General features: G+C 38.6%; 1 protein-coding gene across 4 annotated transcripts; it reads left to right on the forward strand.

Annotated features, from left to right (window-relative positions):
* The first annotated feature begins 14,431 nt into the window (after positions 1-14,431).
* LOC308617700 (protein EURL homolog) lies at positions 14,432-46,637 on the forward strand. Of its 4 annotated transcripts, XM_081234987.1 has the most exons (6): positions 14,701-14,808; positions 15,278-15,383; positions 15,752-15,885; positions 38,341-38,877; positions 39,901-39,963; positions 41,966-46,637. In XM_081234987.1, exons 2-6 carry the CDS (start codon positions 15,325-15,327, stop codon positions 42,130-42,132), a joined length of 960 nt encoding a protein of 319 aa, XP_081091113.1. In that variant the 5' UTR covers positions 14,701-14,808; positions 15,278-15,324; the 3' UTR covers positions 42,133-46,637. The 4 variants fall into 4 exon arrangements, with proteins under 4 accessions (XP_081091115.1, XP_081091113.1, XP_081091114.1 ...); XM_081234989.1 differs by lacking the exons at positions 14,701-14,808; positions 15,278-15,383 and adding an exon at positions 14,432-14,514; XM_081234988.1 differs by lacking the exon at positions 15,278-15,383 and having other exon boundaries at positions 14,702-14,808.
* The last annotated feature ends 25,452 nt before the right edge of the window (positions 46,638-72,089 follow it).

Genomic DNA, 72,089 nt, shown 5'->3' on the forward strand with positions numbered 1-72,089 from the left:
ACTCAAGAGCTTTTCATATATCAACATGTGGGTCTGATGTTGCGGCTGAAATAACTCAAAAACACTCCTACACATTGTTTCATTGGAAATATTTTGTTGATTTTTCATTTCACTGACAACAGCACTATGTACTTTTTCATGTGCTTACAGGGTATTTGTATATCTTCCTTTGTTAAATTCTGTTCAAGTATTTTAGCTATTTCTTTTATTTAATTGTATGTATTTTTACTATTGAGATATAAGAGTTGCTTATATATTCAAGTCCTTTGTCAAATACATTACTGTGAATATTTTTCCCCAGTTTATAGCTGGCTTTTCATTTTTTAAGTATCTTTCAAAGAGCAGAAGCTTTTAATTTTAATGAATCCAATTATTTAATTTTTACTTTTATGGTTAGTGGTTTCTATAAAAAATTTTTACCTACCTCTAGGTCACAAAGATATTCTCATGTTTCTTTCTTCCAGAAGCTTTATACATACTAGAATGGCTGAAAATAAAGGTTGACAGCACCTAATATAGGCAAGGATGTGGAGCAACCAGATCTTTCATAAATTGCTGCTGAGAATGCAAAATGGAACAAGTACTTTGGAAAATTGCTTGGCAGGTTCTTAAGCTGTGAAACTGTTAAACGTATACCTACTCTATGACACCGCAATTCTAGGTATTTATTCAAGAGAAGTGAAAATAAGTCCATCAAAAGTTTATACAAAAATACTTACAGCGACCATATTCATAACAGCTTAGAACTGGAAGCCACACAATTGTCCAACAAGAGGTAGCAGAAAAACATACTGCAGTACTGTATATTCATATAATGATAAATGAACTACTGCTACAAACAATAATATAGATGAATCTCAAAAATATGATGAGCAAAAGAAGCCAGACACAAAAGAGTTCATACTTTATGGTTCCACTTATATGAATTTCAAAACAGGTAAAACTAATTGATATTGATAGAAATTAGAATAGTGATTGCCTTGGGGTAGAGGGAAAGATAGGGGATTGAACAGGAAGGGATACAAGGGAACTTTCTAAGGTGGTGAAAATGTTTTATATTTTGACAATGGTGTGGATTGCCTGGGTGTATTGATTTATTATTGACTTGTATACTTGAAATTTGTGCATTTCACCACATGTAAATTACACATAAAAATATAGAGCATATTGTATTTTAGAAGCACAAGTATAAATTTTTCCTACAGCTGAGATATGTACACTTTATGACATAGTAAAAGTCACAGGCATTCTACTGGAAAAATGTTAAACTAGGAGAAATCCTGTTGGGGTATGCCTGTATTTCCTACATGCCTGGGAAGATCTGTCTTTGTCTATGCCCTTTCAGATGTACTAAGTAGAGAGTCAGATTATGTGCTGAAGGTTGCTTCACTCTGGATTACAACATTTTAACTCAGTGGGAATTCCCAACAGGGGGCTGTGGTCTCCACTACGTTTGATCTGTACTACTGGGCAAGTGCCAAGAGTTAATTCAATCTCTACCAAAAGTTGTAAATACAAAACATGGAATAACAGGGTTTTATTTATAAAATAACAAGGTTGGAAAATATTTTTGTTAGCTATAAAATTACATGTAACCGGGCTTCCCGGGTGGCGCAGTGGTTGAGAGTCTGCCTGCTAATGCAGAGGACGCAGGTTCGAGCCCTGGTCTGGGAGGATCCCATATGCCGCGGAGCGACTGGGCCCATGAGCCACAACTACTGAGCCTGCGTGTCTGGAGCCTGTGCTCCGCAACAAGAGAGGCCACGAAAGTGAGAGGCCCGCGCACCGCGGTGAAGAGTGGCCCCCACTTGCCACAACTAGAGAAAGCCCTCACACAGAAACGAAGACCCAACACAGCAAAAATAAATAATTTTTTAAAAAAAATTACATGTAACCCACTCCAGCTTTTCAAGAACCAGGGTGAGTGTACACTTGATCAGTGACCAAGATCTGCTAAGACTCCAACTCAGTCTTAATAGTACAAAAGAGACTACATAACTGCAGGTAAAGCATTAACAAAACCTCTTGTCCTTTATGAACAGACTTGACCCTGGTTAACTTTACAGCACTATTTCCCTGGAAACCTGAAAAAGGTAGAATGGAAGTGGTGCTACTAGGCAATATTTCTTATGATAAAAAAATTACAAATTGCATCTGGCAGGAGAGAATCTATACATGAAGTATAAAAACCTGGTGGGAAACCACAGTTTGGGGCTCCCTGCATGTGATGACTCTAATAATGAGGCAGGCCCCTTGCAGGGACTCTAGGATTTATGATTGGGAAATTCACTGCTGTTAGACTCATTGTCATCTCTGTCCCACGGATAAGTCACTCTTCAATGCCCCAACATAAAGTGGAGATAGCATCTGCTCCTGTACAACAGTAGGAATGTCATGAACATAAAATAATATATGAAATACTTTGACCTCCTCAGAAGAAAATCAAAACATGTTTTGGTACAGGCACAGCTGCTAGCCTTATGTCCCCGGACATTTTTGACGATATTCTATTTTTTGTTTTCCTCTCAGATATATACATAAGCAGTTCCTCTTTTTAAAATACTAAGTTTATGTGTATATTGAAGATGAAAATTATAATCTCTCCCCTACATCTGGTTAACGGAACCTAGCCATTAAATATCACAAACCAGAAGCAAACAAAGGGAAGAGTCAAATACCGTTAGAGAAGTTAGTGACCAGAGAGTAGACAGAAACAAAGAATGGAAATCCCCAATCCATTCTAAAGCAGAGAGAAAAAAAATTAAGGATATTTAGACTTAAAGGTACTTGGCAAACTTTAACTAAATAAACTAACAGTAGCTCCTGAACAGTCTCCCATGAGCATATAAATTAATCTATCTGTTAAGTCTATCAGAAATCAGTATAATACTCTAAGTCACTACCTTTTTTTGAGTTTTGCTATATAAACTTTTTTCCTACAGAAACTTTTAATGAGCCCAAGATAAAAAGTAAGCCAATGAACCTAATATTATGATGCACTGCAGAGAGACTGAGACTCATCCTGAGAATCCATGAATTTGTCATTTGAACTTTAATTATGAAAAAGAGCTGGATATAGTCATCTTCTCTTACTGAGTTCCAGATAGAGAGCCCACATCCTCATTTGTCAGCTAACATTACCATTTGCACATAAGGAATGACTTTGCAAAAAAAAAGGTTCAATGTATCAATGACTCGATAGCTACTTTGGGTGGATAAAGCTGCAGGGCTTTTTTTGTTTTGTTTTATTTTTGAGGACAAAAAACCACTACAGTTTTCCAGATGATTAAACTGAAATATTTAACAATCTGCAATTCTAATTTATTTTCTAGGCATACATGCAAATTTTGCCAATAGCCTGTAGCAAAATACTTAAGCTGCCACAAATTGATCAACACATCCTAGCCGGAGTCAGTTCCATTCTCCTGGGTGTTTAAGAAGTACCTAGGGGTAGAGATGGAGGAGAAAGAGGAAAACTAACCCACCCGATTCCCTGACCTATAATCTTCTCCACCAATGAGTTTATGTCTGAGTGGATGAGAAATAAACAATATGGCCAAAATTGTCTACACTGGTGTCACTCCTTCTATGGCAATAGAAAAGAGCCTCTCTCAAATGGTGCCTTATAGTAGAATCCATGTGGGCCCATTGCAGAGATGACAGGATAGACGACCTCTAGGAGGTACCAGCTAGGAGTGCCTAAAAGACTAACCAGTTCCACTAGTTATACTGAATTTGAATGCTAATAAGCAATTGCTCTGTGATAACAGTGTGCTAGATAGATGACTCTGTGATTATTCATTTGTACCCTTATTGTCAATTCCTCAAGGATATGCATGAACAGCATAGTGGTCATTTAGTCTCAGCAGCTACTGAAGACACTGATACTCTATCAATTAGGATGTTTTCAGCTACAATCAACAAGTAACAGAAGAGCAGACCAAAAATGGATTAAATGAAGTAGACATTATTATCTTATTTTTAAAAAGGTGAATCCAAGGTTGCTGCAGTGATTCAATTATGTCACATGGGTCCAGGTCCTTTCTATCTTTCCACTCTTCTAACCTCAGTATGTTAGCAATGTCTGCCTTCATGGTCACAAGATGGCAGGTAAAGCTTCAACATCACATTAACACAAGAGTAAAGAATTGCCAAAGCAAAAAGAAGGGGGTGAGCAGAATTTTTTTTTTTTCCAGAGGTTTTTCCATTCTACCACATTTTTGCTTACCTCTCACTTGCCAAGACTGAAACTTGTCCATTGTTAGACTAGATGAAGAAGAATGTAATTTCCATAACTGGCATAGAAGAGTTCTCTATGGCTAGAGAACAGAGAACAAAGACGGATCCTCCCTGCCCTATTCTACCAACGAACAAAATTAGGATTCTGTTTACATGGAAGAGGAGGAAATGGCTAAACCAGCAGTATTTGCATAGCTCATTAACAAAATAGTACATAGCAGATCCTGAAAAGTCAGCACACTCTCAAATCATTCATTCATTCATTTATTCATTCAACAAATGTTTGGCAGGCACTATTCTCTGTCCCTGAGATATATGAGAGAAGAAAATATAACTTCCAAACCTCATGGAATTTACATGCTAGATGAAGAAGACAGACAATAAACAATAAGTATGATAAATAAGAAAAATGTATCTCATATATACATTACATATTTCATATATACATGAAAGTAATGATTTTTTTTAAAGATTGGAGTAAGGTGGGACTAGGTGGAAGCTTTAAGTAGGGTGATCAGAGAAGGCCTCCTAAGGGAGTGATAATGATTAAACAGCAAAAGGTCAGACTGTTACCTTCCCAGTCCACCCTAATTTTTCAGATGGCCTCAAGATAACTGCGACTAAAATAAAAGAACATGTCAGAGGAAGAAGAAGAAAGCAAAAACCGAAGTACTGTATAGAATATATCCAGAAAAAATTTTGGTTGTGCTTACAGACACATTGGAAGCAAATAAACTATGAGCTTACTAAGATTGAGGAAATTGTGTTGGTAAAGAATCTATAAGCCTGAGAACCAAAGATCCATCTGACTCTGAGCCTTAAAACAACCTATAGGCTTACAAAAAGCTGCAAAATACACATAGCCCCTAAGGGGAACATATTCCCACAACCCATTTCAGATGTGGCCAAGAAGAATAATAGATGAGGAAGGTTCTTCCAGAAGGTAGCGCAAGGGACCACAGAGAGCAATGGATAAGAATTCCCTCCCAGAGAGTAAAAACAGGATGCAATCAAGGATCTTCCGCCACTGCCAGAGCAGAGGTCTTTTTTTTTTTTTGCGGTACCCGGGCCTCTCACTGCTGTGGCCTCTCCCGTTGCGGAGCACAGGCTCCAGACACGCAGGCTCAGCAGCCATGGCTCACGGGCCTAGCCGCTCTGCGGCATGTGGGATCTTCCCAGACCGGGGCACGAACCGGCGTCCCCTGTATCAGCAGGCAGACTCTCAACCACTGTGCCACCAGGGAAGTCCTCAGAGCAGAGGTCTTTGAGACCCCTGCCCAGCTGGTCTCCATCAGTGCTATGGACCAATGACTGCTGTGTCTCTCATTGTTTTCTTACCTGAATAGGGGTTTTAATTTTTTGGGCCACCCTGATCTACCTGAGTTACATCTGGACCTGAGTGAAAAGACTAAACATCACTCAGAAATCCTTGGATTTGAGGTGGATACAGTAAGTAGATGGAACTTTGAGCTGTCTCCCTTGGGAAAGGAGTGAGTATGCTCTATGTGTCTTGCATGGAGAAAGGATGAATGTGAGAAGGACATACACAAACACTTGGCAGCCAGAATTGCAGGTTATGTGAGAGACAGCTAGCTGCCCACCAATATTCATCCACTCCTTATTCCTGGCACATAATTAGGTTACATTTCCCAGGCTCCCTTGCAGACTGATGTAACCATGTGACTAAAATCTCAGCTATGATATGTGAGTAGCTGTGATACGCACCTGTCTCTTCAGGATTCCAGCCTTTAAGAGAGGTGTGCCTCGTCCACACTGTTCCCCTCTCTACTGGCTGAACCTGAGGTGGTGAACAAGCCTTGACATGATGACAAGGTGCCAGAGGATAAAAGAGTCACAAGATGACAAGATGGGAGAATCTGAGTCCCTGAATCACCATGTGGAAGAGAGCTGCTACCAACCTGGAGCACCCTCGATTATTCCATGAGGGAGAAATAACCTTCTTGTTCATTAAGTCACTGATTTTCTAAGTCTACTTTTACTACAACTTAGTCTACTCTAACACAGAAATTTAACTCCCCAGCTAATGTAGAAATTATCTTCTATATAGTTTAAGATGGCAAAAAAGAACATAATGTTGATACAGTTTTGAAAACTTTTGTCTTACTTTGGGTTGCTATTACCCATACCATAGAACACCATAGACTAGGTGGCTTATAAACAACACAAATTTATTTCTCACAGTTCTGGAGGCTGGAACTCCAAAATTCAGGTGCTGGCAGATTCAGTGTCTGGTGAGATCTTACTTCCTGGTTCATAAACAACCACCTTTTCACTGAGTCCTCAGGTGGCAGAAGGGAAAGGGAGCCCTCTAAGGTCTCTTTTAGAAGGGCACTAACCTATTCATGAGTGCTCCACCCTCATGACCAAATCACCTCCCAAAGGCCTCACCTCCAAATACCATCACACTAGTGGTTAGGATTTCAACATATGAATTTGGGGAGAACATTCAGTCTATTGCAGCTTTCTTTCAAAATAGCTAAAATTTTTAAACTTTTGAAAACTATCATTTTCCAGTTATTCTGGGAAAAAAAAAAACTGTGGCGGAACCCCTCATTTCCTACAGATTGTAGATAAGTGAATCATTACTATACTTAACATGTAAAATTTATCAGAATAATGAAAAAAAAAGCAGAATATAAAAATATAGCCAATGTGGTACTTAGACATCTTTATAGTGCTGCGGCAATTAAAATGCAAATATATTTCAATGCCATTAAAAACTCCATTCCAAAAGCAATTACTTAATGCCTGTCCCTTGCATTGGTGGTAAATTTCTCAAGAGTAGGCACTCTCTTACTCTCTACTGTATAACTAATACCTGGAAAAGTATCTCAAATAAAAAGAGCATTTAATAAGAAATTGTTAAATGAACAAATAAATAAATGAATGAAAAAAGTATTTTAAAAATTGAATTAGTTTTAACTTTTGTGAAAAAGTACACGTTTAGTAGAAATTCCAAAAACAAAAAAGTTGTATTCTTTTTCACTTACCATTAATGCTATCATCTCCCATCCACAAACCTCTCTGAATTAAAGAAAATCCTGAAAATTTAAAATTTAAAATTCTGAAATTTAAAATTCTCTATCTAACTCAATAGGTACACTAATAGTTAACTCGGAAATATGTCAGGATTTCAATTTCTAGCTTGACTATTCCACACCCAGACATCTTATATTTATACAATGAAATATAAAAATAAACCTCTGGTAAAATATTGTGAAACAGACTGTTTTCTAACTTCAGACATCAATCCCAAACTTTCCTTTTTTCACCTTGAATTTAACAGCGGGAATTGTGCACATTACTAAAGACTGGATTTGAACCACAGTGGGAAAAAAAAAAAAAATCAATAGCTTAGTAGTTAACTCCCAATCTCCTCCCAGCAATGCCAACAGTGAATTCATCTACAGCCTGGAAATAGGTTTGGTTTGTTCTGCTTGCACAACAGGACAATGGATCAACGGACAGCTTACCCATAAAGTCAGCGTTACTGGAACTATAGGCGGTAAATCCCTTTAATGCAAATATTTGTGGCCCAAACTTTCGAAAGGATGCTGGTCTAAGCTTAAAAGGACCCATAATTTTAAGAGACATTTTCTTCAGAGTTAAGAATTCCAGTAGAGCAGCACTAAACTTTGTCTATAATCCTATAAAAATTAGACTTTTAGAAAATGGATCAACAACACTGAAATAAGCCTACCACACTGCTCAATTTGAGTGTAAAGCAAAAAGAATTCTAAAACAGTCAATTTTTGCTTTCTTGTTTGCTAAAAATGAGAAATAGGATAGGTATTTTACCTCAAATAGGTTATTTAAGCCAGCATTGAATCTAAGATTGAAAATTTAGTCTTCAGAGTTTATTAACCAATTTTAATTTTTAATACATGATTCATTCACTTAACACATTCATTCAAGAAATATCTATTGAGTACTGTGCCAGAGATTGCTTGTTGCCTATTCTAATATACACTGCTCCTATTTAGAAGCCCTGATTTTTAGCTGGGCACATGGATGCTGGAATAAAGGTCTTATCCCAAGTCTCCCTTTCATCCAGGCTCTTACCACTGGAAGGGTAGGAGGTAACCAGAAATGTTTTGTAGCAGCTTCTCAGAAATATCCTTAAAAAGCAGCTGGTATATATTCTTTGCCCTGTCTTCTCATCTTCCTCCACCCTGCTGTTTAACATTTGTCTCTAACGAAAGGGGCTATCTCTTGCACAAAAAGATGAGCCCATGTCCTAGGGATGACAGAGTAGAAAACTAGGAGTAGCATGCGTTCTTGAGGACTCTGTGGGTCAGAGCCACCACACCTACCCTAGACTGCACATCCCCAGACTTTAATGTAAGAGAAAAAATAAAGCCCTATCTTTTAAAGTTACTTGTATTCAGGGTTTTTATATTACTGCAGTGAAACCTAATCCTAACTGATACAAGCACAATCTGTAAGGTAAGTGTTGAAATACAAGATGACTAAAGCAGGGTTCCTTGCAAACAACCGGCTTAAATTCTAGCAATGAATATTGAAGTATAAAGAACACCAGAGTGAATTACAATAGTTTTTGCCTGTTTGTTATATTTTCAAACCAACTCCCTTCTTCTGGTAACAACAACCACTTTTCTTTGGAGAAGTTCTTCTCCCATATTATGAGATCAAATTTTAATCCCTGCAGCCCCATTCCTGAGCCAACCTGTTTTCTGGGGAGGGGTGAGGTGGGAGATGCGGGAATGTAATCCAAGCCTGGCCAATTAAAGTATTGGTTTGGCCAAAAATTCATTTGGCTTCTCCGTACACCTTAATGCAAAAGCCAAATGAACTTTTTGGCCAACCCAATACTAGCCACTATAATTGATTCAGAAATGAGCGTATGAATTAAACTTGGCCATTTAGAATCCTGCTGTATTAACAACCATCACTACAATATGTTGCATAACAAAACAACCCACAACTCAGTGCTTATAACAACAAGCATCTATCACAGGTCTGTAGGTCAGGTAGGCCTCCCTAGCTTTAGGCTGCTGATTGGACGCAGGTCTGCTCCACATCTTTCATCCTCCTTGCACTGGCAACTATCTGGGTGAAATTCTCTTAGTGATATATGACAGAGGCACAAGAAGCCAAGCTAAATCACACAAGCACATTTAAGGTCTCTGCTCACATCATGTTCATTAATATTCCATCAGGGTGGGGAAATATATTCTGCCCACTATAGTGAGCTATGAGGTCACATGGCAGAGGGAGGGTATGAAGAAGTGGAAATAATAATGCAATTGATTATGCACACATCTTGAGTTTCTGGGTCCTTTAGGGTCATGGTACTAGAAGGCTCTAAGCCTGGGGCTGCATGCGTCAATCTTCCAGGCTAAATGGATGAAGCACATCTCCAACAGCAGAGAATGAATTAACACATAAAGAGAAGCAAAGACAGCAAAGGTAAGAGATGGTTGAATAGATACACTAAGTATACTGAATCCTTTACTTTAAAATAGGAACATGCCAGAAAAAATACCAAAAATAGCAGTGGTATGAGCAAGAGTTGTGGAGATTCAGAAATGCAAGAAGATTAGAGAAATTTTTATAGCAGACATTCATTGGAATGATGAGCAGGGGTCATTTGCACCAGAGCAGACATAAAAATGATATTCAGAAAAGAAAATTATGTAAACTCTCTAGCAGTCATTGTTGGTTTATATACCTAACTTCTTTTCCTTGCCTCTGTTATAGAGGTTGAAAAAATGAAATACTCACCTCCCTAGAATCCATTGTTGTCATATAATTTTTAGTGATTAGATATAAGCAGAAATCTGCTGGGGTCTCTCAGGAAAGCTTTTCCTTCCTCACAAAAATGAAAGAGGCAGCTTTCCCTCCCACTTCTCCCTACATCTTCCATTCCTATCCTCTTGCCTGGAAGACAATATGTTGCTTAACTGTAGGGCAGCCATTCTGCTCTTGAAAGGGAAAGCCAGAATAGATGCAGAGAGGGTAGTCCTGATATAATAAGCCAGTGAACCACTGCCGGGAGATGGTTCCTCAGATCTTGTTCGGTGAGACAAATAAAACTTTACCTGATTCAGACACTGTTAATCAGGTTTTCTGTTACTTTCATCTGAAAGGATTCCTAACTGATTTAAGCCTAAAGTCAAGGTAATGTCTGTTTTAAGTCAAGAACAAATTATATAACTAATCTTTGTATATCCCCTTATAGTTTGTAACACATTTTTGCACACTTTACTCAGTTACTAAATTAGAAAGGATTGCAGTTAATTAAAAATAAAGTCCTTGACTATCCAACTAAATGTTAGGTTTTATCAAATGAGACAGTAAACTGGAAAGCCCATTGTAACTGTCTAAATGCTGAATAGATTCATGTATTACTGTTATGAGAAAGGCGAGATGCCATGACAAGTTTTTGAGAAGGGGAGTTCACCTGTGTTAATTTCATAATGGACTGGGAAAGATGGATTGAAGAAAAACTAGATCAGAAGCAAAGAGACCTGGGAAGAAGCTCTTATTTGATGAATGAAGGATCCACTGACAAAATAACAAGGGATTCTAGCCAGGATGGAGTAAGGAGTACCAGAATAGCTCTTCAAAGTTAGAAAACAGGGCAAAATTTATGAAATATCTATTTTCAGACGCTGAAACACACGCAGAGCAAACATGTCATCCCAGAAAGAAAGGAAACAAATGAGGTGAGCCCTACAATTGCCCTGGTTTTATGCCTGGAGGTACTTTCAAACCATGGTCCACATGAGGAGATCCAAGCAAAGCTGGGATGAGGAGACAAAGATTGAGTCTGAGGAGTACAAGATGTCTGGAATTTGCAATCAGGAATGCTAGAAAGGAAGAGCTATACACAGAAAGAGTTTCAGAATACGGTTTAAGTCTTTGCCTGAATACTAAGCTGTGCATGTACAGGGTGAAGCTCCAAGAGGCTGGGCAAAAATTAATTACCAGGGAAAAAAGAATTACTTGGGAACTACACTATGAACAACTACTGGAACTCACAGGGAAAGTAATCATTTGAGTTTTCTCCAGGTAGAGTATAGAAACTTTATTAAAGACCTGTGACATACAATAGACAGCCTAAGCCACTCCTTAAGAGAGAACTAGAAATTCTTATAGCAAAAGGATAGTCTAGAGTCTCACAAAGTTTAATATGCTACTTGAGTAACAGCCTCCCAAATAAAGCGCAACACTCTTTAAAAATCTAGACACTCAATGTATTAGTTTTTTAATGCAGCCATAACAAATTAACTCAAATTTAATGGCTTAAGACAAAACCATTTACTATCTCACAGTTCTGTAGGTAAGAAGTCCAGGTACAATGGATTTCTAATCCTCCATTTAGAATTTCACAAGGCTAAAATCAAGATGTCGGCCAGGTACTGGATTGAACTTCCAAATCCATTCAGTTTCTCCAAGTTTTAGGACTGAAGTCCCCATTTCCTTGCTGGCTGTCAGCTGGGATCCAGTCTTTGCTCCTAGAGCAATGCTAACTTAAAGTTTCTAATCACTTTGACTTCCTCTTCTGCTGCATCTCTCTGACTTTAGTTGGAGAAAGTTCTCTGCTTTTAAGGGTTCATGTGATTAAACTGGGATCACCCCCCAGTAATACAGGATAATATCCCTCTTAAAGTCCACAACCTTAATTATATCTGCAAAATCTCTTTTGCTATGTTACATACATATTCACAGGATGCGGGGATTAGGGTGTGAACATCTTTGGGGAGCTATTCTGTCTACTACACTCAACAATATCACTTTTACATTGTTCAGCAACCAATCAATGCATATCATATAAAAAGCAAGAAAATATGATGTACCCAGCAGGGGAAAAAGTAGTCTGTTAATAGAAACAGGCAGCACATTAATATAAAGACATAGAGGGGTTAAAAATAAAAAGAGGAGAAAAGAAACACATGGAAACACTAATCATAAGAGGGCAGGAGTGGCTATACTGATACCAGATAAAGTAAATTTCAGGAGAAGAAATGCCACCAGAGATAAAAATATCACCAGTGATAAAAGGGTCAAATCATCAAGAAAACAAAACATTCCTAACTATGTAAAATGGCATAACCACATGGGAAAGCAGTTTGGCAATTTCTTTTCAAATTAGAAGTAAGTGTACACTTACCGTACGACTCGGCAATTCCACTCCTAGTTATTTACCTAAGAGAAAGAAAACATAAACACACAAAGAGACTTTTACATTAATACTCATAGCAGCTTTATAATAGTCTCCAAACTAGAAACAATTCAAGTATTCATCAATATGTGAATGGATAAACAAATTGTGGAATATTATTCAGCAATAAAAAGGAACTACTATTACAAAACATCATTGTGAATCTCAAAAACATGCTGAATGAGAGCAATCACAAAAGAATACATACCATTTATTCCCATGTACATAAAGTCCTAGAGCAGGTAAAACGTGTCTTTAGTGATATAAATTAGATCAGATGTTGGTGGGAGGCTTGACTGAGAAGGGGCATAGGGAATTCTGGGGTCGTGGAAATGTTCTGTATCTTAATTGGGGTGGTGGACACACTATTGTATACATTTGACAAAACTCAGCAACTGTACTTTTAAAATGGGAAATTTTTTTTCTGTAAGTTAAAACCCAATGTGTAGGCTTTTAAAAATAATTTTAAAATAAAAAACAGGGCTTCGCTGGTGGCGCAGTGGTTGAGAGTCCGCCTGCCGATGCAGGGGACACGGGTTCGTGCCCCGGTCTGGGAAGATCCCACATGCCGCGGAGCGGCTGGGCCCGTGGGCCATGGCCGCTGAGCCTGCGCGTCCGAAGCCTGTGCTCCGCAATGGGAGAGGCCACAGCAGTGAGAGGCCCGCGTACCGCAAAAAAAATAAAAATAAAAATAAAAAACAAGGTGAAAGTTTTAAGGAGAGTTAAAAAGGCAAAATGCCACAGAAAGAGAGATAACCCTGAGAAATAAAAAGAACTTGTTCAATACAAGAAATCGTTAAGCTGCAGCACACAGACAGGATCTTCGTTGTGGCATGCATGTGGGATCTAGTTCCCTGACCAGAGCAAACCCAGGCCCCAATGCTTTGGGAGCTCAGAGTCTTACCCACTGGACCACCAGGGAAGTCCCCTTGTTAGTGATTTTAGAAAGCACTTTCATTGAAAAGATGGGTAGAATCCAAGATGTAAGACATTTTAGTCATATTTACTTAGAATGTGAAATTCAGGTAGAAAAGGTATAGATTTTTCTATTTCAATTAGTGCGTCTCAAACTTTCATCTGCACAGGAATCACCTGGGGGATCTTGTTAAAATGCAGGTTCTTATTCAGGAAGTCTTGGGTGAGACTCGATAGTCTACGTTTCTAACAAGATACCAGGCAGGTGAGGCCAATGTTGCTGGTTCATCTCCTACACTTCAAGTAGCAAAAACACAGGCCACTTTTCTGGGGCACTGATGGTTTATATCAAGTGCCAATTTGGTCTAGAAGTTCCCAAGATCTATGGAATCCATTCCTACCACCGGTTACATGTAGACTAACAGCCTAGTCCCCTTTCTCTTTGTTGGTGTAACCAGGACAGCTGTTTATGATGCTCTGGAAAATAGCAGCGATCTTACTTTAGCAGCCTTGGGTTCAAGTCCCAGCTCTCTTTCTAACCAATAGATAATCTGGGTTAGTCATTTTTAGGATGCAAAAGAAGAGAACTCTTTTCGTTTCCCTTCTCTGGCTGTTTTGAGGATTACAATAGAAAATGTAAGTGAAAGTGTTACATGAATTATAACCTTAAAAAAATGGTTTAAAATGTCAAGCAAAGTGGGCAAAAAGAGATCAGCTTTTTAAAGAGGCAGGACCTAAAGTAAGAGGTGGGGCTCCGGGATTATCCTCGTGGGCGTGTAAGGAATGAGCCATATTACAGGGGAGGGGCGCCCCATTTCTAAGAGAATCTGTAAAAAATAAGCTTCTGTATTTAAGATTATCCCTAAATTATGAAACTTGAAAACGAACTTTTCCCTCATTAAATACTTCAACTGGCACCTAACTCAAAGATCAATGATACTATTTTGCTTCGGTCCACCGATTTCACACGAAGTTCCACCCACGCATCTCTGGCCCTCTCACCCATCCACTCGTCACTTTTCTGCCCCCGCCCCGGCGGCCCCCGCCCGGGGGCAGTAGTTTCCACTACCCTGAAGGGGGAGGTGGTAACGGACTCCTCTATCTACTTGCCTAGAAGAGGGGGCGTGCGAGGAGCTACCTTCCACAGAACGGTAAGAGACCCCGGCCAAGAGGCGCGGAATCAAGAAAAAATCCGAGTTGAGGCCGCGGCGTCGGTGCAGCAGGGGAGCGGCGGTGCGCGCGGCCGCCGAGCGAGAGCGTGGCTTCGCTATCAGCCGCGCCGTCCCCCATCCCCCCCAGAGCCTCCGAGGGATGGCACCGGCGGGAGGGGGCGGGGCCGGCACACGGCAGCCTTCTCCGCTGCGGCCGCCTGCGCTGCGGCCGGAAACAATAGTGGAGGAGCCTGGGCCGCGCGGATCGGCGGCGGCGGCGCGCGAAGCCGGACGGTAAAGCCCCAGCTCCCCTGCCCCCGACTGCCTGCGCCCCGGTCCCTGCCCCCTCGGTCCCGCCGCCTTCGCACTCTGAGCCCCGCGGCCCCTGGCTCTGTTCCGCGCGGGCTGCCCCGACGGACGGTCGGAGAGAATGACACGGGTCCGCGGCACCCTGAGGGGCAAGCGCGCGCCCCCAACGCCTGGGACCCGGCTCCCAGAGGCGCTGAGTCCAGATGGACCAGCTGCCGTGGCCCTCGAACGCCTTCTTCCGGGGTGGGAGGAAGCCCGGGGCGAGGGGACGCGGCGCTCCCGCCGGCCGGGCTCCGGGACCCCCAGCCTTGCTTGGCCACCCCGCCTCCGGCCGTGCCCGGGCCGCACAGCGGAGCCGCTGCCCGACCTTCCGTGAGGATGCTTTGTAAGCGGCCGGGCCCCCTCCCTAGTGTTCACTTTTCCATGTGCATTCTGTTGCCCCGATCTCGAATAGGAAACCTCGCTACGCCGAGCCAGCGAAACGCATCTGAGGTTCCCTCAATGAAGTTAGCAAAGCAGTGTCCCGAGCAGATCGTTCGTCCTACCTTTAACAGCGTTAAGTAGGTTGACCCCGGTAGCTGAAGAGGTGTCGCTGCTAAGCTCCTTCTACACCTGGTCAGGGGTGGGGGTGGGCTAGAATACCCGAAAACTGCTTTCCGTCAGACCCACTCAACTAAATAAAACACAGGACCGAAAAAGGCGCTTAGGCGTAGTGTCACTTACGGATAGGCTTTAAGTTTTACTAGCTTTGTGTCTTTGCACAATAAAAAGTATAATATTGAAGTACAAGTATGGCAGTGCTTGTTTGATGGGGCTGTTGCATTAGATAATCTGAACAGCATCCTTCTGACTTCCTAGAAGTTCCTAATATTGCCGTTAATGGCAAGTTCTTGAAATTGTGTAACTTTCTTTTTCTGTTTCTTAACAGGGGCACTATGAACGAAGAGGAGCAGTTTGTAAGCATTGATTTGAATGATGACAACATCTGCAGTGTTTGTAAACTGGGAACAGACAAAGAAACACTCTCCTTCTGCCACGTCTGTTTTGAGCTAAATATTGATGGTAAGGACACAGTGTAGATTCATTTTATGGCGTGAACTTTACAGAACTACTTTAAGCTGAACTAGTTACTAGGTAAAACTAAAATTTCTTGAATGATTGTAAACTGTGTCAAGTATGAAATGGAGATCTGTTAAAGATAAGGGTTTCTGGAAATGAAACTGAAGGTAGCACAGCTATGAATTTAAGAAAAACTTTTTTTTTAACTCCCACGGCATTAATCTCAATGTTACTAATATAAAAAAGAGGAATGAGTATTGACTAGTAAACTTTGCTGGTTTGAGAGCTTAAGTTGTCAGATTTTAACACACGTGTGTGTGTGTGTGTGTTGTTTTGTTTTAATATTAAAAAATAACATAACCAAACATTTACATTGATAGGCGAATGTAATTTTATTCTTTTGGCCTACCGTGCTAGAACCTAATTGAGGTGAGCTATAACTTCTTTTTCCCCAGTGCTACCTTATTATCTGCAATACATTTTAAAATTTTTAGATAACCTCTTTTCAATGATCACACACACCTTTAATAATTTTTTTAAACTAAAAAGGCTTTTAAATTTTCTCAGTAGTATCTCTAAGAGTATATGAAAAAGAGTTCTCCAAATACTTAAAAAAAAACCTCTATTAAAGTATTTGGGTTGGTGCACAGTTAATGGGTCTGTGGGTATCAGTAGTTTGTCCCTGAGAAACATGTGGGATATGTTTTCTTAATCTTGATGTTACCATGATAAATTCTGATTTTTTTTTTTAATATTTGAGTCACACTAAAAAAGAATCTTAATATTCTGGCAATAAAAAAGGTTGGCCTGCCATTTGAATTTTGAATTGTAACATTTCAGTAGAGAGATTTTTTTAGATCTTTAGATTAATTTAATAATATTTAAATTTAAATTAAATTAATATTAAGACTTGTTTTTCAGAAATTGTTGTAGGCGCCAAATTAATATATATAGATACTCTGTAGTAAAAGTCAAAATTATAACCATAAGTAGACTACTAAAAACATGTAGAGTTAATTATATGACATTCATTTTCCATTTAAGATCATATTGGTTTTGACAGTTTTGCCATTGTACTCTCAGAACTGTAGTTGCTAAACATGATAATCGATGGAAGATCATGGATTTCCTGTGGGTTGCATAGAACGCATAAAACTTTGGCTTTAGTAAATGTAGCATTATAACTAATTTCAAAGGGGTGACTTAAAAACATGATTCTTCTGTAGCATTTAAATTACCATGTCCTTAATCATGCTAGAGTGAAAGATATAAATGTATGTTCTTTAGAAATAGAGTTGGCCCTATGTATTCTTTTACATTGTAGATTTTAGTTTTAGATGGGCAAAGGCATTAGAAATGACTCAGCCAAACCTGTATTTACATTGAGGAAAACTGACAACCAGGTAGTTGGACTGTTCAAGGTTGCTCTAGCAGTGATGGCTAGCTGTTGTTATGTGCCAGGCATTTTACTAAGCACCTTACATGGATTATCTTTTTCAGCTCAAAATAGCTCTGGGATGGCTACTATTATCCATTTTAAAGTTGATGAAGTCTAACCTTCAAGACCTATAAAATGCACTTTGAAGTTGCTCAGCAATGAATGACAGTGCTGGGCTTTGAAGCCTGCCAATCTAGTTCTAGTATATGTGATTTTAATTCCATTGATCTACTGTCAGTAGTTATTTTAGTTGATAGGGCTAATATTAGAAACCTGTTTTCCTGAGTCCTAATTGCTCTCCTTGATATTCGGTCAGCCAACTTTTCCTTATCAGTGCTTCCTGCTAAATCATTAGTGTTGTTCATGCTGTGATAGGATTTATCTACAGAAATGTAAACTTTCATATTTGCTTTTCTAGCCTGTTTTTAATGCCTTTTAACTGGTTCTTCATCATTGTATAGAGAATATACAAGTATTCCTCAGGTACCATCTTATAAATATTTCATCTCTGATAACATTTATCTCAATATATAAGCTTGTCATAAGCCCTACGTGTTGAAATAAGAGTTGTCTTTAACTTAAAAGACGAAAATAATTCTCAATTTGTATTAGAACTGTTTCCCTATATATTCTGTGTACACTCAAGGTTTTATATTTTTAAATGCTAATTTAATCTTCATAAGAAAAATTATTTTAGAATTTTCTTCTCAGTTTATCTGAAGTCAGTTCCTAGATCTCACAAATACATTTTATATTTACTACAGTGATGAGCTTGTGCATATAACCATTTTAATATCATGAGATTTTTTTCTAAGTATTAGGAATTTTAGGGGAAAAGGAGGGAAATGAGAACCCTGAATTCCTCAAAATTTCGATTTTTATATCAGTATACAGGTTTATTGATTGATTGATTGCAGTACACGGGCCTCTCACTGTTGTGGCCTCTCCCATTGCGGAGCACAGGCTCCAGACACTCAGGCTCAGCGGCCATGGCTCACAGGCCCAGCCGCTCCACGGCATGTGAGATCCTCCTGGACCGGGCACGTTCCCGTGTCTCCTGCATTGGCAGGCGGACTCTCAACCACTGCGCCACCAGGGAAGCCCAGTATACAGGTTTTTAAAAAAATCAATGGAAAAAAGTGATAGTAAAGTAATCACATACCTGAAAAATAACAAAGTCTATTCTTTGTCCATGTCAGTAAACCTTTTAAAATGTTTTTGAAGTTTTCTTTCCCCTACCAAATGCTCAGCACAGTGCCAATTAATAAATAGATAAGTAAGAGGGACTTTAAAAAAATATGACATTTAACTTTACTATTTTTGGTATAACTTTTTTGTAGTATGGTAATGTTGCTGTTACTTGGTTTCTTAGCTTTCTAATTGCTGAGTTTGCTCTAAAGCCTTATATTCTTTTTTCAGCTAAGAGGCTAGATAAAAATTTTCTTGGAATTTCTAGGGTAGTTTTGAGTCCACAGGTTTGTACTAAACAAAAATATTTTACACCTTTTGGATTGTTACTTATGTCAAATCAAAACTGCTCTAATCAAATGTTGCTTATGTCAAATCAAAACTAGTCTAATCAAATTTTTTTTAAATGTGCACATGCATATATTTATAAAATGAAGATGAAAGAAAGAAATAATAAAAGACAGTCTAATCTTGTAGGAGAGATTTCATATTCTGAGCTTGGCTCTAAACTGCCTTTTTTTCCGTGACTTTACAGTACTTAAAAGTAAACGAGTACCTACATTTCATATACTTTCAACCCATAGGTGATATACTATACTTCAAGGACCTAAGAAATGCACTTTAAGGAGATTGATGGGTGGGGGGCACTTATAATTCACCATTAGAATTACTTGTCCACTTCTAGGATTAGGAGATACATGCTTAAACTTCTTAATACTGATGGCCTGTCCTTGACACTAAGATGCTATATGCATGTATGATCAAATACATTAATATGCCTCATGGTTCATGGCGCTAAAATCTCTAAAGTTATTTACCGACTACCATTCCCTAGGCTATTAAGTCTGGGAGGAAGGTAGCCCAGAGTGGTCAGGAGCCAGTAATGAAACTCAACTGTAATATAAGAAAGTCAGAAATGAAACTACAGCTGGGGTATGGGAGAGAGATCCAGGGCTCCAATCTGTTACATCATACTGTCAGTTTTCATTTTGTACCAAAATACTGTGTAAATAATTAGTATTTTTACCTTCCTCTAATAATTGACTTCCTTTCTATTCTCTAGAGAGAAACTTTTTTTTTTTTTTTGCGGTACACGAGCCTCTCACTGTTGTGGCCTCTCCCATTGCGGAGCACAGGCTCCGGACGCGCAGGCTCAGCGGCCATGGCTCATGGGCCCAGCCGTTCCGCGGCATGTGGGATCTTCCAGGACCGGGGCACGAACCCGTGTCCCCTGCATCGGCAGGCGGACTCTCAACCACTGCGCCACCAGGGAAGTCCGAGAGAAACTTTTTTATAAGACAAGATCAATTCCTCTTATGCCAAAGTTTTCAGTGTGAGTTGATCTTGCTAGTTGATTAGTAAGCATTTTTAATACCTACTAGTCCATCTTGGACTGTAAAATCCATCTCAGACTTCATTCTCCTCTAATTTGTTGAACTTCCCAGGAACTTTTCTAGAAACAGACCCTAATGCAGATCCTTAGTAATCTTTCCAGCAAGGAAAGTCTATAGGTGTTTTCTCTTGGTTAAGACACTGGTGAACCCAGTGCTCACTTTTAATCTCATTCTTCCTTGATTCTCTGTGTCTTTGACCAAAACATGGTTCACATGGTCAGTAGTCAGGAAGCAGTTTGAATCTCAATATTAAATCCTGACTTAGCTTGGAACTCAAGATTGATTGTTAACTACTCAAAGCCTGTCAACAGCTCTTCCTTTGACTTGCTTCTGGCACATCAGCATCTTTCCACTTAAGTAAAAGCCCACCACTGTACTTGTGATAAGGAGACTGTATATTGCTAACTCAATCTGGCATTAACCTCTTTCTCTTGTTTCCCATAATGACAGACATCATGCCTTGCTATTAACTAAAAGAGCACTTTTAAATATAAAGCCTAATATGCCTTTTGAACTTTAGCTTGGCTGTCTTTGATATACTTAGAAATACAGATGAAAGGTTAATTTATTTTTTCTTTAACTGCCTTTTAATTCTATTTTAAATAAATCTGAACACCTTTTAAATGGCTCTGATAGTAAAATCTCATTATCTAGACAGGAGTAGAGAAGCATAGAAGTGAAATGTAGGTTTAATTGGTGATAACTTTAAATTATAGAATATTTTTTAAAAATAAAACTAGGCTGACAGCATCTGGTAAAGACTTGTGACTTAACTAACAACCCATATCTGAGGAGCCAGGTTCCAGATTCTTATCCCAGTCCTAATAATGGTGGCCTCTTTTTAGTTACTCCCAACCTTTTCTCCTTTTAACTTTAAGCTTTCTAATTTTAAAGTCTAGGATGAATTTAAAATTGAGATCGTACATGAATTTCAGTTGGAGTGGTACATTCCATTAGGAGTTAGGTCTGGCTGTATGTAACAGAAAATCCAAATAATAATGATGAAACAAAATGGAATGGATATTTATATGTCTCGTATTAAAAGAAGTTGAGTCTGGAGTTGGTATGGTAGCTCCATGATCAGAAAGACTCAAGCTGCTTCTGTTTTTCTAATCCACTTTCCTTAACACATTACTTGCCATCGTCAGTCATCTCATGAGCCAGGGTGGCTGCTAGAACTCCAGCCATTGCTTCCTTATTCTCAGATGGAAAAGAAAGGACATCTGACAAAAGATACATGTTGGCATTCTCTCCTGCATCTAAAAAGGAGCTTTTCCTAAAGTCCCACCTAACCATTTCTTATACATTCCACTGCCCTTTCAAGAGAAGCTGCTCCAAATAAAATCAGTGTTTTCCAAAGAAAGGGTCAAAGGACATTGAGTATGCACCTAGCAAAATCGGCCATAGAGAGGCCTTTCTAGTAATTAAAGGTTACCACATTGAAGACAAACTATTTGAGCTAAAACTAAGACCAACAAGTAATGCTCTGGTGATTCTTCTAACCCAGGAGTTTGAACTGGAAGGGATTTTTACAGAATGAGGCATTGTATTCTGAGCATGGGCATGCAGCCAGATCTCATGTGAACTTGTTGCCAAAAAGCTTATAAGAATTTTCAAGTTTCTGACCCATCTCGGTACATAAAATGTGATGATTAATGCTACTGCTCATTATAGGTAAGTTAGATATTATAAACTTCAGAAAACTACTTCCTGCTTTCTCCCAGCCTCTGTTCATGATGGACTAGCATGGTAATTCCACCTTCCTCATACCTTTACAGGAAAGATTGCTTTTCTGCAGCTGGATACATCTGCTACTGCTCCACTTCTGCTCTAGTGATTGAGCATGTGGGCCTTGGGCTCAGACCTGGCCTTGAATCTTGACCCTGCCACTTACTAGTTGGGTTTTCTTGGCGAGATACCTAAGTTTATTGTGTCACACTGGTTCTCAAATGTTACCAGTAAGAGCAATTTTATATTTTTATTTCTTAATCTTGAAATTATCATGCCAGAATCTAATTCAAAAGGCTGAACTCCAGTTGTTGCCATTTGTTGCAAGAATACTTGGCTGTATAAGCAGTGGGGCTCAGATTTATTTGTTTGCTCTTGATGCTCACAGTGAAGCTGCAGAGTAATTGTAGCACGGTGACTAGGAGCACAGGTTCCTAATTCTGTGCCACTGAGATCCAAAAACTGGTGGCGGCCCTCACCCCAGAGCCTTCCTCTCTGGATTTGAATCCACATTTAGTAGCTGTGGGACCATAGACAAGTTACTTCTGGTTTTGTTATTTTGGGGGGTAGGGGCGGGCACGCCACTCAGCACGCAGGATCTTAGTTCCCTGGCCAGGGATCGACCTGTGCCCCCTTCAGTGGAAACGAGGAGCCCTAACCACTGGACCTCCAGGGAATTCCCACTGTGTGAGTGACTATTCTGTCAGTTCAGCTACAGGTATATGCCCGTGTACGTTTTAACTAGGAAACGATTAATATTTATTTGCTCCTATTTAGTGATACAGTATATGGCTAAAATGCTTGTAGAAGTGACTAGGATGGTTGTACACCCCTACTTTACCAACTGAGTTTTAAGCATAATGGAGCATTTATTGCAGCTAATATTTATAGAGGTCTCTCATCAGGACTAAGAGATAAATAGTAGTATCCTCAATTATATGTGGCAAAATGAAGGTTCTGAGGTCAAATAAAGTTACCCTAAATTCATATAGATAGTAATTGTCACAGAAGGGATTCAGATCAGGTCTCTGGTGTCAGAGCAGTTGTAACCACTGTGAGAAATGGACATTGACCTTTGCCATATTTTAAGTTTTAAATTGCAGACCAGCCCTGCTATGTTGATGGCATTCACTTATTGGTTTTCCTAATGCCTCTGATTAGTCCTGATAATCTTTGTAGTGTCTTTTTTGTTGTTGTTGTTGTTTATGTTGGCATGCTCTGTCCTAGACCTTCCGTCGTCGCTCTGTCTGGGCTGTCATGGCCTTTTATGTGCTGATAAGTAGCAGATCTCCTCCTACCTCTTTCTCCCCACCCCCAAGCTACACATCTATATATGCAACTAGTTTGTAGACATCTTCACTTGTATAGCCCATAAGTACTTCCAACTACATGTCTAAAGTTAAACTATTATTCCTGTACCACGTATATCTCCTTTCAAAATGAATGAGTAAATAAATAAGTGAATTCCCCTCCACCCCTGCGATCAGAAGCGTTGGGGTTGGAAGCGCACTGTAGAAGGTACGGACTTACATGCCTGGTAAAAATGCTTGTGAGGCAGCGCCGCAGGAAAGAACCTGCCTGCCTTGGCGCTTGGAAAGGCGCTTCTCAAAGCGGTCTTCCCTGCCCTGGCACTTCTTCCCGCCCCTGCCACCGCTGTCAGCCCCAACCTGGTTGTCCTCATAGCGCCCTTTCCGTCATGGCACTTGCTATAATTTGTTGCTGTAACTATTTGCTTATGTGTTTGTTTAATGCACCACCCCTCCCCCATTTCTAATTGTGTAAAGACATGGATTAGAGTCTTTTATTTACTAGTATATAATCAGCAGTAGTACAAGGACTGGCAAGAAGTTATGAGTGAATCAGTCTAAAGGAGACTCGAGAGAACCGTCTTTTTTTATATTTTTCCCTTAAACTGGCCCACAGTGAAACTCTTCTGCTATTTTTCTGCCCTTTCACAGAACTGCCTGAGATCTTTCTGGAGTCTCCTAAAAGTTTTACAAATCTTACTAATAGAAGAACTTTGTATCATATCCAAAAGAAAAATGTAGCGAATAATACTAAGAGTGATATCTGGTTATCTTTTTCAATCAGGAAGGTAGAAAACAGACAGTATTTTTCTCCAAACACAGAGCAAGAAGTCTTAAACAGAGCTGTGTTTAGAGCGGGAGTTTCTACATTCATTTACACACGGCGACTCTTGTTATTCAGAACACCTCAGCATAGTGATGTTTGCTCATAATGATGACCCCCAAGGTATTTGATGATCCAGAGTGCTTTTTAAATCAGTAATAATAAAAGTATGTTCTTTAAATCAGTGATTTTAAGTTGAAAACAAAGAAACAATATACAACCCAGAATATCTTATTAATAGAAACATCATAATTATAAATAAAGGATTTGTTAAAATAGATAAAAATGACATTCTGGTTCAAATTCATAATTCATTCCTTCCAATGTGTTGACAAAGATGAAAAGAAATGTTTTATGAGTTATATGGAAACAAATTAAATCTAGATTGAAAATCTTTTAATACTTAGGTCAAAAATATTAATATCTATTCTCAGAAAAGGGATGTACTTTTCATGGTTGAAATAATTTGAATAACTGTTACTAGAGAGCTTATAAAGAGAAATTAGCTGCCCAGAAATAAAGAGTAATTTTTCTGTTGCATGCAAAATAATGCCTGTGAAGAAAGAAGACAAAGATAAGTTTCTGTCTTTACTCTAGAGGAAGTGAAATATTCACTCTCTAGTTGGGAGAAGCTAGTCCAACTGTCAGATACTTAAGGGATTTACACTTTTAGGTAAGTGACTTACGTAAATAATAGGTATTGTTTGTCAGGTATTCTGTGTTACATGCATTATTTCGTTCTTAATACAACTATATGAGCTAGGTGCTAGGTTATCCCAATTTGATGAATGAGGGAAATGGGTAGAGAGTCTGGGAAACTAGTCCAGAATCACACAGCTTGGAAGTCCAAACCTAAGGTATCTGATTCCAAAAAGTCCAAGTGCCTAAATCATTTCTCCTTCCAAAAAAATTACGTGAACTCTTAAGAATCTAGGAGATATTAAGTAAATTTCAGGCAAAGTTACAGATGAATTACACAAATGTGAATGTTCAAGCAAGAAACAAAATTTGGGTCCCAAGAAATGCTTGCTTTTTAAAAGTTACTTCTACCTATGATATTATTTGATTAATACACATTTGGTGGAATATCCAAAAATAGACATTTCTCATGACCTAAGAGAGTAGGATGATGCAATCTCCATATAGATTAGAGTCTAAATAGTCTGTCAAGAAAATGTGGTCTTTTAGAACTCTTGGATTTGATTGATTATTATCAGAGAGGAGGAAAGAACTAGGAAGAAGAGACACACACATGACAGTCTTGCTAGTCCCTGCCTAGAAGGGACAAGGAAGTTGAGCTGCACACTGACATTTGCTACAGAATCATACAGGTGGCAGCTGATGATGAGGCAGTTCTTCTAACACTGCTCTCCATCCTTCCAACCATTCAAGTAATAGAGGCTAACATACTTATCCTGATTAGTCTTCCTCTGAAGAGGGAATAGGGTTCTAAGTAAGTGGAGGCACACAGTGCAAACCACAGTGAAAAGATTAGCACCAATCCTGGAATTGCATGCTATCTTCCTTTAGCTCATCTGCCCCGGTAGTCGCCTGGAACACTTTTCCAGAAAGAGAGAGAAGAAACAGGTGGTAAGACAACATAACTTTATATTTATAAGGCACTGTAGATGTTCAAAGGTGCTTTTACAGCATCTTAAATTTAATCTCCACATTATAAAGGATATTAACATTGTGAATTTCAGATAAGTTGTTACATGCAAAATGTATAAATGATTGAAATCAAAGTGGGTAAGTAACATTGCAGAATTATCAAAATGTTATCAACTGTAGTTAGAGTGGATTTAAATTATTCTAATCCAGTTTGGCACACATTACGATTTAGATAAGGGGAATAAACCCATTAAACACTGAGCCGTGGCTTTATAGTTTGTAATAAAGGGGAACAGTGTTTATTGACAAAAAATTTTAAACTAGTGTATCTATTTCTGTTAGCTTTCTGGCATTACTGTGTCAACTGTATAACAGTAAGGCAAAATAATGGTTTGTGTGTACCCATCAAAATCTGAATCTCAGAGTTAAAGATATGTTCATAGCAATTTTTATACACATTGATTAAGTAAATATTAATTGAGAAACTGCTGTGTGCCAGAAATTGTTCTGGTAGCTAAGGATAAGGCAGTTAACAAAACAAACATAAACTTGTGAAGCTTACATGAGAGGACGGAAAAGACATTAGAATAAGTTATATGGTACATTGGAAGGTGATACAGGATTATTTGCCTTCTATGAAGAATAAATTCATGGAAGGCGATATAGGATTATTTGCCTTTTATGAAGAATAAATTCAATCGCTGATACATTTTTCCATGTATTACCTTATTTAAAATTCACACTTAGTGTTTATTTCCTACATAATGTGGAGATTAAATTTAATAGACAGTAAAAACGCCTTCCAACCTCTAAAGTGTTATACAGATATACTTAAATGACATCTTAATATCTAAAACTCATGATAACTGGTGGAATAATATCTACAATGAATTTAGTGAATGATAATTCCTAGTCTGTTTTGAAAACAGAGTTCACATGTTGAGGTTTGGTGTTATTGGAGGGGAAGTGTTTCAAAATTAACATGAAGTCCTCTTTTATTCATACTTCCATATTTTTATCTTCAAATATTAAAGAGGATCTTTAGTATCTTTAAGTGTTGGGAAAGATTTTAAAGGTGTTGTATTCTTACTACTTCCTCACTAACACCATTCGCAGTATTTGCCCTGAGCACATTTCTGTTACTTAGTATTAAAGTATCTTTCATAATCTTGACCAAATCTCACCAGAATAATTTCAATATATCAACAATCAAGTTTCAATTCAATGTCAATCAACATTTTGGCTATATTTCTACTACAAAGTAGAATAAATACAATATAATAAAATATAATTCCTATATAGTAAATCAGACAGTTCTCCATAAAACTCAGCCTTAGATTACCAGTGTATTTACTAACCAAATGAAATAGCAGTCGTAAGTGTCTGCAGAAAGAAAATATCACAATTCTCGGTAGAGACTAATTATAGAACAATTTCATGCTTCTTACATTCTGTCTCTCTTTTCTACCACCCACTCTTCATTCATTTATCCTCTCCTTCATTTGTTTTATCGTATACTGACACATCATCTTGCCTACCTACAGTTATCTTCTCCGTCGTAACCTGGCAGATTGACCAAAAAGATGATTAGAATGGAAGAAATGCTCATGTCGCCCATGTTTAAAAAAAAGAAAAAAATCAAGGGAAAAAGCTTTCCTCTCTTTCCCTTAAGCCATAGTTCTTGAAAGAGCAGTGTTCATTCATTGTCTCCCTCTGTCTCCCCTCCCAACTTAATCTTCCGTGCCCCTGTAACTGGCATACCTCCTTTGCTTTCACCAGTGACTTCCTAGTTATCAACACAATAAATAGGTTCATGTTCCCGCCGTTTTCAAAATCTGACATTTAACATTTCCCTCTTTTTTGAGACACTCAGCTCCCTGGGTTCTGTGATAAAATATCTCGGGCCTCTTATTTCTGCCCTCTTTTCTTCCTAGGGTCACTGCTTATTACAGGTCCCTGAAATACTAGTGTTTCGTTGAATTCTGTCCTTGTCTTTCTCTTTTTCTCATATCGCACTCATCTATTTCTTTCACTGCATTGGCTTCAGCTGTACCTCTCTAAGCTAATGGAACTCCACAAACATATCACAGGCCAAATCTGTCTTTTAAGCACCAGACTTATCAATATATATCCAACCACCTGCTGGACCTCTCCATTTAGATATTCTACAGCTGTCTTGAATTTAAGTTTCTCAAACTAAATTTCTCTCCTTATTTCCATATACACATGCATTTTTATTTCCTTCATCTTTGGTTCACATGGAATTCCAGGCCCTATACCCCAGAAATTTTGTTTCAGTAGGTCTACAGTTGAGTCTAGGAATTTGCATTTTAATAAGAATCCCAGCTGACTCTTATGCAGGTGGTTTCAGGACCAAACTTTGAAAAACTGCCCTTAGCGAATGAATGGTTTGTTTCTTCAGGACTGTCCATAAAAAGTTGTGTAGATGCAGTGAGGGATTATGGCTGAAATCTTACCTAAGCTCTGCTTTTCAAGCCATGCACCCTGGCAGGGATGGTTTTTCAGTTCTCAGAGGCAAATTGGCCTGTGGCCTTGCGGCAACGCTGTTCCCTCACTGCTTCCCTCCCACCCACCCTCTCCATGCAGTCTGTCCCCGAGTCCTGTTGATTCTCCCCAATCTGTTCCTGACTTTTCATTCCCACTGCTACACCTTTGACCAGGCCTTTATTCCTTCTTACCAATACTGCTTCAAGACCCACTTAATCCGTTTCATAGACTGTATCCCCCTTTCCCCATCACTACCGCACACCCCTAGTTCTCTCTCAGTATCACCAGAGAGGTCTTTAAAATGCAAATCTGAGCATGCTGTTCATTTTCTTAGAACTCTTCGATTCCTTACTATTTTCTTCTGGTTAGGCTGTTAACTCCCTAACATGACACGTAGGACATTTCATGACCAGGTATCTGCTTAACTGGCTACCTTGATCTTTCATTACCCTTCAGAAGGCACTCTACAAGCCAATCATTTGTGCACGCTCTCTTTCCCTTCCTCTCTTTTCCTCCATTTCTTTCTCACTTCCACACTTTTGTTTATCTAGTTCCCTCTGTCTTGAACCATTGACTTCTTCCTCCTAGTATGCAACTGCTTAACTTTTGGAGTACATGCGTTAAATAGAGGTGATGATAAATTACACTGTCGCCTGTGTTCACAGTGCTGCTGCGAGGATCACAGAAAGATGATGAATATCGGAGCTCTTTGGTAAATATAGTATGTGATGCAAATGTTTGTGTTGATTTAAGTTGAAATATAGAAGGGTTTCGTTTTCATCTCATCTGAAAAGATGAAATTCTACTGAAAAGATTACTACGATTTGTTTGTATATCGAACAACTCCTCCATTGCCAAAATAATTCATTGTTTTATGTACATTGAGGAGGTTTGACTTTATCCTGAGTTTACCTTCTTATGATTTGGCTTTCAGTAGATTTTTCTGCTCTAGCTGCCGTAATTTCCTTCATGTAGGAGCTGCCCAACCAATCCTTTCCCCACAGTTTCTTTCAACAGTATGAATTCTGTTCATGTATCAGTGTCTTTTTCCTTCACTCCCTCTGAAGTCTTCCGGGTCTCCAACAAGGATTGCCAGATATAACTATACTGTCGTTATAATCTTACTTTGGGGGGAGGGGGAATTCTTTCATTTGAAGGTTATCCTTTGATAGATACATTGTTAGCCTAAGGAAATTCTCAATTTAAAAAAATATTCAGAATATTGGGATATTTTAGGTATGTGTATCTTTACCATTTCAGTTGTAAATTTTTTTGTTTTACTTAGTTCATTGGAACATACAGTACAAAACCTAATTTGTCTCGGACTAAGGAACACTATTTCCTTTCCCAAACTGAAATGTTTCCTTATGGGCATTTTTTTTAATGCTTTAAATTTTCACTATTGAAAATGAGAAAAGATTTTCTTTCTCCCATAATAAAGTCCTTTTTTTCCATTAAAAAAGCAAACTATGCCTATTACAGAAATATCAAAATACAGGAAGCAAGAAGAATTTTAAAATTATAATCCCACCTATCTACCAATAATCTCTTAATATTTTTGGTATGTTGTTTTTCTAAATTATTTTCTGCAGTAGAGTATGCATGTGTGCGTGGTAAATTGTGTTTAAAAAATGAAATCAGGCTATATATACTATTTATAACCAGTCTTTTAATTTAATATATCAGACACATCTTTTTCGTGTCAATAGGTAAAATTCTACTACGCTGATATTTTTGTAAAAGGTTGCATTGAATTGGAGCATAATTTTTAAAACTTTGTTTCATCATGGAATGATTTTATTGTACACTAGGTCTCCAAACCCTTTGTTCTAATCAAAGTTCTTTTTACTCTAGAATTGCTATGATTCAATTATAATACACAGTCACAATTTTTAAAACTATTTTGCAGTATGATTCATCAGTTATCGCCTTTTTTTACTCTTTAGTTTTTCTAATCAAATGGTGAATTGTAGTGATTGTTTCCCATCAGTCATAATTTTTACCATTTACTACCTATACTAGTAACTGAATTATAAATGCCTTCAAATTCACTTGCTAGTAAATCTCTAATAATAGATATTGCTATAAAGCATTTATATAAGGAATAGTCAACTAGAGTTTCAGGAACAGTGATTCAAATATAAGCAGAGAAGTTGAGATGCAAAACAGATGTTTTATAAATAGCTGCAGGACAGCTTTTCATTTTGTTTTTCTTATTTGTATGAAAATAAATCAGTCAAAACCTTAACTGAGCAGATGGCAGGCAGTTCAGGAGATAAAGGGCAGAGTGCATATGGCTATCACATTTCTTGCTTTTGAACCCATAAATTTTCTTTGTCGTAATGGTTTATCCTTTTTCATCCAGTGTTACTATGAAAGCCTTTTTTCCAGACTGTCTTTTGTTTAGGTAATGTGTATATTTTTAACCTTGCCTATTTTTAGGGAAGTTTTATTTAGGAGAAAAATGGAACAAGTAGAGGGTTACTTGGGTCAACTGGATTATAGACTTAAACTTTTTTATAATTTTTAATTCTTTGTGCCACTTAAAAATTATAGTCTAAATATAATATATTTTAATGTGCTAGAAAAACAATTTTAGCTTTTTATATTCTGTGCTGCTGTGAGCTTAGTATCCTGAATATGGATAGCTTCCATTCATATTTTTTTCCAAGTACCCTTTCACTTCATCAATTACCTATGGACAAGCTGCCCTGTCCAATATGGTAACCTAACCACAATTTGGTTATTTAAATTTAAGTTAATTAAAATCAAAGTTAAAACTTTAGTTCCTCGGTCATACTAGCTACATTTCAAAGGCTCAGTAGCCACATGTAGCTAGTGGCTATCCTATTATATAGCACAGATTGAGAACGTGTCCATCCTCACAGAGAGTTCTATTGGACCTTTCTCGTTAAAACAGGTAGCTAAGTTTGAGAGCAGAATTGAGTGTGGATTGTTATTTTTTTGTACCCTGTTAGTAATAAACAGTTGTTATGTAGGTGTGTTTCCCCAATTTCCCAACCATTATAATGAAAAAGTAAAATTCACTGAGAAAGGTTTTCTTTTTGACAAATCATTTGCAGTTTATACATCCATCAATACAAGAACTCAGTTCTACTGTGGCTACCTTGGTTACTTGAGGTTAAGATTTGTCTTTTAACATCATCTCTCTGAACACTTTGCTGATTGAAATTTGCCCTTATAATTCCTTTATTGGATTAAGCTGCTTTGACCAACTGTATAATCCTCTTAGCACACACAGAAATTTTAAAATGGCATAAACATCTCCTAAGCAGAAATATGCTGTCTAAAGACCACCTGTTGGTATGTCTTTCTCTAAGGCAGTGATTCTCAAAATGTGGAAAAAGCAAGTTGCTGAACCCACCTGTATATCGGCTTAGTACAGTTGCCAGTAATTCCATCTGCTTCCAATGCAGAGATAAGCAATTACCTATTACTTTTAAACACTATGTTGGGTATTTGAATACGGCAGACTGTAAGTGGCATGAGGGGGTGGGGAAAGGAGCACTGTTTATCATAGTACTCACTAAGGCACATAGGACAACTGGTAAAATTTTCCAAGAGGTAGAAGCCTGTCCTATTGTGGGTTTAAGGAAGGAAGTAGGTGCTCCAACTATCCATCCTTGCCTTCCCAGCTTCGGGCTGATCTTCCTTTTGTCAGTGACAGGATAGACAATCTGAGCATCCTCCCACTGCATGTGTGACTAGCACTAGATATAATGGTAATAACTCTTCTTGAATCATGGCTTGGCTGCTGCTTGATCATCAAATGCAGAGTAGCCTGGTCGCTTTGGGTGTCAAAGCATCGTTGGGACAGCCATTATTTACACAGAAGCAATCCAGACCTATGTCATCACAGAGTCTGAGTACCGTATGAGTCAACATGGCTGCGGAGCTTGCTAGGTCACAGGTACCTGCGCACTCACGAAAGGAAGGATAAGGACTGTTTGAATTGGAGAGCCCTTACCCAATTTTCAGGCAAGTAGCTGCTTCTCATTACTGGCCAGTTGCTGTCAGATCTTCTGATTTTGTTTTTAAGAGAAACCAAGAAATTGAAAATTGTAAGTGAATCTTTAAAAAAAAAAAAAAGAAAAAAAAACACTTGTAGGCTAAACTTAACTTGCTGCAGTACGGATCCAGACTTCAGGCTGTGGGTGTGCCACCTCTACTTAGAGAACTTTTCCTCTAGTCCTTTTATCAGAAATGGGAACCTGATCCTCAAAAACAAAGGCATAACAGCTCAGTCCTTTCATTCTTAGTACAACAAAGTTTAGCTCTCCCTCCATCTTTACAGTTAACAGTTACTTAAAGAAGTACATAAACATGGCTTAATATGGGCAACATGTAAACATGCAGGTGCTTGTTCTCCCTTTCCTAGCATCCAAGATAAGATCATCATTAAAAAAAAAAAAAAAACACCTTAACTCTTGGAAAAGTCTTTACTCTGGGCAAAATGTGAGCCTCCATAAAAAAGGTTTTGAAGCAGTACTGCATGAATTGTTGCACAAATATTGGTCATGTCTAAAGGCAGTGTGCTTAAAATTTCTTTACAACCTGTTAACAACCTGGAACTTAAATCATAACTAAATTATCTTGTCTTATTTAAAAATTAAGAAAGAACACACAAACCCACCATTTGGAAAACTAATACTGCCAGTTCTCTAATTCTGGTTCTTTTAAGTTTGTAGTAAAAGTCGAAGTGCTTACTCCCTTAGAGCTTTCCAGTCTCCTACTGATATGGTAACATGTATTACAGCTTTACATCCAACTATTGCTTGTATTATATTTGCTCTACCTATGGCGTACCAAGTTATATGAAGCCAGTCCTTTGAGAAATGAAATACAGTAGTCAAATTCAGAAGGAATTTGACAGAGAGTAATACTCTGTGACAGAGAGTATACATGCATAAGGCAGTCAGATGATATGATATTTGAGAAAGTGTGAAATAAAAGGCATGTAGCATCGGTGTAGTCGGCTGAGAGATGGTACTGTTTGACAGGACCAGCTAGGGAACCATCAGGGAAAGACTGCATAATAACCACCAAGTCATAAATAAGATCTTCTTCAAGAGGCTGGGGGTAAAAGCAGAAGGTAATGGGACATGTCATAGAACTCTTAAGTGTTTTGGGTTTTGTGGCTATTTTTTGGTGCCATTGAGAGTATCATCCTGTGAGGAAAAATTATGTTACTACAATAGGCATGTTAAATATATGCATGGAAATATCTTTATTTTAAAAGGGTGACAGTGATAGGTAGACAGGAAGATCTACATTTGAGTGGCTCTTGCTCTTTTATGAGTTTAACCGAGTTTTCTTAAAGCAAATTGATCCTAAAGAGGAATTTAAAGAATAAAAATGGGGATAGCATGCCAGATGGGTTAGTGGGAGGGTTTTCAAAGTATGTGAGAATGGTGTAACAAAATCAGAAATGAAAGTGGGAAGATTTTAAAAAGAAAACTATTGAATAGAAACAGCTTAACTTTTTAAAATACCACTGTTCATACAGACATGTACTGCCTAGGGGCTTCCCTGGTGGCACAGTGGTTAAGAATCCGCCTGCCAATGCAGGGGACACGGGTTCGAGCCCTGGTACAGGAAGATCCCACATTCTGCGGAGCAACTAAGCCAGTGCGCCACAACTACTGAGCCTGCGTTCTAGAGCCCATGAGCCACAACTACTGAGCCCGTGTGCCACAACTACTGGAGCCCACGTGCCTAGAGCCTGTGCTCGGCAACAAGAGAAGCCACCGCAATGAGAAGACTTCGCACCGCAACGAAGAGAAGCCCCCGCTCGCCGCAACTAGAGAAAGCCCGCGCGCGGCAACAAAGACCCAACGCAGCCAAAAATAAATAAATAAATAAATAAGAAATGTACTGCCTATATAAATTTCTAAACAGCCTCTATCCAGAAGAAACTAGTACATACTTTTAAAAAAATATTAGCAATTATAGTTTCCAAGTAAGGTCTTGGTTCTCTAATAATCATGAACTCAAGACACAGTTACATGGACATCTTTGTGATACGTTTTAAAGATTTTATGATAAGTTAAGGTGTCAATTATATTGGCCCTCAGAATTTTTATTAGTAAGGAAGTTTTAGTGCAATTTTTGTTGAACTGGTTTGGAAATTACTTATAACTCAGTTTCTCAAAAGTATCAACTTATTTAATTGCATTTAGATTCATTCCCTTTCAAAAGCTGCTGAAGAAATGTGCTCAGAGCTGTTTACACTTGTAAATGCAATTAAAATTGTAAAGTCAGTTGGGAAACTCACTGGGATCTCTGATAATAGCAGTGGTTGTTTCTCTTATATTTGAACTGATAAAGTGGAAAAAACAAAATCACTTCAGGAGTTTATACAATGACACCTATATTGCTGATACAAATTAAGTGGGCTACTCACATTCTTTTCTAGATTAAAAAGTAATTTGTTAAAGTATACGAAGTAGTCCGTGTATTAAATTTTTTGTTTCTTCTGCTACTGCATGGGATATTTTAAACTATGTATAAGACAAACATTTTCAAATTGAACCTTAAAACTGATTCAAGTTTTAAATTTTTAGTGAGCTAAAGAAGTTACAGGTAAAGATCTGGATGAATGAGCTACAGTTTACATAAAATAGCCTTCTTGTATATTCACTGTATGTACATTTCTAATGAAAATATGTAATTGAGTAGAAGTTCCTGATTTTGTATGGCAGATTGAATGATGCCACAGGAATGCCATTTCTTATCAGTGCCACTCATTAGTTCTTGGGACTAATGGCACGTTAAACTATAAACATAGGAGTAACTTCACTGGAAGATGCCTTTAATTAGTTTCTGAGAGCCTGGCCTAATTGCACATCCTAGTTACCTTGCTAGGATGGGCAAAACTTCATGGCAGTAGACCTCAAATAATAACTGGTAGTAAGTTTGAGGTTTGTTCTTTAATATAATTTTAATTTTCCTTTATTCATTTAATTTTCCTTGAGTATTCGCGATGTGCCAGGCACTATGACAATAAGGATGCATATAAAACAGATGGTCCCCTTTCTCACAGAACTTACCTTCTAGCAGGGGATAAAGGCCAGTGAAGAAGCAACTGTACAGTCTGGTGTGATTAACTCAGATGTTACTGGTTAGAAAAGGCTTCTTTAAGAGGAAGTGAGAACTAGACGGGATGGTGAGGAAGACCCAGATAATGTAGTGGGAGTAGTAATGGAGTGAAGGAGGGTTGAATATGCTGTACTGCTAGACTTTAGGGGGGAAAAATCTGTTAAGATGGACAGTAACACATCTGGGATGGGGGTGCAGGAGGACACCCAGGTTTCTTCCTTGAGCAGGTGGTGTGGTACCAGACTCAGGAAGAGGATTGGGTTTGGGTGGTAAAAATGGAGGAAGAGGAGTGTCATTTAGGCAGGGTGAGTTTCAGAAGCCTATGGGACATCTAAGTAGAAATATTTCCCACATTCAGAACTCTTCCTGACATGACTTTTTTTATGTCTTTTATAGGGGATTTTTCACCTGAGTGTCTGAATCGGAAATTTATTTTACATTTATGTATTTGCACAGTAAATTGAATATTGTAGTTCTCTGACTTGCTGTTTATCTCAGCAGATTACCAATATGCATATAATCATGTGCTTACTGGGCTCCAAGCATTCATTTAGGGATTTAAGTAAAAGTTAAAAAAATTATTTCTGGAGGACAAAAAGTTATATTACATGAATTACTAAGAAGCAACGTTGGGTAAAAATATCTTTAAAAGCCCACATTGGGCTTCCCTGGTGGCGCAGTGGTTGAGAGTCCGCCTGCTGATGCAGGGGACACGGGTTCGTGCCCCGTCTGGGAAGATCCCACATGCCGCGGAGTGGCTGGGCCCGTGAGCCATGGCCACTGAGCCTGGGCATCCGGAGCCTGTGCTCCGCAACGGGAGAGGCCACAACAGTGAGAGGCCCGCGTACCGCAAAAAAAAAAAAAAAAAAGCCCACATTATTCTTCAAATAAACATCTATTATACTGATTTGTTGTTGAAGCTGTGGGGTACATCAGGAAATTTGTTGTTTCATATAATTTTTTATCTTTTTTTAATACAATTTCTGAACATTCCAAATAAAATTTTAAAAACCCAAAAAAAACAAGGGCTTCCCTGGTGGCGCAGTGGTTGAGAGTCCACCTGCCAATGCAGGGGATACGGGTTCGTGCCCCGGTCCGGGAAGATCCCACATGCCACCGAGCGGCTGGGTCCGTGAGCCATGGCCGCTGAGCCTGCGTGTCCGGAGCCTGTGCTCCGCAACGGGAGAGCCCACAACAGTGAGAGGCCCGCGTACCACCAAAAAAAAAAAAAAAAAAAACACAAAAACACAAAATATAACAGCAAAAAATAATGCCTTTCTGTAGCCTAGTTTAGAACCCTTTTTATATGCTGAAGGATTTCCTTTCATACATAGTAAAGGAAAAACAATTTACAGTGTTTAGATTCAGCTAAAGCATTGCTACATGATTAGTGCTGCGGCGGTGGACCGAGTGAGAATGAGACTGTTTACTGTTTCAGGGATTGGCTAGCCGTCTGCCTCATCTTAGGGCAGTGAGCCCTAAGAGAGTTTATAAAGAGTAAGGAAGCTCTTTAATGAGTCCTCCAAAGTTAGTAAAGTAAGCAAGCTATCAGGTTCTCTCTGCCTAGCAGTAAGTATTAGAATCAAACAGCAGAATGGAGGTATTTCTTATGTTGTCTATAATTGATACTAACTACCTTTTTGTCTTACTTATGATATGAAACATGCATAATAACAATACTTTTAATATTTTTATTCTAATCAAGGTTTGTGAACTTCCTTTTTATGTTAATTTACCAGGTTTTAAAATACAGCTGTGAGGTTTTGTGCTTAAATATTTTAATTCTGCTGGAAATTTGACCCAACCAGACAATAACTGGTAAAAAATGTATACACACACAGTTGCAGTACAGGTACCAAAGGGGTAAATAAAACGTGTATGAAATTCTGTTTAAATTCAGTTTTTACACTCAGTGGAAGAAACAAGGCTGAGATAGTTGAGTTTACCTGGTGAGAGTCGTTGGCTCTCGTCTGCTTAGACTGTTAGTGTTTAGGAGGTGTGCCCCATAGCTTACTTGTGAGGGAACTGACAGCCCAGTTAGCACTGGTTTTGGCAGTCTTAGCAGGACCCACCATTGGCTGATGTTATGTCATTTTGGAACAAATTAGTATTTGCAAGCACTTTTATACCTGATTTAATGCCATTAAAGCACAAATACTTCATTATCTTAGTATTTGCCAGCGTTTGCAGTTCAGTTAATAAACTTGTTACAACTTCAATTTTTAAAACAAGGGGTGAATACAGAATGTAATTTTTTCTGACGAAATCAGCTAAAACTTTTTTTTTTTAACCTAGCACCTGAGTGGCTCTCCACTTACTCTGTTTTCAAAGCTAAGCAGATTTAGACTGCTTAATTCTGGCAGGCATTAATTTTCAGTTCCACATCCCTTATTCACCTTCAGTATAAAAGCACTACTGTTTGACCTTAAATGGTTTGAACTTATGAAAATGTATGAATGTATTCTATATTTCGAAGTGTGTTGTGTATTTGAAAAGGTATTCTGTATTTTAAAAAACAATTGAGATAGTATGCTTAAGCCGTACTAAAAAGTTTGGAAATATAAACATGTAATATGAATATTTCCATTATCTATGGTGCATAATGAACACTTGTGAGTTCAAGAATTATACTGGCTATTGTATCTTGGTAGACTGAATGTGTTGCTATATGAGTAATAATTGTGTGTAATGCATTTCTTCTAGAGATAAAATTATCTTGATAAAGTTTTAATAAGTATCAAACATGTGAAAACATTTTAGATGCTTTTCTTACTTAAAAAAATAAACAGTTCATCGACTTTTTGAGGCTTTTATTAATGTGTATTTTTCTGGTTCTGGTTTATCTTTCCCCAGTAAAAACATAACTAATAACTTAAGTTCATGATTCACTGTGTTTTTTGTTGGGAAAAAAATTGTCAAGCATTTCTCTTATTGAGCCTATAATAGAAATTTTTTTCAAGTGTGTACTTCAGGAGGATTAGTGAAGAAAGCACTATAATATCAAGGCCAAGATTCTGTAAATGTAAACTGCTGGTTCAGTAGTATTTTTTAATATTATGCAACAACATGCCTCTGGGCTGAGGTTGAGATTGAATCATTAAGCCCTTAGAAAGGCTTTACTATTCATAAGAATTTAATATTTCTGCTATTCAGAATTTACTGAATAGTTAAATTGAAGCATAAATTATTAGGCTGTATTTTATATTAATACCAATATTCTTCAGCATTCTTCCTCTGATTTACAAATTATCAGTGGCTGTGTTTTACTAAGATTTGTATTTCTTAATGCACCTTATAAAAAACAAAACTGTCTCAAGTCTTCTGTTTCTTTTTTTTCTTTAGGAATACCAAAATCTAATCTCTTGCACACCAAATCATTAAGGGGCCATAAAGACTGCTTTGAAAAATACCATTTGATTGCAAACCAGGATTGTCCTCGATCTAAGCTTTCAAAGAGTACTTATGAAGAAGTTAAAACCATTTTGAGTAAGAAGATAAACTGGATTGTACAATATGCACAAAATAAGGATCTGGATTCAGATTCCGAATGTTCTAAAAATCCCCAGCATCACCTGTTTAATTTCAGGCATAAGCCAGATAAAAAGTTACTCCCACAGTTTGACTCCCAAGTACCAAAGTATTCTGCAAAGTGGATAGATGGAAATGCAGGTGGCCTCTCAAACTGTACACAAAGAATATTGGAACAGAGAGAAAATACGGACTTTGAGCTTGCTGTGTTACAAGATTCAGGTGCCACTTTATGCCACAGTAGTGAATTGTGGCCTCATAGTCACAACCAGGAACAGAAAAAAGAAGAAACAGTCTCTAATCCAGAGGCTAGTGTCCATACCCAGCATCCACATTACAGCAGAGAAGAATGTAAGTAAAAATAGGGAGAAAAGGTAAAGGTTGGAGTTTTGTTGGGGTTTTTTATGTTTTATATATGTGATGTGTCAAGAATTTTGATGTGATATTATAGATTTGGTAAATACAGTATTTAAATGACAGGTTCACCCTAGCAAAAATGAGATGTCTTAAAACTCTGTCATTTCTTTGGAATATTCCTTAGTATGTGCTAAACCATTGGAATTCTGCAGTCCCATCATTTGTTTTGCCATTTTAAATTATTAACGGAATGGAATCAACAACTGTGAATTGGAAAGTTCAGGGTTCATATAGTTTAGAAGTACAGCCTCAACCATTGACAAACACACACTGGCACATTGCTAATCCCTACAAGACTAATTGGGGGTGGCATTTCAAAAGCAGAAATCTGACATTTCACTAAAGGCCAAAGGTAATGTGTGTACTTGGAAAAAGTGACTCATTCAGTCTGCATATTATTTCTTCAAAAACTCATAGGAGCTAAGATCATTTTAATTGACTTAAAATCAAGTGATCTTAGAGCTAGAAGGGCCCTTGGGTATATTTTTATAAAACTCCTTGATTCTACATATGAATTATCTAAGGTTATATAGCTAGGTAGACAAATTGATTTTTCAAACTATTTCCACAGCACTTTAGTGTTTTTCAAGCTACACATCATGAAGCATGTAGTGCTTAAGCAAAATCAACTTGATGGGTAGTGACTAGCACTTTTTAAAAACTGAAACAGAATGAGAAATATCAGAATCCATTGGACCTAATGCTAAGAATTTTTCAGTGAACCTTTCATTACAGGTGGAGGTAGACTGGGAGTGAAATGTTTCTTACTGTGGGTTGTGGTCAGAACTTGAAAACTCAACACTTTAGGAGTTAATGAATGAATCTTGGGGCCCTGCGGAATGTTATGTGGGAAGATAAGTGCAAATATTTCTTTTAAATAGGATATTGTGTTGGTGGTGTAGATAACTTCTTTTCCCAGGTTGTCATGGTAATAATGAATATATTTTCATGTTTCAGTGAATTCGATGACTCTTGGTGAGGTAAAGCAACTGAATGCAGAGCTCCGACAACAAATACAGGGTAAAGACTCAGTGTCAGTGCTTTTTACATGTGCAAATTTTGATACAGAAAATCCCCTGTTAGCTTCATCTGCATTTAAATTATGGGATTAGAACCTGTTAGAGTTTCCAGAGCAAAAAGAATTCTTCTTATTCTTCTTTATGAACTGCAGGTGAAATAAGTTCTTTTTTAGGTGAAAAGGGAGACAACAACTTAATCTCTACCTCTTACTAACATGTTTTTGACTACCTACTATTGTACCAGGCACTGTGCAGGTGTGCTCCTTAGCAGTTCTTTTAGGCAGGTGGTATTGGCCCCGTTTTTTTTAATTATTATTAAATTTTCCAAACAAAAATAATCAGAATAGTATAGTGGAACCGTTGATCCGTCTTTCCCAGTTTCAAATATAATCAAAAGCGTAGCTAATTTTCCTTCATCTCTGCGTGCACCCATTCCCCTCGACCCACCCCTGCCTCCAGCATGGATTATTTTAAAACAAATCCCAGACAACATTTTGTTTTGTCCATAAATAGTGTAGGATTTTCTCAAAAAAATAACATTATTTTTTAGGCAATGACAACCTCTATCACATCTTTTTAAAAAAATGACTAGTAATTTGTTAGCATCATCAAATAGGATGCTGAAACAGTGTTCAAATTCCCCAACTGTGTTTCTTTTTTTTTTTTTCCTACAATTGATTTCCATTTAGGTGAGGAGACTAACTGCGCTTCAGAGACATTAAGTTGCTTACTGTTGCTTTAGTTGCTTAGAGAGATCATGCATTCAGTCAGTAACAGATTAAGGATTCTAACCCCTGTCTTTAACTCCAAAGCTAATAGTCTTTCTTGACCACACACCCTCTCAGAATAATAAGATAATAATAATAGCACTTTATATTGATCAAGTACTTATTCTGCTGTAAGTACTTTGCAAGTGTGATCTTATTTAATACTCAAAATAATTCTGTGAGGTGCTCACTTTGTTTATCGAGGTTATATATAAGAAGAAATTAAAACATAGTTTAGGACTTCCCTGGTGGCGCAGTCGTTAAGAATCCACCTGCCATTGCAGGGGACATGGGTTCGAGCCCTGGTCCGGGAAGATCCCACATGCCGCGGAGCAGCTAAGCCCGTGGGCCACAACTACTGAGCCTGCACTCTAGAGCCCGCGAGCCACAACTACTGAAGCCTGTGCGCCTAGAGCCGCACTCCGCAACCAGAGAAGCCACTGCAATGAGAAGCCCGAGCACTGCAACAACGAAGCGCTCACCGCAACTAGAGAAAGCCCGCGTGCAGCAACGAAGACCCAAAAACAAATAAATAAATTTATTAAAAAAAAAAACAGTTTAAGTTACTTGCCTGAGACTCGTGAGAGTTGGAACAAGGATTCAAAACTCCGGTAGTCTGATTCCAAAGCCTCTTACGGGGGTTCCAGACCTGGGTATTAATGGGCACTTTACTGTCCATAAGTCATTAGAAATTGATTGAACCTGTTTATCTGTTCAGATTGAGAAAAGTATCTCAGAGGTAGTTGTAACTGCCATTTCTGCTATGCATCCCTGCGTCATTGCTTGACTCTCAAGTTTCATTTGATGGAGAAAAGAAAAACAGTATTCCAGTTGGCTATGCAGAGCATACAACTTCCTAGGATGATCAAAACACAACCATTGGGCTTCCCTGGTGGCGCAGTGGTTGAGAGTCCGCCTGCCGATGCAGGGGATACGGGTTCGTGCCCCGGTCTGGGAGGATCCCACATGCCGCGGAGCGGCTGGGCCCGTGAGCCATGGCCGCTGGGCCTGCGCGTCCGGAGCCTGTGCTCCGCAACGGGAGAGGCCACAGCAGTGAGAGGCCCGCATACCGCAAAAAAAAAAAAAAAAAAAAAACACAACCATTTCCTTAGTTTCAAACTACTTTCATTGCAAACATTTGCCCAGTGCATTCATTTTAATTAAAGTACTTGAAATATAAATCATAGATTAGCTTTCTGTGTACTAAAAATGGAACTACTTTTTAAATCTTTACAGAAGTTTTTGAAGAGTTAGCCCACCAAGTGCAAGAAAAAGATTCTTTGGCCTCAGAGCTCCATGTCCGCCACATTGCCATCGAACAGCTTCTCAAGAACTATTCCAAGTTACCGTGTCTGCAAATGGGACGAACGGGAATGAAGTCACACCTACCCATAAACAACTGAACTCTAAACTTAACACGGCCTTCATTTTTTTGGCCTGCCGGGCATGCACACTTCGAAGAAGCTGAAGAAAGTTATGGTCAATTATTTTATGGTCATTAAATTTGCAAAACTTAAGGCAGTGTTTAACATCTTTGTCAAATAAAGCAGATCATTACACTCTAGTCTTCTAGGGTTAATCATTTTGGTTCATTTGGGAAATCTTTTTTCCCATAATTACTAAACAGCCCTCCCTAACTTTTACCACATGTGACTACTTAAATATACTGTTAGAGTGTGACTTTGTTAAACATGGTTTAATGTAATTCACCTGTCAGAACAACAGAAGGTTAAAGTTCGTAGGTTAGTCTAAACTACTAAAGATAACATTTAAGAGGTAAATGGAATTCATAATATCACCTCTTATTTATTGAGCAATATTTTAATATGAAAATTTTATATATAAAATAGTATTTTAGGTACCTTTTCATTCTGTTTATAAATGTGTATTTGAATGGCTCTGTATATTATATTTACACTTTCATGTGTGAATGTTACCCATATTTCAGATCACTGCATTTTATTCTCTTAATAATGTTTTTACAGCTGTTATCTTATTTTCCAAAGATAAATGTATTTTGGCATAGAAATCTATCTAGGTGAATTGTTTTCACTTCTAATAACTTATGAAAGAGGAATTAATAACTTTTTAAAGCAAGTATACAGGAAAATAAAAGACATTATTTTTTTCTAACAAAAACAGTTATGAGTTCAAGAAGAAAATGCTAATCTAGTTTCTGTATGTCAGCTTGTCTCCATAGAAGTAAAAGCCTATTCTACGTCATTATTACTTTCATTCCAATGACTTTGATGTGTTAGATTTGGACAGAATTTAAGTCAAGTCTCACTTCCAAGTCAAATGTAATGTCTATCTTCAAATATAATATGCCATGAAATTGTTGTCCTACCTTTGAAAAAAATTAAAACCATTTTGTGTACCACTTAAGATAAAAGTCCAAGAATCCTTCAACTGTCCAAATTCTGTTATCAACATCACTGAAAGGAGTGCCCAAAGAAAGCATTTTCTAAACTTTAGAATCTAAAGGAAAAGAGAAGATTGCTAGTCACAGAAAAACAGAACTCTAATTCAAAGAAAAGTCCGTTTTTAAGAGGATACTTTTATTGCCTATCATGTTTCCAAAGAGTTCCGAACAAATAGTTTGTCTCAAACAGCTAGATAAGTTTTCAAATAATATAGTAAAAGCTATGACCAATGCAGAATTTAAAAGGGCTCTAAATTCTGTTTTCAACTGGTACTTAGAATGTATTTATGAGGTAAGATCCTTTGCTTGAAAGAATCCACAGAAAAGCCCATTAACTTAGCAGTTTCACGCATAAAGATATGAATAACTTCTGCCTTAAATTTGGCAGCCTGCCCTGGTTTGGGTCAGATTTTAGTCTTGAACACAAAGAGTATTTGACTAAGCAAAGAAACACCTCAATCTAGTAGAAAACAACTTTTTGTAACGCTAAAATGTGTTAAATTTGCCTGAGGATATCAATTGATATCTCACTGATTTTGTTTTCTTTGAAATACCACATAACTACTTTTCAGAGGGAGCTTCTGAAAGATGTTTTCAATTTCTCTCAATCCTTTGAGTCACCCAGAATCAATTTAAAATCCAGAGAGTGGGGATGCATTGCCTTAGTTTTGATAAGCTTTAATTGAATGTGTGCAATATCAAAATCTATAAATTATAAGTTGAATAAAGACATTTCCTGATGAAGCCGATAAGTATCTCAGTGCTTCGTTGTTATGGTCAGATTTTCAAATTTGACTTTACTCTTTTTTGGCATAACTCATTAAGAATCTTCCCAGCCAGGGTGCTTGTACACATTTGTGGTTCTATTTAGATCACTTAGGGACAGTCGTAAAAGTTTGGGATGTGTTGCCTTTGATGTAAGTAGTAGCTTGTTGCCAGAACATGAGCCATATGGTGCAGTCCCAAATACAACAGTGTTATCCAAAGAAAGTGTTTGCTTATTTCTTAGAGTTTCTGGCAAATTTATAGCATTACTAATGAGTTTGGCACAATTGGATGGGAGCGTATATACCAAGGTCTTAATTGAGGACTCTAATTTATTCCATCTAGATATTTCTACTTAAGCCCTTCAAAGGCAAGGTGCTCTTAAAAAATACCTGCGGTGCTGGTACTCACACTAGTACTTAATTTGGAAGGATATCCTAGTTAAAAAATTTTTTTGAAAAAAGTATTTTGCACAGCAGTTTATCCAAACATTTGGTAAACTTATTTTATATTCCTATGTTAGTTTTCTTGAATATTCAATTACTGTATATGCTAAAATAAGGATAAGGGATAGAGCTGAGTTTTCAGAGAACATGAAATACCGCAAATACTGGTTACCATATTACCATACTTGGCTGTTTTTCTGCAGAGTTGTTGGTACTTTCTGAGGAAGTTTAGAAGAAAACCTCACATATACCTTTAGTTTCAAAAATGGTAAAAAAGAGACTGCTAATCAGCCATTATTGACATTTTCACAGCTTATATGATTAAAGGGAGTGAAATAAGACTAATATTTTTTCACTTTAGATTTCATAATTAGACAAGTTGAATTAAGTTTAAAACATCAGTTTGAAGTTTAAAGTTATTTTGACCACACAAGATTGTTCTCTTTAAAGATTTAAAATGCTTTCAGCCTTTTATTTAAGCTAAAAACCTATTTACTTTGTGATTATTATCCTTTGATCCTAGTATTTAGTATCCAAGTTAGTCTTTTTTTTTTTTTTTTCTTAAAGGCATGCACTTAAGAGACCAATAATAGATGATGCATGCAGGCAGCAGGATAGTGTTTCTTTCCATTATGTAGTTGCTTACACAGTGTTGGAGCAGAGAAATGTTATTAGTTTTTCAAATTATATGTTCATTTCACCACAAAGTGCCCATTTTTATATGCATTTGAGGATTATTTTTAAAATAAATTAATGTTGGAAAGTGATTTCAGAAATATAGTCAAAATATATTGTTTTGTTGTTGGCATCTTGACAAGCATCTTGAGATTTCTCGGTTTTTTTATTTTACTGTATTCTTTACCACTGAAAATGGTTTAAAGTTCATTCTTTTTTGTTTATGTATTTTTTTACCTAGGTGTTTACAATGTTGAGGCTTTCAGTCAGTTTTTGCTGCATTTTGGGGTTTTTTTTTAATATTTTGAGATGGATGTTTGTGTGTTAATGTTTACCAGTCTTGGCTTTATTTTGTTTTCTTTTGGAAGAAATCTGCTAGTGTTATTAATGTTGTAAAATGTAATACAAAATGTATATGCTCAAAACTTCAGTAGGAACTTTTAAAGAAATTACTTGTGTAGCTTAGTAGGAGGTTCAGGTTAGTGACCATAAAATTAAGTTACGTGACATAAAAAATTTTCAAATGGTACAGTGTAAAGTTCTTGTAGTGTTATTTTTATGCTAAAGTAAGATATGTGAGTAATTTTAAGTACTTAATAAAAAGTTTAGTACTCTACAAATAGATTTTTAAAAATATCTTTTGTTCAAATGTGGCTGTAAAGCAAAGATAATTGATTTCATTTCAGTGTTCAATTGCATTTTTAACTTTAGGTTAGTGGAAATAATTATTTGAGGAAATTTGTGCTGGTGGGGTGGGAGAGAGTTTATTTACCAAAATAATAAGGTAATAAGGCTCTGGCACAAGTAAAGGTATCTTGGAGGAGGGCTGTAATACTGTGCTTGGAATAACAAGGTTCTGTCCAGCGTCCTAAGTATTTTCATTCACTTCATCCTTTCATAACTGCCCTTATGATAATGTAGTCTAACCTATTAAGCAGCTTGGTCACCTTGCTATGCACCATATCATAGCAAGTCTCTAGCGTTGAGATTTCTTGAGCACCTAGTTTGTAACATATGCTTTTCCTATTCTTTTTAGTTTAAAATAATCCAGATTACTAATGCATTTCAGTGATGTTGAATTAGTCCACAATTTTAACCTTACCAAATTAAAAACAAATTTAAAAATCATGAAGATGAGCATTGCCCTCCACCCTCCCTTCAGAAAAACTGTTAGTTGAACTTCCCTCAACTGCACAGAAAGCAAAGGGAATTTTAGTAAATGTGTGCTTCTTCTTTCAAACGTGTAGAATGTTTATTTCCATTCTACTGCCTCCAAAAGAGGCATTTTAGAAAGTGTTCAGTAGTGACTTCTGTTAAATGCCATTCATACTTTTACAATTTGTGTGTGTGTTAATCTTGCTTTAAACTTGAGTAGAAATTCGTACAAAATTGTCTAAGACCATTGAGAAAAGAAAATGAAGCTGCAGTGATGAAAACCAAGTTGGTTTCAAAAAAGTTTATTTAGACATTACTTGGCTGTTATATTTTCCTTTTAAAACTGCAATAATTTATATATTTGTATTGCTCTGCTTTGGAACTGTAACTACATATGCTTGTCTACTATTTTTAATTTTACAACAATAAAATAAATATTTTGTTATCTGCTAGCTTCAGTGGATATTTTTGTGTCCGTATATTTTCTTTAAATTATTGACCTGAATGAAAAGTTTTGTTTTTCACGATTAGGGAGTCTATACTTAGAATTGTTATCTAACAATTTCTTAATTTTTTGTGAGAAACTTTCTTTGATACTTAATATTCCCAAGAGTTCAGAAGCAGAAAATAAGATTCCTGTGGCTTTCTAGATGTCTATACAACTTTTTAATTTGGAGTGTACTTTACATACAATAAATACACAGATCTTAAGTGTGTTGTTTGAGTTTTAAAAAGTGTATACAACTGTGTAACCATCCCCTTTGGGCCCCTTTCTAATCTCTTCACTCTCCATTTCCTTTCCACTGTTTTGATCTCTACCACCGTAATTTGCATTTGCCTGCCTTAGAACTTGACATAAATGTTACTCTACAGGATGTGCTCATTTGCTTCTGGCTTTTTTCACTCAGCCAGCTGCTCTGAAATTCATCTATATTAATTCAAGTTTCAGTAGTTCATTCCCTCTTTTTTAGCTGACTAGTCTTTTGTGTGTATTATAATTTGTTTATCCATCCATCCTGTTGATGGACTTTTGAGTTGTTTCCAGTTTAAGGTTATATGAATAAAGCTGTTGTGAATATTTTTAAGTTGGCCTTTAAAAGGGTATTAAAGTAATAAAGTATTCAAAATTACTCATGGTTAGCACTATGAATCTGAATTTTTTTTAATTATCATTTTTCCCACAAATGACTTTTAAAGTAATTTATATACCTTGTGGTAATAATTTGAAACTAGGAAACAGTTGTTCAAGAGATACGAGGAAGATTACAAAATAAGGGATGTTTCAGAATTGAAACATTTAATGGGTTGCAAAGAATATTGATCGCCCTTGAAGGGCTCTTCAAAGTCTAACAGTCTAAGGCCACTTTGTTTTCCAGAAGAGGCAATGAAGACCAAGAGAGTCTGGTTTGGAGAAAGTACTGGAAAGAGCACCAGACCACAAATGAAGTTGTTCTCCTATTTAGCTTTAACTGCTTTGTGACGTTAAGGGAAATTAATCACTTACACTTTTTTAAGCCTGAATTCACTGAGCTAGAGCCAACAGTTGGTCAAATGTAAGCCTTCTGCTTCATCGTCTTTGTTCCTGCACAGGTTCTGAGCCTTCTTAAGAATTTTCAAAGTACTTATAAAATGATTTGTTCGCCCTCATTTTTAAATGTCATTATAGGACCCAGAATTCTCTGTAGGTGTCTTAGAGACTGGTAAGTAGGTGTGAGTATGATGAATAGAAAGGAGGGGGAGCTGCAGGCAGAACGCCTTTTAAATCATTTATATACTGGTGTTCTAAATTATTAATTAAAAGGTTTTAAAAGGTTTTATCTTTGGAATCTGATCTAGATGATGTCTTAGATCCCTTGGAAAGTTCCACACGACTTGCAAGTTTACATCAGTGGATTTTTCTTTGGGGGGAAGGGGCGGCATGTGCTCTGCATCTGAATCCCATTCCAGTGTTCAAATGGCACAGACCACTTTTACCTGTGGAAGCAAAAATTTCACCCAACCTCCCTTGCAACTGGGACAGTGCACCCTAATTGGCGAAGCAAAGAAACGGGGTAGGAGAGGATTCACGCTGAGAGCAGCAGCGTCTATCACTCGGGGAAACATCTGGTATATCCAATGGGGACAACAGGTAAACTCCTAGCATCTGGTGTTGAGTAGCCGTTGCTCTGAGAATTTGGCCATGAACCTAGCAGCTGATGAATCACCTTTGTCGCTGCCTGGTTTCCAAGCTTCCTGGGCAATCTCTACCCATTGACTAAATTCCTTTTCAGCCTAAATCAACCAGTTGCCTTCTCTGGCTTGCAACTGAGAACCCTGTTACACCTCATTTCAGTGCTCTCCCGCTCTGAGATCTTACAGAATTGGTTTCTAAAAGTGAACTGCTGAGAGCCACCACATAGCTGAACTATCCCTCAGGACCACATGGTCTGCCTTGGGTCAGCTGAAACTGATGCGAAGGTTCTAAAGAGAAATTCAATCTTTTGGTAATGTAGATGTCTGTTTTCCTGTTAAAAGTGTTCATTGTTCATAGGTGGGGTGACTTTGGAGCACTTCTCTCTGACCTCCACGAATTACTGTAAGTGCTCACAGTTTGTATCTACCAGGATCTTGCAGGAAGTGATCTAATACAAACCAGTGATGGTCATAACTTTAGCTCTGAGCTTGGCCTGTGTTCTCCCTGGTCATACGAAATGACCCCAGCACAGTAAGCATATGTTGAATGAAGGACTGAGTAAGACTTCAGAGGCAGCACCAGGATTGCATGTTCTCTATGTCAGTAGTCACAAAAAAAAAAAAAAAAAAAATGCCTAAGGCCCTCATCCAGTGACTGAATACTGCACATTCTCTTCACATAGCCCCCTCTCCACAACATTTCTGTGACTCTATTTTAGGCCTTTGATGACTAGTACTTATTCTGTCTCTGTTTCTCCTCCAAACCAGTAGTTCTCTAACTTTGAGCTTGAAACATATGTCACGTGGCTGCACATCCAAAGTTTCTGAATCAGTAGATCAGGGTGGGACCCAAGAATTTCATCTAACGAATTCCCAGGTGATGCTGATCCTGCTGCTTTACACAGCACTTTGCAAACCACTGCTCCAAACCATCCACTGCCCCAGAGTTTACTTCCCAAAAGATGTGATATTACTATTGTACTTCCTTCCTCAGGCTTTTATAGATCACCACTGCCTAGAGAATAAAAATCAATCCTCACAGCTCAGCATTAAAAGACTTCACTATTTTCCATTTTAATTATTTCATCAAATTGAGATTGTGTTCCAGGAACTCCTAACAAACCCTGTAGGCTTTGGGTCTAAGAGATATAAAAGCCAACAGAGCTATATTGGCCAACTGAAAAGGATTCTGCCCAGCAATTAAATAAGAATTGAAAAAGGTCCACTGGATTTAGCAACTAGGAATTCAATGAGAATAGTTTTACTGGACCTTTGGAAGCAAAAGTAGATCATAATGATTTGAAGTGTGTGTGGGCAAGTAGGATAGTGGATTTGGGGTATGAGCTCTAAAAAGTCTAACCATAAAATAAAGTTAAGGAAGTCAGGATTGTGGGTCCAAGGTCTTTGTTTTGTTTCAAGTTGGGGAGTATCAATACTTAAACAGGAGTAAATACTGAGAAGACAGATCTAGTGGAAAGGCTAAAGATGGAGAGGCAGCAATAATCAAAGGAGTAAAGTACTGAAGAGGCGGAACAGTGTGGCACAACTAGAATGAATTGTCTTTGAAGAGGCCTAGGATCATCTCAGGCTTTGATATTGGAGAGAAGGTAAAACTGCAGATGAAAGTATTTGAAGGAGATTCACTGGAGGGTAAGTTGAGAAAGTGCCTACCTGGCTGTTTCTATTCTCTATGAAAGAAAAGGAAAAGATGATGGGGTCAGAAGCTCAAGAGAAGGGGTGAATAGCTGCTTCTTGAAGAATGAGAAAAGTCCTGGCTACAACTGGAAGGGTTGCCAGACTGTTTAGCTGAGGTGGAGATTGGCACCCATGACTCACCATTGATTGAATTTCTCTAAATTTGCATTCAGATTTCATTACTGTAAATACCTAAAGAGGAGTATTTTTGCAATTGGAGTAAACTAAACTGAGAACACTACTGAAAATAAATCAGAATCTGAAACTCAGATAAATTTGTGGCTCAAAAATTCACAAAACCCTACCCAACAGATAAAATTTCAAGTGTGTGGAAAATGAGAAATTTGAAAAGTTCCTATAAATAGTATGTAGGAAACAAAATGAATTCTGTAGCTTTAAGCAATAATTTCCAAGCAATTATTTTCACTTGTTCTCTTGGTAATTGGTCCTACAGGCAAGAGTGGACTAACGCTGTTTTGAAGGGCAAGCCCTTATAGGTCCATTGGTATCAAGCTTCAGCAAAGTGGGGAAATGTGAAACCTAGATAAAAGGAGGTTTATGAGAGGCCATCCGTACACAGAACGTGGAAGAAAGCCAAGGCATAGCTAAACACTGAGTTTCATATCTGTAACTTCAAAGCAAAGAAAAGGAGAGGTAAAAGGAGAAGGGCTCTTCTGGGGGAAAGTCAACTGAAATGAAAGTGATGAAGGCAGAAGAGGAAGTTTTAATGAGCAAGGCCATTGCTATACTGAAATTCGGGAACTTGGGGTCTAATGCTCCTCTGCCACTCCTGGTCTCCACTCCACCTCTCTTAGCCTCTGTTATCTCGCCTGTCAAAAGTAGACTTGAACACTGTGATCTTTAGGGGAACTTCCAGCTCTTACACTCTGTAAGGATAATGAATTTTAAGAAACTTGCAGTGGAGAATTTCCTCGGCCTCTGCATGAACAGCAGAACTGAGCTGAAAGGACATAAAGGAAGTGTGGTTTCATTAAGAAGAAACAGTGAGGTGCTTTTACAACAAGATATTTCTACAATCATCTGAAAAAAAAGAGAAGAGACGGCAGAATGAACATGGCTCATAAACAACTCTACAATTCTCTAGGTACTGTTTGTGAAAAGGAAAAAAGGACAGTAAGTCTTGACACCTCATTACTTTCCCACATTCTCTTAGCAGGGAGAAGTATTTGGGGAGACTGTTCTCTTAGGAGTGACAGTGGGGCTGTTCTCCCACACAATCAGAAGCTGGGTCACCCAGAACACAACTCCTAAAGACTGGCTCAGACATTTCCACCTGTGAATGGAAAATGAAAAATGTAAAGTCAGTGCAGTAAGCTGTTTGGTAGGACATGATTTCTTCAATTAATAGAACTGTCCTTTATTCTGAGATTACTTCCTTCCTATTATGGGAGCAGAAAATTGTTCTTCCCTTCATGAAGTCATAACAGTAGATGGTCGGTTTTCATTTTTATTTGCTTGGTTTTGAGTCCTTACTTGGTAAAAATTAAAACCACAATCTTACGTTGGTGCATTATTCAGAGCTCTGCAGAGAAACAAAACCAATACGGATAGGTAGATAGGTAGGTTGGTAGGTAGGTAGGTGGACAGACAGAGAGATGGGGTGGGGAAGGGGTTGATTGATTTTAGGGTATCGGCTTACCCAATTGTGGGTGCTGCAGGCTGGAAACTCTGGCAAGAGTTGATGTTGAAGTCTTGGACCTATAAGCAGTCTGGAGGCAGAATCCCTTCCCCTTCAGGGAAACTTAGTCTTTTCTCTTAAGGCCTTCAATTGATTGGATGAGGCCCACCCACATCAGGGAGATTATGGAGCATAACCTGCTTTGTACAAAGTCTACTGACTTAAATATTAATCATATCTAAAAAATATTTTCACAGCAACATCTAAACTGGTGTTGAAACAACTGGACACAAAAGCCAAGGCCAGTTAGCACATAAAATTAATCATCACAATTGATTTATATGTTTATTTTAATATTCCATGAATTTAATAAGTCTGGAAACCATGGATCTGGCATTACCTCATCCAGGCAGCTGCCTCTAAGCAGCACTACCTCAAACCCCTCAGCTCAGGTCTCTATGATTTCCAGAGAAGGAAGTGTACTCAAGAGGTTCTTATACTATTCTGAATTTTTTCATGTTTTCTAAGAGGGCTTAGAGGAACAGCTTTTCATTATTTTTTAAATAATCCTTTGTGTAACAAAGACAGTTATCTAATTATCTTTTTTTTTCCTCTTAACATGGTGTTGGTCTTAAATTATTTGAAGACTGAGTTTTATACAAAAAGTAAAAGATGGGCTTCCCTGGTGGCGCAGTGGTTGAGAGTCCGCCTGCCGATGCAGGGGACACGGGTTCGTGCCCCGGTCCGGGAAGATCCCACATGCCGCAGAGCGGCTAGGCCCGTGAGCCATGGCTGCTGAGCCTGTGCGTCCGGAGCCTGTGCTCCGCAAGGGGAGAGGCCACAACAGTGAGAGGCCCACGTAACAAAAAAAAAAAAAAAAAAAAAAGTAAAAGATGTATATGGCCCTAGTAGATTCAATACGCAGTAATTTTAGATAAATCACTGAAGGTTTTATGACATTGAATGTTTGCTGTACCGCTCTTATTCTCCTTGCTCTCTCCTACCTCCACCCCACAAATAACTCTCCAGACAGTTATTCTGCATCAGAGAAAGATATCACGCAATCTCAACCATCACCAGCCCAAAGAGCACTTTTTTTTTTTTTTTTTTGGCGGTACGCGGGCCTCTCACCGCTGCGGCCTCTCCCATTGCGGATCGCAGGCCCAGCGGCCATGGCTCATGGGCCCAGCCGCTCTGTGGCACGTGGGATCTTCCCGGACCGGGGCACGAACCCACGTCCCCTGCATCGGCAGGCGGACCCTCAACCACTGCGCCACCAGGGAAGCCCAAGAGCACATTCTTGAGGTAAATGTACACAGTGCTGGGTGGGAGAAGAGCTCTGGAGTGCCCCACGACTAACCGGGTAAATAACTAAATTGCTGGCTAGCTCGTTTCGGGGAGTTGGCTCCCTTTGTCCTGATCAGATAGCTCAGAGACTAGAAAGGGCAGCATCTGGGCCCCCTGCTGAGTTTCTCCCCACTGTTGCTGCCACACTACTTCTCACAAACGCACCCAAAAAAATGTGGGGTCCCTGGGCACTATTGCTGCCCTACAGAGATCGGGGAGCTTCCCTCACTTAACAGAAAAGGCTGCAGGAGTTGAACTAGTGACATGATGCAAAACCACATTTCCTTTGCTTCTTCCACCTCCTCTCAGCCTCATACCTGTTCGAACAAAGTCCAAGCCAGCGGATTTCAGGTCCTGCAGGGCTCTGCTGGCTGCCTTTCATCAGAGTACAGACGGAATTTCTCTCCCAGATCGACACAGATGGGGCTCATCTCGGTGAACAAGTGAACCAGCATGTAAGATACATAAACGTCATAGGAGACCACAAATATGTGGTGCTAAAGGGGACTTTGAGAGTCTCATGGGTTTTATTTGATTTGCTCTTGTTTTATTTTACGAGAATGCTTTCTTCAAAAAAAAAAAAAAATCCGGACTTCCCTAGTGGCACAGTGGTTGAGAGTGCGCCTGCCGATGCAGGGCACGCGGGTTCGTGTCCCGGTCTGGGAGGATCCCACGTGCCACGGAGCGGCTGGGCCCATGAGCCATGGCCGTTGAGCCTGCGCGTCCGGAGCCTGTGCTCCGCAGCGGGAGAGGCCACGGCAGTGAGAGGCCCAAATCCTTCAAGAACAACTAAGATGTAACATATATGAAAGTTGAGCTGCTGCTGCTCTAAGTGAAAGACAATGGAGATTATCACAGCACAGCCCACCTTACATCCTTCTCAGTGACTATCACCCCAGTTCCCCAAAACTGCTACCATGAACCCTGAAAGCAGCTCTGAGTGACCTACAGGCCCTGGGTATCTACAAAGTGCCAATTAGAAACTGCTGATCTAGTCTCATCCCCTTAGCTGGCCTAAATTGCTTAAGAAACTTCCAAACATTCTACAGAACTTTTTAGCCACAGAGGCAAAGACTGAACCCCAAATCTCCTGATTTCATTTCCAGAGCCCCCATGATATGATACCACCTCTGTCTAGACTCCTAGTTTTTATTTCTCTGTCTAAAGGAATTGTAGGACATTTATCCACACTCTGAGGTACCACAGAAACAGCCAGGAGAGGAAAACAGAGGGAAAAGAAAAGCCAGGGCAAGTTTCTCCTGCTAGGCAATGCAAGATTTAGTCTGAACTGGGACAACTGCTAGTGAATCCAGAGGGTGCCTTATCTGTCCTCATTCTGGAATGCAACCAGGATAGGCTACAAGAATAGTTCCCATCAGAACCTGAAGACAGCAAGTGCCTTTCTTATATTAAAAAGCCAGTTTTAGCAAAACTCATTGCTAGGAAATGTCAGAGCTTATAAATGCCCACTGCTTTACCTAGAAAATAAAGGGGAAAACACATACTCCACAGCTCCTGACTGGTTCTTCAAAGCAGAGGCGATAAACTCAAATATGATCACAGTCATATATATTCAAGGGACTGTGCACAGTGTGGGTGGGGTTTCCTCTGTTAACAGCAGGAAATGGCAACAGTGTGTGCTAAGTATATTAATCTCTTGTAGAAATGACATATTTCTGTACCATACACTAGAACCATTGAGAAGAAGGTTAACGTAGGGGGACCAGCAAGAAAGCTCATTATGAAGCCTAATTCCAATCTCATACCTAAGTGAATTTGAAATGGAAACCTAGTTAGCTACAAAGAAACTTTAGAACAAGATCTGAAACTGTTAGTTAAATAACCCTCTTCTTAGTCATTACCAGTAACTTACTGCTCATTAGAAGTAAAAGGAGGACCTATCCAATTACTCACTGCTTGGGACTGCTGGAAAGCAAGAATCCATGTCTGCTGCAACAAGAGAGGCCGCGATAGTGAGAGGCCCGCGCAACGCGACGAAGAGTGGCCCCCACTTGCCACAACTAGAGAAAACCCTCGCACAGAAACGAAGACCCAACACAGCAAAAATAAATAAATAAATAGTCTCCCCCTAAATAATTATTATTTACAAAGAAGAAACAGAAAAACTTTAAGGCTCCACCTTAATCAAGTGGTAAAGCAATGTCAGGAAAGGAGGCAAGAACATACAATGGAGAAAAGACAGCTTCTTCAATAAGTGGTGCTGGGTAAACTGGACAGCTACATGTAAAAGAGTGAAATTAGAACACTCCCTAACACCATACACAAAAGTAAACCCAAAATGCATTAAAGACCTAAATGTAAGGCCAGACACTATAAAACTCTTAGAGGAAAACATAGGCAGAATACTCTATGACATAAGTCACAGCAAGATCCTTTTTGACCCACCTCCGAGAGAAATGGAAATAAAAACAAAAATAAACAAATGGGACCTAATGAAATTTAAAAGCTTTTGCACAGCAAAAGAAACCGTCAACAAGATGAAAAGACAGCCCTCAGAATGGGAGAAGATATTTGCAGATGAAGCAACTGACAAAGGATTAATCTCCAAAATAAACAAGCAGCTCATGCAGCTCAATAGCAAAAAAACAAGCCAATCCAAAAACGGGTGGAAGACCTAAATAGACATTTCTCCAAAGAAGATACACAGATTGTCAACAAACACATGTAAGAATGCTCAACATCATTAATCATTAGAGACATACAAATCAAAACCACAATGAGGTATCACCTCCCACCAGTCAGAATGGTCATCATCAAGAAATTTACAAAACAATAAATGCTGGAGAGGGTGTGGAGAAAAGGGAACCCTCTTGCACTATTGGTGGAAATGTAAATTGATACAGCCACTATGGAGAACAGTATGGAGGTTCCTTAAAAAATTAAAAATAGAACTACCATATGACCCAGCAATCCCACTACTGGGCATATACCCTGAGAAAACCATAATTGAAGAAGAGACGTGCACCACAATGTTCATTGCAGCTCTGTTTACGATAGCCAGGACATGGAAGCAAACTAAATGTCCATCAGCAGATGAATAGATAAAGATGTGGCAATATATACAATGGAATATTACTCAGCCATAAAAAGAAACAAAATTGAGTGCTTTGTGGTGAGGTGGATGGACCTAGAGTCTGTCATACAGAGTGAAGTAAGTCAGAAAAAGAAAAAGAAATACCGTATGCTAACACATATATATGGAATCTAAAAAAAAAATCGTTCCGATGAATCTAGTGGCAGGACAGGAATAAAGACACAGACATAGAAAATGGACTTGAGGACATGGGGGCAGGGGTGGGGGGGGGGAAGGGGAAGCTGGGACTAAGTGAGAGAGTGGCATGGACATATATACACTACCAAATGTAAAATAGATAGCTAATGGGAAGTAGCTGCATAGCACAGGGAGATCAGCTCAGTGCTTTGTGACCACCTAGAGGGCGGGATAGGGATGGTGGGAGGGAGGCTCAAGAGGGAGGGGATATGGGGATATATGTATACATATAGCTGATCCACTTTGTTATACAGCAGAAACGAACACAACACTGTAAAGCAATTATACTCCAATAAAGATGTTAAAAAAAAAGTGGTATCAGGGAGTGAGAGTAAGGGTGGGGTGGGAAGAAGCATGAGACTGCTATTTCTTATAAGAAAACACAACTGACCTTTTTTAATGATATAAATGTGTAACTATGATAAAAATATTAAATTAGAAAAAATTTAATAAAAATTCTTATCTGTTATTCTTAGGTCTTATTCACTGAAACTTAGAAGATAAACAACAAATATTATAAATTAAGACTATTCAATGATAACATAGTATTTGAAACAAAAAAATACATGAAAAAGTTTTTACAAAGGAAAAAATCATTTAATGTCTTTTAACACAAATCCTGATCTTTAGAGTTTGAAATGTTACCAAGTTGAATGAAGCAATTCAAAAAGTTTAGTGAATACTATCGTGAGTTATGGTTGGTAATAAATATCCCCTAGCTAACATTTGTAGAGTCTTACTGAAGGGCAAAAACTGTTCTTAGTGCTTTATACCCATTATCATGTTTAACTTTCACAATTTCTCTATGATGTAGGTACAGTTAATATTCCCATTCTACAGATGAGGAAACTGAGGTACAGAGACTTTAAGAACCTAGCCCCACATCACACAGAGGGGTGAACTCAGAGAGTGTCACTCTAGCGCCTATGTATTTAATCATTACACTGACAGTTTTAATTCTTTAGTTCTATTCCTCCTCAAGTTTAATCAGTCAGCTAAGATCTAGTAATGTTGTCCCTCAAAACATCTCTAAGAGCTACCTCTGCTACCATGACTATCTCAACCTTAATTCTAACCCTGCTATCTAATTCCTTGGTTACTAAGGAGACTTCTAATTCCTCTCTGTTATGCACTGAATGTTTGTGTCCGGCCAAATGTCACATGTTGAGGCTCTAACCCTCAACGTGATGGTGTTAGGATGTGGGGCCTTTGAGAGGTACTTAGGTTTTGTATAAGGTCAAGAGGGTGGGGCCCATGATGGGATTCTCTCTCTCTCTCTCTCTCTCTCTCTCTCTACCTTGTGAGGACACAGGGAGAAAGCAGTCATCTGTAAGCCAGGAAGAGAGAGCCCTCACCAGGAACCGAATGGCCAGCAACTGATTTTGGCCTTTCCAGCCTCCAGCACTATGAGAAATAAATATCTGTTGTTTAAGTCTATGGTATTTGTTATAGCAGCCCGAGCTAATATACTCTCCTTATACATACTGCTATACAGACTCTCCCCATACTGATCCATACTCAAGGCTATCTCCCAAGTAAGCTTTCAAAGACAGATTTATCCATGTCACGCTCCTACTTAAAACTATGTGAGGGTATGGTGCCTGAGGGAGGGTTCAAATCCAGCAGGAGAGTATTCAAAGCTTTGTTCCATTGGACTCAATTAGTTTTACTAACTTTTTTCTTTTTTAAATTTTTATTTATTTATTTATTTTTGAATGTTTGAATTTTACTTATTTTTTTATACAGTAGGTTCTTATTAGTTATCCATTTTATACATATTAGTGTATATATGTCAATTGGGAGATTGGGATTGACATATACTTTTACTAACTTTATTTCTCACTACACTTTTCTATGAAATGTTCCCTCCAGCCAGTTCCCCAAACACATCCAAACAAATGTTTGGATATACATCCTATATCTCTCTGCCTTTATATATGCTCTCTGACCGTTTCTGGAATGCCGTGCCCCTATTCTCTCTCCAGAAACTTCTTTTTACCTTTTAAGACACACTCTAAGAGTCCAATCTTCTGAAAAGATTTCTCCAAATCTCTGTGCTCCCATAATACTTTGCTTATAGCTCTATTTTGGCAAGCATTTATTTAGGGTCGGTCTCCACCAAAGACTGAAAATGCCCTATGGGCAAGGACAGTATCTCCTTGACTTTGTATCCTCATCCCTTGCACCATTAGTAGACTCTCATGAGATTAATGTCGAGGGAATGAATTGAATCTAAGAATATACTCCTTCCAAATTTTGATGGCCATTAACTTTGGCCAGAATAGTAGATAATTTTAACAAGTAGAGGTTAAGTTTAGAGATAATCTTGCTTATCTAATTTCCTAACGTTGTAAATTTCCTGCAGTTCCACATCCAGTTCACTGATCAACTATCAAACTGAAGGATAGCTTGTCATTACATCTGCAGTGAGTCACTTGCCTGGGGAAAAGTACACGTCACACATTTACATTTTGGCCTTAAGGTAAAAGCACTTTTTTGTTTTCTGAACAGAGGAAGAGTCTTGAAGCCTAAAACAGTAAATTCAGTGCTGATTGTGGTTAGCAATGAAAACCACTTATAAAAATATAGTTTTTTGGAGGCATGTTCCTGGTCTCGAGCTGGTATTTGGGACCATTATCAGCATGATGAGCTACCAAATTCCAAAGTCCCACACAGATGACTTGTGCAAACAGAGCCTGTAACAAGCTATTCAGCCAAAACGTTTCTTTGGGAAGGTTTTTAACCGCTATCACTGGTGACCTTAAAACTTCCACTGGAAGGAAAGGCCTAACATTTACATGAAAGGTCATTCTGGGGCAGGGTGGTGAGACGGATGGCTAAGGAGAGATCCCTTAGGAGGCACCTGCAATAGCCTAGATGGAAGGAGACAAAGACATTTCTTTGAAGTACTCTGATGTGCTATTATTTGAAGTATAGACTGCCATATCTAGAGACACACATGCGCACACACACACACTTTCAGTGTCTGTGTTTACCAGCACATTTGAACCTACAGATTCTGTTCTTTTCTGGGTAGCAGTAGTATAAAAGAAAGAACACTAGACTAAAAATCAGGATATCTGACCAGAGGAACTTGGAATAAATGATAATAACAAATAATGATCACAAAAAGGGATATAATAATCACTAATGATTTCCATATATTAAATGAGTTAGTCCTCTTAATAAACCTAAGAGGAGGGGACTTTTACTTTACAGGTAGGAAACTGAGGCACAACAAGATTTAGCTGACCACATCGTACAGTTGTACATAGTGAAGCTGGGATTTGAGACCAGGCACTCTGGTTAACTGTGTCTGGGCTTGTAGCCACTAGCTCCAACATTAAGCAATTCTAGTACCTATTTACAAAATATACTGCTCTTATCACTCATGAGTTTTCCCACTTGTTTGGGTTTCTAAGCATCGGGAGATTTGTCTCCAAACAGCCCTTATGCTAAAGAGTATCTACATGAGAGGAGAAATTATACATTCAAATAGTCATGCAATATTAATTAAATGGACTATATCATAGGTGATCTTTTAGTTTACAAAGTAGGAGATAACTAATAAAGGATGCTGTTTCTTCAACCACCTGCCTATTTATAAACTTATCCTTGGGCCATAAAAACTCCCATTTTGTAACAGGCACATAAACAGACGCCTCCTATAATTCAGTGATTTTATACCCCATCACCTCCTGCATCCGCTTCAATCCCACAAAGTGAAAAATGCTTCTTTTAAGAAACAGAAAGTAAAAACCACATCGAAATCACTGTAGATTTAACCTTTCTGGTACCCAAGAGTGTTTTCTCTGGAAAACCTCTAGAAGCACTATTCAACTCCATCCTAACTCTGGCAATATTGTATCACCTGATACTAACAACACCAATTAGTGTTCAGAAATGAAACCAAGTGAGAGCATCTGAGTGTCCTGGATGAGATAGGCACCTGGGAGGTCTGCAGTGCTTGAGTGGCTAGCAACCTGATCTCAGCCAAAATGTCTGATAAACTCAATTTGCCTTATAATTTCCCAACTCCACTTCCACCAAGATTAAACTTCAAGATTTTATTTCTTTACCCAGAGCAGGAACATATCTGACAGTGGCTGTTTCTCAGCCCGCCAGTTTTATGGGGGCAGTGAAATAGACTATATTGTGTTATTAAACCATAACCAGGCAGTAAATTACAGGGAGGAAAACAAACGCAAATTCTGCTGAGCAGGGTGGGTTTTTTGTTTGTTTGTTTTTTAAGTGGACGACTTTACCTTAGTCTGAATGAGCAAATAGTACAAGGTTTCTTAGGAATTTGTTATCATACTTCATCTTTATTTTGTCTTTAGCAACAGAAGCAATATTTGAAAGAAACAGTTTCCACATGGGTGAAGGTAAGCTGAGAGGATACTGGTGCCCTAGCAGTTTTGACAGTTACTAAGTAACCCTGTTTCAGTAACTCTTAGGATTTTGCTTTTGAATCTGTGGACAAACACACAGGGGAGAAGATCAAATTCAAATATTTCAACCTTCTCAGCTTTCCTTGAACTGCTGAGGGTTGGCAGCAGCATATTTTGCTCACAGAGATCAAAATTTTTAAGGAGGAGTCATTGGGGAAAGAAGGAAAGAGAGCAATGTCATAAAATACACAAAATCCAGTCTTTGCCCCAATAGTGTTAAGACTATGGGGGCCTGGATAGGGGTGTGGTGAATGGTGGTTCTTGGGTAGGCTGAAAGTGTTGGCCTCCCATCAAACCTATTTCTATCTAATTTTTCAAACCACTCCCACTACCAGAGCTGGAGCAGAATTTGGGAGATGAAGGCCACAGTAACTTTGTACCAAAGAGTAAAGCACAAAACTTAGTAGCTTCTCTGCTTGCTTCAATATTCCCTGCTTCCTTCAATAATGACACAAGCAATCACCGAAGGATCCTTATTAAACACTGTGTGTGTTACACTAGAAAAGCAAAAAAAAAAAAAGAAAGAAAGCAAAAAAAAAAAGAACCCGTATATGAATGTTCTCCACCTATCCACACCAACCCCCCATTGTTCAAAACAACATTGAGGGAATAAAATTGAAGTGACATTATCATGCATCATAGGATGGAAATTAATGTTTTTATTTGGTAGATAGGGAACCTGAAGTTCTAAGAATCTGCTGTCTTTCTCAAGCCCACAAAGCTTCAAAATTCTGTTGTAGCGATTTTGAGAACAAAGAGAGGTTCAAGGTCAAAACTGCTCATAGCAGGGGCTCTGGATCTTTGGCAGCCTCCCTTTTTAACAAGGTCTCAGATTCTAAAGAATTGGGAGGATTAAACTTTATACCTTATTTTTTTTTAAGTCAAGTGAAAAGGTTTCCTTAATATAGTCGTAAAATTCTTAAATCTTACATAGTTTCTTTAGAAACAGATTCCCTTCCACTGTCTGGAGAGTTAGGGAAGCTGTTTGCATAACAAATAACAACCAGCAAAAATTTTCATCAGAAGACAAGAGACTCTTCCTAGAAGTTCAAGAGGTCTATGAGTTTTGAGGATGATTCACCTTTAATTTTGCTGAGAAAACTAATTAGCTCTTGCTCAAGAGGGTTCTGTAAAACAAGGCTTTTTCAAGGATCTTTGAAAAAAAAAAGAAAGTAGAGGGAAAAAAGTGAAACCAGTATATGGGGGTGGTGAGGACAGAAATTATGTTCCTTAATAAAAATATGGGGCTTCCCTGGTGGCGCAGTGGTTAAGAATCCGCCTGCCAATGCAGGGGACACGGGTTCAAGCCCTGGTCCGGGAAGATCCCACATGCTGCAGAGCATCTAAGCCCATGAGCCACAACTACTGAGCCCACATGCCACATCTACTGAAGCCCATGCGCTCTACAGCCCATGCTCCACAACAAGAGAAGCCACCGCAATGAGAAGCCCGCGCGCTGCAACGAAGAGTAGCACCTCCCCGCTCGCTGCAGCTAGAGAAAGCCTGCACACAGCAACGAAGACCCAACACAGCCAAAAATAATAAATAAATTTATTTTAAAAATAAAAAAATAAAAATAAAAATATGAAAGAGCAGTCTGCTCACTACAGCAAACAGAACCGTGTAGTCAAAACAGTTATGTCTTGGAATAGGAGATAGCCAGTGCCTGAGAGAAAAAATAAGAGCATAGAGAAACAAGTATTGTACTACTGTCGAACATTTTTTAGGCCACCTCTTAGATCCTAGCACAGTAGTCCCCCTTTATACATGGTTTTGCTTTCCATGATCTCAGTTACACTTGGTCAACTGCGGTCCAAAAATATTAAATGGAAATTTCCAGAAATAAACAATGTGTAAGTTTTAAACAGCAAGCCGCTTCTGAGTGGCATGAGGAAGGAACTCTTGCATGGTCCCGCTCCCTCCAGCCAGGGATCTGAATCACTCAGTTATCAGATTGACTGTCACTATATCATAGTGCTTGTGTTCAGGTAACCCTTGTTTTACTTAATAATGGTCCCAAAGTGAAAAAGTAGTGATGCTGGCAATTTGAATATGCCAAACGGAAGCCATAAAGGGCGTGCTTTAAGTAAAAAAGGTGGAAGTTCTCAACTTAAGGAAAGGAAAAAATTGTATGCTGAGGTTGCTAAGACCTATGTAAGAAAGAATCTTCTATCCATGAAATTATGAAGAAGGAAAAAGAAATTTGTGCTGTTGTTTTCCTGCCATACTTCAAACTGCAAAAGTTGCAGCCACAGTGCAGGAGAAGTGGTTAGTGAAGGTGGAAAAGGCATTAAATTTGTACAATAATATATTTTGAGAGAGAAAGACCATATTCACAAAACTTTTATTACAGTATATTATTATAATTGTTCTATTCTATTGTTAATTATTGTTGTTACTCTCTTACTGTGTTTAATTTATAAGTTAAACTTTATCATAGGTATGTATGGGTGTATAGGAAAAAACGTAGTATATACAGGCTTTGGTACTATTTGTAGTTTTAGGCACCCACTGGGGGCTTGGAATATATCCTCCACAGATAAGCTGGGACTACTGTATCTTAATATGGTAGCCCTGGAAGGAGCTATAGAGACTCTTCCATTCTGACAAACTTAAAAGGAAAAATTGGAGGCCACTTCTGGGGCACTCCTCCACCACTTCTGGAGACACTCCTCAGGTGCACTTCCCTTTGTGAAATCTGTCTTAACTCCCCAAGCAGAGAGGGGGGGGCTCCTTTTCTAGGTTCACAGAGCCCTTATTCCTATTGCTACCATTCTGGCATCTGTGACAACCATATTATTATTTCTTTACATGCCCATGAGCACCAGTTGTTAAGAAGGTGTGAACTAGTACTTATGTCTATTTGTGTTAACATCCTCTGTGCTTGCATGAAAATATGATAGTCACTATTTATTAGGGAAACACAAATCAAAACCACAATGAAATATCATCTCACGCCTGTTAGAACAGCTATTATCAAAAAGGCAAGAAACAACAAGTGTTGGCAAAGATGTAAAGAAAAGGGAACCCTTGTACACTGTTGGTAGGAATGTAAACTGGTGCAGCCATTACAGAAAACAGTATGGAGATTCCTCAAAAAATTAAAAATAGAATATGATCCAGCTATTTCACTTCTGGGTATTTATCCAAAGAAAACAAAAACACTAATTTGAAAAGATATATGCACCCCTACATTCATCAAAACATTATTTACAATAGCCAAGATATGGAAACAATGTAAGTACCCATTAATGGATGAATGGATAAGCAACACGTGGTATATAAATACAATGGAATATTATTCAGCCATTAAACAGAATGAAACTTGCCATTTGTGACAACATGGATGGACCTTGAGGGTATTATGCTAAGTGAAATAAGTCAAATGGAGAAAGACAAATACCATATGATTTCACTCATATATGAAATATAATAATAATAAATTAAATAAATGAACATATAGATACAGAGAACAGAGTAGTGGTTACCAGAGGGGAAGGGGGGAAGGGTGAAATGGGTAAAGGAGGTCAACTGTAGGGTGACAGATGGAAACTGAACTTTTTGCGGTGAACCTTCTGTAGCATACATAGAAGTCAAAAGATAATGTTTTACTCATGAAACTTATATAATGTTATAAACCAATGTTACCTAAATAAAAAAAATACTTTAGAAAAAGGATCCTCGGGACTTCCCTGGTGGCGCAGTGGTTAAGAATCTGCCTGCCAATGCAGGGAACACGGGTTCACTCCCTGGTCCTGGAAGATCCCACATACCTTGGAGAAACTAAGCCCATGTGCCACAACTACTGAGCCCACGTGCTACAACTACTGAAGCCCTCATGCCTAGAGCCCATGCTCCGCAACAAGAGAAGCCACCACAATGAGAAGCCTGCACACCGCAACAAAGAGTAGCCCCTGCTCGCAGCAACTAGAGAAAGCCCTGGCGTAGCAATGAACACCCAACGCAGCAAAACATAAATTAATTAAATAAATAATGTTTTTTTTAAAAGCATCCTCTGTGCTTAGCAAAATCTGACTCAATAAATGGGTATTAACTAATTGATTTCTCAATTAAATGACAAATTATTGCATAAGGAAAATAAGGCCACACCGTTAACTGGCTACCCAGATCACACAGCTACTTCGTATCAAATTACCTCTCCTCAAAGTCCAGCAAAGAGTTTTTATTATAACAAGAAAAATTCCATAATAAAGCTTGGCAAAACCTTAGGTCATCACCCAAATGTGTGACAAAATTAGCTAGCTTCTTTTTTAATACTTAAATGCTAACTCCGTGCTAGAAGAGAATCTGAAGCTTCAGAGCAAATGCCAGAAACAATTTGGTTCAATTTTTCAATATAATCGTACCTCACTTTGTCTGGGGATCTGGTGCTGTGCTGGGAATAAGGACACCAAGACGGATGGCACAGATGCTGGCTCCCAAGGATGGTAATCTAGCAGGCCCTTCATGGAAATCACAGGGATTCCTTTAATTTTTTTAAATAAATAAAATTGCTTCCAAGAAAAAAAAAATATATGTAGTTTTTTAAACAAATAAAAGGAAAAAGATGGAGTAAATAAGGAAAACAGCATCAACTCTAAGCTCTGGTGAACTCTGGGGCGGCGGGGGGAGTGGGCTGGGGTTCTGCTGCTCCCAGCCAGCCGGGCTATTCAGTGCTCCACTGGGGTGATGGGTTGGTGGTGTCCTTGACATTCTTTCTTAGACCATCATAGTCCATATACCCTGAGGGACATGCCAACACTTCAGTGCTCTGTTCCAAGGGGGAAAAAGAGCCACACCGTAACAACATGGGGAGAGAAAAGGGCCAGGAAAGTCAGCTCTAACACCAGCCTCCTGTTCCACCATCTACACCTGCGTCATACAACTCCACCCCCCGCCTCCCCCCGCACCACCCCGTCTCACTCAGTCTTTCCCTGGCATTTGCTTTCTCTTCCAGAAATGGCTGGAAGTCTTTGCATGGCCAAGGTTAAGACCAACTTCATGGACATGTAACCTGGGCACTCAGAAGGGTCCCACACTTGCTCTCTACTCTGCTGTTGCCATCTTGAAATTCTACATAATTTTTTTTCAAAGGATCCCTCATTTTCATTTTGCATTGGATCCCACAAATTACATTCTTGCGCCCTCATTCTTTTGAAATCTAGGCATTAGGACTCTAACAGAGAAGAATAAACCTGACTCCCAATAGCCTAAAATATACCTGATAGCTCATTCTCAAGGCTCTGCCTCCCAGGCTTGACCTTTAAAGGTATAATAAAAAGTTGCAGAACAGAAAATAATTGCCTTGTTGGAGTTTTATAGGAACATTGTGACAAGACCTACTTGGACAGCTGCAAGAACAAAGGACTCCGGGACCAAGAAGTTTGCAACAACTAGCCACACCCCCTCCCCTTTTAGTATAAAAGAAACCTGAGTTCTAACTCCGGTAAAATGGTGCTTTGGGACACTAGTCTGCCATCTTCTCTATCTGCTGGCTTTCTGAATAAAGTCTCTATTCCTTGCCCCAACACCTCGTCTCTCGATTTATTGGCCCATCGTGCAGCGAACAGTACGAGCTTGGACTCCGTAACAGGACCACACAGATTCCCTGTCAGCACAGCACATGACCTGTATGTGGTGTATGGCATCCCAGGCCTTATCGCAACAGAGTATTGAAGTCTAAACAGTTCTTGACCTTCAAGTGCTACTGTCCTTTCTCTGGGAGTTGAGGACTACAGTAGAAGGATTTACTGTATGGATTTACAGATTCCCTCACAGGCTCAAGGGAGCAATAATTTCAAAACAATGACAGTTAGGAAGGTTGATCTTCTCATCAGTCACAGACCACTGACACACTGGCACAGTCCAAACTGTTTCTGGGTCTCTCAAACATCCCCCTGGGTAAAGAGATCAGGGCTAACTGGACAAAAGTAACAGAGGCATAATTATGTTACTACACTGTTATTACACTCACACTATTACTATAGCTTATTACAATGGGTCTCGAAATCTAGTGCCTGAACCTGCGGCATCAGCATCCCCTGGGAATTTGTTAGAAATATACAGTCTTAGATCTACTGAATTAAATTCGGGGGAGGGGGACAGCAACTTGAGTTTAAGAAATCTATCTAGGTGATCCTGATGGCACTGAGAACCACTGGCTCATTAGAAATGGAGGAAACAATATCTTCTCATTGCAAATATACAGCATCAATTACTAAAAATGTCCTCTACCATTCAACTTACAGGAGGAAAGTTACACTTTTTCATTCATTCATCTACTTCCATCATAATTGCTTTTATGCTTATGCTAAATACATTCATGTGTGTGTGTGTGTGTGTGTGTGTGTAAGCCCCTCAAGTGAGCCAGGCACTGCATTCGATATAAGGATAATGGTTTGTGTCATAAAAGGGCTTATAATCCAATGCAGGTGAATATGAGAGGCAAATTCATAAATATGAATAGCTCTGTCCAGAATGCTGGATGAGAGATTCAAGAAAGTACAGCATGTGTTTGGCCAAGGCAAAAATTACATAGTATGTTGGGGCAGCGTTAGGGAAAATTTATTGAATGCACAGTGCAGCTAGAATTTTGATGTGCAGTAAATGGGGAAGAGAACCTTCCTGGCACGCAAGAGAACAAAGACAAGAGATGGAAAAGAATAGTGTGTGTTTCCAGATGAGCATCTAATTCCATTGCATTAGAGTGTAGATTTTTTTTTTCGGTACGCAGGCCTCTCACTGTTGTGGCCTCTCCCGTTGTGGAGCACAGGCTCCGGACACACAGCCCCACGGCCATGGCTCACAGGCTCAGGCGCTCCGCGGCATGTGGGATCCTCCCAGACCGGGGCACGAACCCGTGTCCCCTGCATCGGCAGGCGGACAAAGCACTTTAGCCCTCTGAACACTGTTTTGACAAAAAGAAAAGCATATATGTCCTTCTATTTCACAGGTAAAATAAGATGAGCAGAAATGAGTTGAAGCCATTTGGAGACAGAGCTATGTTTCTGGACCCACCACTGGTGAGACTAGATATTTCTTCATGGCTCTTTCTTCAATAGCCAATGCACAGGATGCTATTTGTAATTCGCCTTTTTATTCTTTCACATCAGAATCCTTCATGGGAAATGGGGACTTTTTTTCAAAGTCAAGAGTAATTCGTAGTTTGGAAAGTTGTCCTGGGCAAGGCTATGGTTAAGCTTCCACTTTTAGACACCAGGCTTCTAGCTCATCCGTCCCCACTCCCATCTCCTGTGTGGTGCTAATCAGTAGCCATAGGCCTCTTTAAATCCAGGGTCAAGAGACATCTGTGACAACATGATGGGCTCTGAGGCGAAGGAGGACTATCATTTGTTAACCACCTTTATAGCTGTTTCTGCCTGTTTCATTACACTCACTCTTCCAGACTTTTCTAAGCCAAGGCAAAGAAATGTGGGCAAATAAATTACAAAAAAAGTCAGTCAATTAAAAATATATATATATATGCTTGGAAAAAAAATTCTCTCTTTTGAATGTTAGTTCTTGTGGGCAAAGACCATCTATGGTTAATTCTGAATTGCACTCAAATGATATAAAGTCATTTGATACTCTGAGGGCCTCAGAAGCAATAATAAAATAGCTAGGGGAAGGTAAAGTAGTATTACTTCTATGAACAGCATGTTGGCAATGTCCATCAAAAGTTAAAGTGCATGTAAAATGTGAGCCAAAGTTATACTTCTATTACTTATCTTACAGATATACCCAAACAGGCAAATTGGCTCTGTACAAAGTCGTCCAATAAAATATTGTTTGTGTTAATATTTTTTAAAAGGCATTAGAAAACCAAAATGACCATGAATAGGGAACTGGCTAAATAAAGTATAGCCATAGAATACTTGTCAACCAGAGCAAAGAATGGGGAAATGCTTTATGTACTGATAGGGAGAAAGCTCTAATATATAGTGGTTTTGATAAATGTGGTACCACAGTGTGATAAGTATATTACCATAAAGAATTTATATATATTTGTTTATACAAGAAATATGGGAACAAAAGAAATAACATTGGCAACTTATAAGGAAAGAAATTTGAGGACGTGAGATGGGAGAGACTTTTCATTGCATATCCTTTGGTTCCTTTTGATTTAGTTGTGTAGATGCATTACCAATTAAGAAAATAAGTGAAGAAAATAAGAATTCTAAACAGGTTTAAAAAACAGCTAAATTATTAACCTGAAAAAAATTTCTAGTTTTTCTTAACATAATCATTCTAAAAGACTGTCAGGTTTTTTGTTTGTTGGTTTGTTTTGTTTTTGTTTTTGCGGTACGCAGACCTCTCACTGTTGTGTCCTTTCCCATTGTGGAGCACAGGCTCCGGACGCGCAGGCTCAGCGGCCATGGCTCACGGGCCCAGCCGCTCCGCGGCATGTGGGATCTTCCAGGACCGGGGCACGAACCCGCATCCCCTGCATCGGCAGGTGAACTCTCAACCACTGTGCCACCAGGGAAGCCCAGACTGTCAGTTTTGAAGCTCTTTTTTCTAGAAGCTCAATGAAACTTCTCCACTCTAAAAATTATATATATATATACATTTATCCTGCTAAGAAAAACAGGATGAACCAAGTATCCTTCTTTGTCCTTACCTCAAAGAGACAAGGCCAAAGAGATGAGCCAGAGAGGAAAAAGTCACTGGGATAGCAATCATGAAAAATATGTGAAAGTGTGAAAGGGGAAGCTACATTAGGCCAGGTATTTATTTCGATGTCCCTTGCTTCAGAAAGAGATGCCATTGGACTTAACAAATTATATGCCCGCAATAATGCAAGGTCCATAAAAATAAACCAATTGCTCAATAAAAATTAACTAGTCACTCACTCAACGAGCACACAAAGTTTGGTAATGAAACCAGAGAAAGTTATTGCATGTGACCTCATAAAGAAAACACCATGCCAAGTAATGAATATCTGACCCAATAATAGCCTTGCAGTAGTCACTGTAAGTTCACAGTGCTGCTATTTATAATATCTTTAAACACAGGCAGAAGTCATAATCACAAAACATAACTGAATACAAGCAGTTGTACAAGGGCCCAAAAAACAATGAAATCTAGATAAGTAGCCCTGCCACAGTCTGTTTAAGTTAAGGATGGATTTCAGATCATCTGAGGAAAGGAAGGACTGCATAGTTTTCAAGCTGTCCTCCATAAATATCACTCTTCTCAGTGGGCTTTTGCATCATACTGAGTGGCTGTGAATTTAATGTTACACTTCCTGACAAGTGCCTGAGGACATTCTCAGGTGCTGCTTTAGGACAGAATAATGGCTTTTAATCATCAGCAAAGTTAGCACTGAATTAACAACTTTTAACATAAACTGAAGAGTGTTTCCATCCCATGTGGAGGTAGAAGATCTAGCTACTTCTGCATAGAAGTGAGCTGACAAAAGGGTCAAGATTTCCCTTAAGAACATTTTAGGCCCATTCCAACATATGCATGAATGGAAGATTGATGCTTAAAACTTGACCAAAATTTAATTTTTTAAGAGTATTTATTTATTTGTTTGTTTATTTTTTTAATTCTGGTGTGACTAAGGAATATATATATATATATTTTTAACATCTTTATTAGAGTATAATTGCTTTACAATGGTGTGTCAGTTTCTGCTTTATAACAAAGTGAATCAGTTATACATATACATATGTCCCCATATCTCCTCCCTCTTGCATCTCCCTTCCTCCCACCCTCCCTATCCCACCCATCTAGGTGGTCACAAACACCGAGCTGATCTCCCTGTGCTATGCGGCTGCTTCCCACTAGCTATCTACCTTACGTTTGGTAGTGTATATATGTCCATGCCACTCTCTCACTTTGTCCCAGCTTACCCTTCCCCCTCCCTGTATCCTCAAGTCCATTCTCTAGTAGCTCTGCATCTTTATTCCCATCTTACACCTAGGTCCCTAGGTTTTTCTGACCATTTTCTTTCTTTTTTTTTTTTAGATTCCATATATATGTGTTAGCATACAGTATTTGTTTTTCTCTTTCTGACTTACTTCACTCTGTATGACAGTCTCTAGGTCCATCCACCTCACTACAAATAACTCAGTTTAGTTCCTTTTTATGGCTGGGTAATATTCCATTCTATATATGTGCCACATCTTCTTTATCCATTCATCTGTTGATGGACACTTAAGTTGCTTCCATGTCCTGGCCAAAATTTAATTTTTTTTATAATTTTAAAAATATTAAAAACAAAATGTCATGCATTTTTATTATCAGTTATGCAGAGGCTTTAAAACTGTTGCAAGACCATATAGTATATATTAACTTTTATACTGCTAATGCACAACTAACAGCAAACTTGATTAGATTAACATAAATCTGTCTTAATTACACCTTTATATATCACACTAGAGAGACAAATGCCACAAGATCTGCAGAAACATTGAGTTCTGAGCACTTAAATGGCAGGATAACTTTTTTGTGTTGTAATCCATCACATAAAGAATAACAAAGGAGGAAATTCTGCAGTCTCACATTACAAAAAAACGTACTGCTGTAAAATATTAAGAGGGGGTAAAGGATATCTGTAACACAAAGTAACAACTAGTATCAAACAGCAAACAAAACCTCTAAATAAAAATATCAAAATACACATAGCAACTGAGCACAAATACTGCATTAAATATCGTAAAGATTTAATAGGACTAGTTAATAAAAGACACAAATATAGGGGGAGCTAGGGCAACCAGTAAAGACAAAAGGTAAACTAGTAAAAGACAAAAAGGATTATAACTTTTAAAAAGTTTCTGTAAAATCTGCAGTGTTAAAAGACAACAGGTGCCCATTTGTTGGCTGTTTTTCATTCATAATGATGTCTACTTTGAAAAAATTATCAAGAATTTAAAGAATTTCACGGAAGAACCAAGTTTTTCTATGATATTAAAATCTTTTTTTTTTTTTCTTGCGGTACGTGGGCCTCTCACTGCTGTGGCCTCTCCCGTTGCAGAGCACAGACTCTGGACGCGCGCTCCAGATGCGCAGGCTCAGCGGCCATGGCTCACGGGCCCAGCCGCTCCGCGGCATGTGGGATCTTTCCGGACCGGGGCACCAACCTGTGTCCCCTGCATCGGCAGGCGGACTCTCAACCACTGCGCCACCAGGGAAGCCCTAAAATCTTTTAATGTACAGTGTTAGGTATTATATGAATGGAAAGACACCCCCCAAAAATTGTGCTCCAACTAGGGGAAAACAATTGTTCTGATTTTTTTTCCCAAAATTTAATATTTTTGCCTGAAAAAGATAAAGACATGTATAATCAAAAGTTCA

This window comes from Mesoplodon bidens, assembly GCF_964165515.1.
Source record: "Mesoplodon bidens genome assembly, chromosome: 5".
Taxonomy (NCBI): Eukaryota; Metazoa; Chordata; class Mammalia; order Artiodactyla; family Ziphiidae; genus Mesoplodon; species Mesoplodon bidens.

Bases quoted from the DNA above. Each gene is read 5' to 3' on its own strand.
- LOC308617700 (XM_081234986.1), top strand. From the start codon at position 15,027: ATGGACCAGCTGCCGTGGCCCTCGAACGCCTTCTTCCGGGGTGGGAGG. The intron at 15,886-38,340 runs GTAAGGACACAG...TTTTTTCTTTAG, and splicing joins TTTTGAGCTAAATATTGATG to GAATACCAAAATCTAATCTC. The intron at 39,964-41,965 runs GTAAAGACTCAG...AAATCTTTACAG, and splicing joins GCTCCGACAACAAATACAGG to AAGTTTTTGAAGAGTTAGCC.